Genomic DNA, 63,841 nt, shown 5'->3' with positions numbered 1-63,841 from the left:
GATCACTTGGGGTAGCACTGACATTTGGATGTAGTTAATTCTTCCTATCCATGGACATGCTATGTCTTTCCATTTATTAGGTCATCTCTACTTTCTTTCAACAATGTGTTGTAGTTTCTGGCATGCGAGTCTTTTACTTCCTTAATTAGATTTAGTCCTAAGTAATTCTACTAGATGCTATACTAAATAGAATTATTTTCTTAATTTCACTTTTAAATTATTCATTGCTGGTGTATAGAAACACAATTGACTTGTGTGTATTGGTCTTATACTTTGCAACTTCGCTGACTTATGTCACTCAGCATAATCTCTTCCAGTCCTGTCCATGTTGGTTACTCATTTGGGTATTCATCCTTTCTCATGGAGGCATGGTACTTCATAGTACATATGGACCATATCTTCTTTATCCATTCGTCTGTTGAAGGGCATCTTGGTTCTTTCCACTGTTTGGTGACTGTGGCCATTGCTGCAATTTTGGAAAAAAAGTTGGAAGTACAACAAAGTTGGGGGACTCACATTACCTGCAAAGCTACAGTAATGAAAACTCCCATAGCTTGGTTCTGATATAAAGACAGACAGAGATGAATGGAACAGAATAGAGAGCCCAGAAACAAACATTTACATATATGATTAAATGATTTTTAACAAAGGTGTCAAGAACATTCAATGGGAAAAGACAGTATTTTCAACAAATGGTGCTGGTAAAACTGGACATCCACATATTGAAGAATGAAATTGGACCTTTACGTCATGCCATATTAAAAACTAACCCAAATAGATAAAGGACCTAAATGCAAGAGCTAAGGCTATGAAATTTTTAGAAGAAAATTGGGATAAATCTTCATGACCTTGGATTTGGCAGTGGTTTCTTAGATATGACTCCAAAGAACACAAGCTACATAAGAAAAAATACATAAATTGGACTTCATAAAAATTTGAAACTTTTGTACATCAAAGCATACACCAAGAAAGTGAAGAAAGAAAACACACAAAATGGGAGAAAATATTTGGGAGTCTTATTTTCAATAAGGGATTAGTATCCAGAGTATATAAAGAATTCCTTAGCTCAACGACCGAGACAAACAATCCAGGTAAACAACAGACAGAGGACTTAAATAGACCTTTTTCCAAAGAAGATAAACAGAGGGTCAAGAAGCACATGAAAAGGTGCTCAGCATTGTTAATCACTAGGGATGTGTAAATCAAAAGCACAGTGAGATACCTCGCCAGGACTGTTTTTAAAAAAGGGGAGGATGAATAAAAAGTATATGTGAGGGTAGAGAGAAATTAGAACACTTGTACCTTGTTCTTGGAAATGTAGCATTCTTCAGCCTCCGTGGGAAAGTTGGGGATTTACTAAAAAGTTAAACATAGATTGCCCTGTGACTGAGGATCCGTTCCTGGGTACATACCCAAGAGAAATGAAAATATAAATTAGCAGAAATACTTGCACATAGGTGTTTGTAGCAACACTCTTCACAATTTCCAAAAAGTAGAAACAATCCAATTTCTATCCACAGATGAATCAATAAAGAAAACGTGGTAGATCCACACAGTGGAATATCTTTCAGTCACGGAAAGAAAGCACATTTCGATTCACGCTACAACATGGATGAGCGTTAAAAACATTTTACGAGTGGAAGGAAACCAGACACAAAGGCCACATACTTACTGTATGTTTCCATGTATGTGATATATCTAGAGTGGACAATCCGTAGAGATGGGGGTTGGGAGGGTTAATGCTCCAGGAATACGATTTGTCTCGTATGGGCAGTGCTCTGGAGCCAGATGGTGGGGTTGGTTGCATCACACGTAAATTTACTGAATATCATTGAACTGTACACTTTCAGATGGCTGAAATGGTGAATTCTATGTTATGTGAGTATTACCTCACTAAAAATAAATTGCAGGGGTGCCTGGGTGGCTCAGCGGGTTAAGCCTCTGCCTCTGGCTCAGGTCATGATCTCAGGGTCCTGGGATGAAGCCCTGCATCGGGCTCTCTGCTCAGTGGGGGCCTGCTTCCCTCTTTCTCTCGGCAGCTCCCCCGTTTGTGCTCTCTCTCTCTCTCTGTCAAATAAATAAATAAAATCTTAAAAAAATAAAAAAAATAAATTGCAAATAGAAGAACAGATTATGAGAAGCAAAACCTTAAAATTGAAAAAAAGCGAAGATAGGGGTGAAATTGGGATAGGGAAGTATTTGATAATTTGATAAATGCACAAAGCACGGACTGTGAATAAAATGCTGACATGCTTGACTACGTTAAGATTAAATTAATTTAAATTCCTATCCATGGACATGAGGAGGATGAATTTAAAAGATAATCCACAAAATGGGTATGTTTCAATCTGTTGTAGTCAAGTAGTGATCAGGACCCAGACACAAAAAGAGTTCTTAAAAACTAAAAAAGAAAAAAAAAAGTGAGACAGAGAGAGACAGTCTCATGGGAAATTAGGCAAATTGGCATTTCAAAACACTAAACTATAATGATGAATAAACAAAAAAATGTTCATTCTTTCTAGCAATTAGGAAAATGTAAGTGTAGACAGACTCTCATATCTGTCACTTACCCAAGTAGGTAAAGCCTAAAAATATTTAAAGTTAAAAATAGTTTTATTTTTTGAAGATTTTATTTATTTATCGGACAGAGGGAGATCACAAGTAGGCAGAGAGGCAGGCAGAGAGAGAGGGGGAAGCAGGCTCCCTGCTGAGAGCCTGATTTGGGGCTTGATCCCAGGACACCGGGATCAGGACCTGAGCCGAAGGCAGAGGCTTTAACCCACTGAGCCACCCAGGTGCCCTAAAAATAGTTTTTATAAAATACAATATCAAGCTAAAACATTTCATATTTTTAAATAGTGTGGCCTAAAAATCTCCAGGGTTTGGTGTCTGCTGAGCGTTGGTGGAAGTGGCAAAGAAACTTCAGGGTCAGCAAATCCCGAGAAGGCGGGCCCACACCAGAGAGGAACACTGGCAGTTTCTAGGGGTTCGGCAAGCGCTCACTCTGGCACTGTCAGGCCAGCCCCGAGTGTCCAGCAACTGGGGGAGCCGCGGAGCGTCGCTCCCTTACCGAAGGAGCAGATGAAACGAAGGAGCACGGAGAAGCCTCAGAGGCCACGTTGAGTAGGAAGACGGCAGTTACAGAAGGTCAGAGCCGTGAGACTGTGTCACGTCCGCAGATCGGAGGGCTCCGGACCCTTTCCCGGCACATGCCCAGGCTGTGAAAGCAGAGAATCGCGCGTGCGAGGTCACACACAGTCTAATGTCTGGTCAGATCTCCCTGCGGGCACTCGGCGCCTGTGCTGCCGTTTCCCGGTGGTCTTGCGCACGGTGACCCGAGGCGCTGGCGGCCTGTGCTGCCCGCTCCGGAGGCTGCCAGAGGCTGGGTTCACCGCAGAAGCCGGTTTCCGTTCGCAGCTCCGTTCGACCTTTGCTGCTGCTTCCAGGCGAAGTCTTCCTCGGAGATGATCTTGGGGAATAGGCCGGTCCCGGGCAAGAATCACATGGGAAACCTCTGGGTGGGCATCCTGGCGACCAGGCTGGATGGAGCGTGTATCCGAGGAGAGCCCCGTCAAGGAGCGGCCTGCACCGCCGGCCTCCATGCAGGGACCGTGCTCAGGGAGCGCCCCTCGCGGCAGAACACTGTGCACCCTGGGGATGGTGGCAGTTCTCCGGGGGACAGTCCTGTTCGCCAGCCAGAGGGGAGCCTGCGTGGGGCTGGCTGGGCGTCTTGTGCACTGGACCCGCCTGCCTCATCAGTCCTTGGGATTTGTAACCTTCATCTCCCAAGATAAAGGACATGCAGACGCGGCAGCAGAAGGACGTGTGTTTGTGGGGTGGGTGCGGGGCTGCTCGTCCAGTAGCCCACACGGCGGCCCTGAGGTCGGCCTCGCAGGGAAGCAGCAGAGAGAGGAGGGGGCGCCCTCTTCCGCGCACCTGATGCGCTCCGGACGCTGAGCGGGACACGCGCGGAGGCGAGCCCCCCGAGCCCTCACGTCCCAGTGACCGACCCAGTGACCGAGATGCCAACCAAACAAAGGCAGAGTAAGGGATTTTATCGATACAAATGTATCGCTTGCCGCGGGTGCAGGTGCGTGAGTCCCGGCCTTCCACGAGTCCCGGCACCCGCCGCCGTGCACGCCCCACGCTCTCCCTGACCCCAGCCCCAGCCCCTCTCATTCGTTTCCTGAAGGACAGACTGACTTTGGAGAGTCACCAAGAGGGGGCAAGGTAGAGAAGGGCAGGGCCGGGACCCAGCTGTAGACACGGCAGGGAAAGGACGGGCTCGCTGCCCAGTTGTCAGTGGTCAGGCCCGCCCCACAGAGGGAGCAGCAGGCACCGCAGGCCTGAGGTCGGGCGAGCGCAGTGCATTCTGGGACTACAAAGGGGTGGTGTGGGGGCTGGGGTCATGGCCTGTGTGGCTTTGGGGTGTCCTTGGGGAGATGACCTATGGCTCTACATGGGCCTTCTATGGCAGGAAGAGGAAGTGTCTGGTGAGTGGGCTGCGTCTCCCCTGCTGACAGCACCCGAGGCTCCACCACTAAGGGTCAGGGCCTTGGGGTCTCTGGGCCACAGCTGCGGTTTGGCCTTTACTTTGTGAGCATTTGGGTTCTGTTGTTTGAATATTAAGAAGTCTCAAATAAAGAGAGATTTCTGAGCATGCTCTAAGATCCAAACTGGTTATGAATTCTGCCCTTCCTCGTTCACTTGTCTGTAGAAGACTGTGACTTTTCATAGTTTCTATTTTGTAGACACCACTTAAATTTAACGTCTGCATAGTTCATCTCTTTTTCTCTCAACCCCTTGTTTTTCGGATAAGTTACGGTAAAGGAATATGGTAACAGAAAATATTAACTTTCCAGGTTTCCACAGTCCCTAAACATCAGAAAGTGGCCAAATGGCTGTGGACGCCCTCAGGACACAGCGGCACAGAGAGGCAGGGAGCTCACACCCAGAGCAGGACTTCTGCTGTGAGGCTGTCCCCACTCTCCAGGGGGTGCTGGCTGGCTGACCCCATGCACAGGTCATGCAGCAGGCTGGGCACTGGCCTTCGTATCCCGGACAGCCCCTTCGCAGCTCACGTGGGACCCTGAGCAGAAACCTGTATGTCCTGGCCCTCCCCAGTCTGCTTTTCGGAGAACTCTCCACTATTTGCTCATTGAGGACAAAGCAGGAAAACAAAGATGAAAGAGTCTCTTCTGTTGAAGGTTTTGCTGTTTTTTCTCAACCAGCATTTCATATTCAAATGAATACCATTGAGATAAAAATCTTCGACATGTAGGAAGTTTCTAATGTGTTAATTTGCTAATTCTTCTGAGAATAGTTCCAGAGGAACTATACCCTTCTATCACAGCAGAACAATCACGGAGCACAGGAATTAAGATTGTTTCCAGTTCTGGGCGCCTGGGTGGCTCCGTTGGTTTAGCATCTGCTCAGGTCCTGATCCCCGGGGTCCTGGGAGTCCCGCAGGGAGGCTGCTTCTCCTCCTCCCTCTGCCTTTGCCCCTTCCCCTGCTTGTACTCTCCCTCTCCCTCGCTCTCTGTCAAGTAAATAAACATACACATAAGTACATAAATAAATAAAGAATAAAATCTTAAAGAAATAAAAAATAAAAATAAATTGTTTCCAGTTCAGAAGTAGTGAAAACCAAATATAATGAGAGGGTTTAGAAAATCCACCTGTTTCAACCCTGCAAACCCTTTGCCCCTCCAGGGAACTCAGTGGCAGATGTGGGCAACTGTCTGCTCACACACATTCCATTGTTCTCAGGATTTTACTCTGACAAGGAGGGACTCAGGCGCTCCCCTCCCGGAAGGCAAACATCCAGTCAGCCTTGGAATGCGAGCTCTCTCAGAGCAGGACCTCCTGTGTGTTATGGCACACTGGGGGGGGGGGGGGGGGGCTGCTGCTGAGGACATGGAGAGCCCCTGAGAAAGCAAACCCTGGTGTGGGCTCAGACCCTTCAGTCCTGGCCACCATATGTCAGCCAGGTCTGGGCTTCAAGAACATTCTTGAGGGCTGACCCATCTCCCACTCCGCCACCCCTAAGTCAGGTCTGAGCTGGTTTTGGCTGCCGTTAGTGGTGTGTGGGGCTGGAGACAAGTGAACAGGCTCCTAGGGCCACAGATCAGTCATATTCTGTCCCACGGGGACTTTGCACTCCTGGCCACCCCTCGCCCAACTCCTGCTCATCCGCAGATCTCACCTGAAACCCTCCCTCTGCCAAGCACGCCCCACCCCACCTCTCTAGCCAGTCTGGGGCCCTTTCAAAGGCTCTCCCTGCCGTCACAGCTAGCCGTGTCCTGTGCGGCTCTGCACGTCATTCCTGTGGCTGTCGCGGTAACGTCTGCCTTCCCCATGAGGCTTTGGCTTCGGGAGGGCTGCAACCATCCTCCGTCCCCTCCGAGCACCTACAGTGCGGGACGTGTGGCAGAAATGGAGTCTCTGCCAGGTGTTCCAAGCGGTACCTCAGTTTAGTGGGACCAACATACACTGTCCGCTGAGCTCAGCCTAGGCCGGAGGCCAGCTGATGCCGTCTCTGACAGAGAGACTTGAGCAAGTGAAGCGAGGTTCCGGTAGCGGGTGGACATGCCACGTCCCAGATGGACGGCTGTGGGTGTGACGGCCTCCTCAGGCCCTCCGCGTCCCCCGGGCCTGGCCTCTGGCTGGCAGGTGCAGGGGCGGAGTGGTGTGGCAACAGGCCTCTGCAGCCCGGCCCGGGTGGGTGGTCCAGCAGAAGAAGTGGATTCTATCCTCAAGAAACACAAGGAGAGCTCAAGTCCCGACTAGGCAGACTCAGCTCCCAGGGTTCAAGCGGAGGGTCCTGTTTTGTTTCCTCTTAGTTATTTTTTTGTCTTCTATTGTGACCTGTCATAGGATCAAAGGAAAATACAGATCACCGCATAATCTCCTCTGTTTAGCATCACTCACGTTAGGGTGCTGAGTGTCTGAAATGCCTCTGAAGCCCTTTTTTTCCCTCACGCCACTCCCACTCTGAGACCGTCTTTGCCCCGACGGGGGATGTCTCCGTGCCACCCACACACACAGCTGCACGGCAGTCTGGGTCTCCTGGCCTTGAGAGCTCCTACGGCATGTTTGTGAGATTCACAGACGGATGTGGTTCTGAGTTCGCACATGTCTGCGAACACACAGAGCTGCGGTCCCTTCCTCCTGCCATTCTGTGCAGGTCTCCATGGTGAGAAACTCCACACCTGTTCACTGTCCTCTGGTACACACCTGTGTCATCTGCACTTCTTGGTCACTGAGAATAGTGTTGCCATGAACGTTCTGGTCCCCAGGAGCATGTCCCGGAGCAGATCCGGTGGGTACGCGCACCTCCAACTCTAGTGTAAGGCCGAAGTCTTCCCAAAGATGACCGATTCCAAATGCTTTTTCTGCTGCCATGGAGATGAACTTAGGGCTTTTTTCCCCTCCTTTAATCTGTTGATAGGTGGAGTATAGTACTGATTTTATAATGTTAAACTAGCCCTGCGTTCTGGGATAAACCCTACTGATCACGATATACTGGCATTGTTTCCTTATTTTAGGGTCCATTTTGTCAAAGTGTATTTTTACTAGGAAATCACCCATTTCCTCTAGGTTTCCAATCTGATGCAATAGGTTTTTCTTATTTGAGTTTTAATTTTTACTCTCTGTTTTTCCCCAGAATTTTCACAATTACTGAACAAATATTGATATGTTATTCTTTAGCAAAGTCCATACTTTATTCAGGTTCCTTCTGTTGTACCTTTTCCTGATCCAGGATCCCAAAACAATGTGCCATGTGACATGTGGTCCTCATGTCTCTTTAGGCTCTTCTGGGCTGTGACAGTCTCTCAGACTTGTCTTGTTTTGATGGCCCTGGCAGTATTGAGGAGACCTGGTCAGGTATTTGGTAGAAAGTTCTGCATTCAGACTTATGATGTTTTCCTCATGACTGGACTGAAGTGCTCTTTCATCACTTTATATCAAGGGAATGTGCTCTGGAGGTCACTTGTCGCTGCCCTTGTTAACACTGGTCATCGGGCTGAGGCAGTGTTGGTCGTACTTCCCCACTATGAGTTCCTCTTTCCCATGTGCTTACAGTGTGTCTTCTTGAGCAGGAAGACACTGTGTGGAAGCCACACTGTGGGAGAGGGAGTTAGCCCTCCCCCTTGATGGATAGCAGAATATCTGGATCTGTTATTTGGAATTCTATTAAGAGAAGTCTATTCAACCCATTTGTCAAAACAAAACAAAACTATGTAATCTGTTAATAAGCCAAGTAATTTAAAAGGCAGAGAAGGCATTGAAAAAAGGAAAGTATTAGCAAAGGATGCATTGTTTTTGGCAAGGTCACTGTCCTAAGGGGACCAGAGGGACCATTTTTCAGGTCGAGTGGTGAGAGGTTACATGGAGTGTGTATGTGTGAAGCTGCAGTTAGGTTAGGTAGTAAGTCTTGGTTTGCTGATCTGGGTCTGTTAACATGAGAGAATCCACTTTGCGACCTGTAGATTCCTTTTGAACTAATCACTGACTTTTACCAGTGTGGACACCAGAGCAGTCATTTGAGGCTCTGTGGTTATACTCTAGCGCTACAGTATTTGGTTGCTTGTTCATTCCGGCTTGACTATTGGAAGGGCTTTCCGTTAGTTCCACTTTCCCTTTGATAGCATTCTATCTTTGTGGGGGTTTTTCTTGGTATTTCCTTCCTTTCTGACACTTCAAGATTATCCCTGCTTCTGTATTTACTTAGTCCTAGTGTCAGCGATTTCCTCAAAGAGCCCTCTTATTAGAGAATGGTGTCAAAGTCTCCCTGTGGGAACTGAATGTGCTCAGCGGACAATGCAAGGCAGCATATGCATGTATTCCAACCTTAGTAAACACACCTAATTAAAGGTTTCTATGTGGAACTGTCTGTGTCCATATTAAGCTAAAGATGAGTTTATACTGATATCTCCAACCTGGCCCATCATCACGTGGATATAACGATCTTCTCCCTTTGCTGATCTGTAACTTCCTACTCCAACAGCGACAAACTTGGCTCTCCCACCTGCCATTTATTTAATTCATTGCTCTGTTCCAGAATACAGATGTGGTGTTTTCAGAACTGTTAGCTACCACTCTTATGGGGAAGAACTTTATCAAATAGGGTCCACTGTGTATATACAGTGTATTTCTCCTTAATCAAAATATTCCATTCATTTCCAAAATTACTTAGGTCGGCATCTTTTGTCATACAACACACAGTGCAGTTTTTCTTATATATGCGTCTCTAATACAGTGAGGGTATGTGTCGCATTCTGTACTCCACTGAAGGGGAGGAAGATATTTTCCTTGGTCCAAGGTTCTAACCTCGGGGCTAAGAATGAAATGGACATGAGAGAGAATAATAGGAGGAAAAAAACCCAAAGTGTAGTGATGTGCACATGGAGACCCAATAATGAAACTGATGTCTACAGAAATGACCAAGGAAGCCAGGTTTCAAACCTTTTAGACAAAGAAAATAAAACTGTGTGAAATCACAGGACAAAGAAAACTTAACCTTGGGAGCTTCAATAGTAAGGATTTCTAAATAGAATAGAATAGACCCTCCCTTCTGTGGGCACCAGCAGTGTGGTTTCCCACAGGTGCCTCAGGCTGGAACCCAAGCCTTGGCCTATGCTGTGCCTCTGCCAGGAGCACCATTCCCTCCTCCTGCTTCCCGTCTGGCTTGTTTCCCATTGGCTGAGCCACGATTTATCCCCATGACCTGGCTCATGCCTGCTGGGTGTGTGTGAGCTTTGCCCCCACTTAAATGTAGGGCTGCATGGGTTTCCAGCCTTCTAAGCCTTAGGGTCCTCTTTGTAAGATGGGGTGCTGATGGCCCCCATCTCTGGGAGCAGGAGGCAGGGAGGTCCCATGGGCAGACTCACTCAGGACAGGCTGGGAGAGTGGCTGTCGCTTAAAACAGCCCAGAGCCTGCCCCCTTGAAGAAGGGGTACATGTTCACGGCCCCCAGCTCTGGGGTCCTGCTGCCAGCCTCTGGCCGTGAATCTTCTCACCCCCTGTCCCCTGTCCCTATAACTTCCTGGACTTCTTCTTGCAGACAGCAGAGAAGCTCTTCATGGTGGGACACAGGGTCACCTGCTACATCTTCACTGACCAGCTGGCTGCCGGGCCCTTGGGTCCTCATCGGGAGGGCTGGAGGGTGGTGGTCCTCCAGGTCTGTGATGCTCCACTGTCGCCCTCGGCCCGCAAGAACGACAACCAGCCTGGCATGGTGTTAATGCTTCGTCTCTTTATTTCGACAACTTTCTTAGCTTATATGTGTCAGGGTGACCAATAAGGGGCCAAACAATGGGGAGAGCCAATGAGAGTCCTGTTACTATGCTGATTAAATTTGAAACAGCCAATGACTATGTCCTCCTTCAGGTGGGCTTCACCAGAAAGTTCGGTGTTCACTTGCAGCGTATTTTGCTGGCAGTGAGCCAAGCACCATCGTGTAATGGTGGGGACTTTCCCGGCCGGAGGCGGTCCCCGACATCTCCCCCTTTTTTGTTTTATGGCAGAGATCGTGCCTGTCTTAGGTCGTCAGTAGCAGAAAACATCCTTACCCGTCATCAGACACAAGATATCGATGATCTCTGTCCTGTCTTAGGTTGGTATGTTTCTCTACTGATCTTACCCGTCTTTGACTACCGATCTAGCATGCTTAGCCACATCTAGGGAGATGTCCCAGCCTCTATTGACAAAAGGGCTTGTACTATAGCTCGGCTCTGCTCTCGCTGCTGTGTTCTCCATTGGCGAACTTTTCTGAATAGAAGCAGAATGCCAATAAGAAGGTGGACAAGAAGACCAATTGTGCCAGCCCATTGTTTGGTAAACTGGAACATATTGCTGAATGTTTGAAATAGCTCTGGGAGGGAAGCTGGTTGCACACGCGTACTCGTGTGAAATTTTGAAAATCGTCAGAAAATCGTCAGACCAAGCACCCTGCAAATACTGGGAGAGCTGTCGGGAGACATTCTGTAAGTCACTCATATTAGCATAGGCTATGGGAGTTACACAAATTGCCGGGAAGGGCGCTACACATCCCAGTCCCAATAGGGCCCCCAATATGTCCACTTGTTCTTGAACCAAATCCACTCTCTGGTTGACTGTCAGGATTCCTGCTTGCAGATGTGCATTGATCCGGGTCTGTGTTTGAAGGGCTGCTGCCGTTCCTGCTGCAAGGGTGTTCACAGCTTCCGCAGTGGGTCTAGTTGCAGCAAGCGAGACTGCTGCTGCCGTGGCAGCTGCTGTAGATATAGCCAATGCTGTCACAGGGGGTCTCTCTTCTTTCTGGATAGCACCACCAGTAACTTGTCCTCTGGAATGAAAACTGGGATAGGAACATGGGTAGGGATACGCATAATCACAGCCAGCTTGAAGGCCGTGACATTCCAGCACTGGGAAAGATAGCAATTAAATAATATTATTGGGACAAGACACATTAACTGTTGTCTCAAAGGTACCAGAGTCATTTTGTTTATAAGAACAGCTGAGGAATTTGCCACCATTTAACATGGACACTGCTGAGATATCAGTACATGCTCCTAACAAGTTACAGACCTGCCATGCATCAAAGGGAGAGGAGGGAATATGAGAAAAGAATTAGTCACTGGTAAAGGATATAGCCATGCTTTAACCACTGCTCACAGCTCTCTGGCTTGAGTCTGCCGCAGGAGGTGTAGCATCCCCAGCGTTATCATCAGCATCTTCAGCATCATGACTGGTGTCCGGAGGCAAGGCTGCACGCACCAGCCGCTCTGGGATCCAAATTGGAGCCTCTTTTTCCTGTGGAAAAACACATACAGACCCCCTACTCCATACTAACACTGGATCTGGTCCATTCCACTTTCCTGTGAGGATGTCCTTCCAAAGTACTAAAGGCTTAGGGGGAGCAGCAACAGCACTTGCATGTCTGTCTTCAGCTGATTTACCTGTTTTGTCCAACGTTAAAAAATTCAAAATAAAGAGAATGGTGTTGAGCTTATCTTTAGGGGACCTGAAGGTGTCCCCTATTCCCCCTTTTTGTTTATAAAGCGCATCTTTTATTGTAAGATGCGCGCGCTCCACAACACTCTGTCCTTGTGGGTTATAGGGTATTCCATGTATCAAGTGAATGTCAAGTTGTTGTAGGAAGGCTTTAAAGGGTTGTGAGGTGTAGGCTGGACCATTATCTGTCTTTAACTGGCGTGGCTTTCCCCATGCCGCGAAAGCCTGTAGGCAATGGGCGATAACATCTCTGGATTTTTCCCCCGTATGCACTGAGGCAAAAATTATTCCAGAGCAGGTATCTACAGAGACATGAACATATCTTAACTTTCCAAATTCTGAAACATGTGTGACATCCATTTGCCATATATGATTAGGTAACAGACCCTTAGGATTAACCCCCAAAGACGGTGCAGGTAGTAAAGTCACGCAGTTTCTGCAGGAGACTACTATGTCCCGTGCCTGTGCTTTTGTTATGTTAAATTTGAGGCGAAGAGTTAAAGCATTCACATGGAACAGCTTATGATAATGTCTCGCCTGTTGCACCGGGTCCTCAATGGCAAAGACAAATTCTCCTCTGGTTAAGGAGTCTGCTAACCGATTACCTTGTGTCAGGGGGCCTGGTAAGGTTGTATGAGCTCTTATGTGGCCAACATAAAATGGAACCTTCCTGTCCCAAACTAATGTTTGGATTTCTTGTAATGCCTTAGAGATAGTAGACCTGGCATTAATAGAACCCACATTTTCAATGATAGAGACAGCTTGCACCACATATCTACTATCTGATAAAAGGTTGAAGGGTTCTTGATGAAACATTTGAAATGCTTTTATCACTGTGAGCAGCTCGGTTTCTTGGGGAGAGGAGCTTTGAAATAGGAAGGTCCAAATCTCTTCTTTGGTAACTATAGCTCCTACTCCTTGCTTAGATCCATCAGTGAATATAAGCCTTACATTACTGAGGGGTTTATGGTGAGTGATCCTAGGGTATATGATTGGATTGGATAAACTGAACTGTAGCCACGGATGTGATGGGTAGTGGTTATCAAATTGAGCGCACGTTATAGTTATCAAAATGGCCCAGTCATCATCACAGGCTGCTAGGCACTTTATTTGTTCCTGCGTATATGGTGTTATTATAGTATCTGGTTGTTTACCAAATGCTGCTATACTAAGTTTAATCCCTTTAAGTATAATTTGCGCAATGGCGCTTGGGTACCAAGGCAAGACCTTTCTTGGAGAGTGGGCCAAACTAACCCATGATATGGGGCCAGATTGCCAAAAAACTGCAGTGGGAGCTCGTTTTTTCGGCAAGGACACAAAATAGCAAAGGTTTGGAATAGTCAATTCTGTCTATATGAGCAGCTTCTAGCCTTTTCTGGATCAGACTGATGGCTGCTTTTGCCCCCTCAGTCAACTGACGAGGAGAGGTGAGGTTAGGGTCTCCTTTAAGTGTCTCAAATAAGGGTGACAATTCCTGATCAGTGAGTTTTAGATAGGGCCTGATCCAATTGATATCTCCTAACAATTTTTAAAAATCATTTAATGTGTTTAGGTGATCTGTCCGCAGGGTTATCTTTAAAGGTCTGACTTTAGTATTCTCTAACCTAGTTCCCAAATACTCTTTAATGGGCGTCATTTGGACCTTTTCTGGTGCTATGTGTAATCTGAATCTCTCAAAATGTTTGAAAAGAAAGGAAAGGGCCTTCTCAATATACTGTTCTTCTTTATGGCACAGCAAAATATCATCCATATAATGATACACAATGAGTGGGGGAAATTGTGTTCTCACCTCCTTCAGGGCTTGATCTACATATAATTGGCACATTGTAGGGCTGTTGGCCATGCCCTGAGGCAATACCACCCATTCATAGCGTTGATCCAGACTAGAATGATTAATGGTAGGTACTGTGAAAGCAAAACATTGGGTGTCCTCGGGGTGCAATGGGATGGAAAAGAAACAATCTTTAACATCGATACCTGGTTTTTTAGGCTCCTGATAAGACACCTTTATCTCTGGGCACTCACGCTTAAGGTGTCCTGGCTCCTTGCAGTAATAACAAACTCCAGGAGTATCCCTATGTTTATATTGTTGAGCTCCCTGTAATCCTTGTAAACCTTGAGTGATAGCTGCAGCCATAACCTGCCCTTGAATAACACTGTCATTGATATCCCTGCAAACTTTAATATATGTACTCAAGTCTTTGCTTTTCCAAGGTCTGATGGCTTCTTTACACCACTTATTAGCTTGCTCATAAGCCAGCTGTTTTATCAAAGGCATGGCTGCCTCTACCTCCCCAAATATTCGACCAGCTGTTTGCATCAGCCTCGCTACAAAATCAGCATATGCCTCATTTGGTCCTTGTATTACCTTAGACAGCTGACCCTGTAAATCCCCACTGCCTTGAATGGTTTTCCATGCTTTAGTGGCCGCCGCAGCTATTTGCAGATACACTGCAGGGTTGTATTGTATTTGGGCCTGCTTTCCCATGTACGGTCCCATTCCCATTAACATATCTAGGTCCCACTGAGGATTTCCAGCCGCTGCATTACAGCGGGCAGCGTCCTGTGAGTATTCTTGCCAGGCTGTTTTCCATACTAGATATTGCCCTCCTGACAAGGTTGCGCGGGCTAGATTACCCCAGTCTTCAGGGACTAAGTTCATTCCCGCTATGGTCTCCAACAAAGATACTGTAAAGGCTGCCTGAGGGCCATACTGCATGACTGCTTCCTTTAATTGCTTAACTAGTTTAAAATCAAGAGGCTGATGATACCGCTGGTTGTTTTGGTCCTCTAAAACCGGAAAGGCAGAGGTCAGGTCATGATCTCTCCAGCTCGAAACCCTGCCACTACCGCATGTGGTGCAGCAGCTACAAGCTCCTTGGCACGCCATAGGATTATACGGCGGAGGGGCACTAGGCCTTGCTGGAGTCGACAGTTTCAACTGTTCAAACTTGCAGTGCATTTTACGGTCTAACTCTTCCCCTGACATTTCTTCTTCCTCTTCACTAGAACTACCCCCTTCTGAGGCACAAGAAGACCGCTCTTTAGATACTTCAGATCCCATTATGAACACAAAGACAACAGACGCAGACGTTAAAGACACTAACCAACACATTGACTTTTTACGCGCATATACTTCAGTCGACCTTTACTTCCCGCTTTACCTCGGAAGAAAATCCCGGCTCTATGGCCGCCCCGCTTCTTATTGCGGTCTTGTACAAGATTCCCACCACTTTAGTCGTGGTTCCTTCCCCGCTTACCTGCAGTTTTTCTCCTTGCAAGGTTTACTTACTCATTAACTATTCCCGGGTCTCAGCACCATTTGTCGCCCTCGGCCCGCAAGAACGACAACCAGCATGGCATGGTGTTAATGCTTCGTCTCTTTATTTCGACAACTTTCTTAGCTTATATGTGTCAGGGTGACCAATAAGGGGCCAAACAATGGGGAGAGCCAATGAGAGTCCTGTTACTATGCTGATTAAATTTGAAACAGCCAATGACTATGTCCTCCTTCAGGTGGGCTTCACCAGAAAGTTCGGTGTTCACTTGCAGCGTATTTTGCTGGCAGTGAGCCAAGCACCATCGTGTAATGGTGGGGACTTTCCCGGCCGGAGGCGGTCCCCGACACTCCACACTGGCAGGATGTGTCCATGCGGCACATGGTGAAGGTCAGCTGCTTCTGTGAGCAGCACTTCCTCTTCAAGTTGGGCAACTTGGTGTGCAGGCATAGACCTGAAGTTCTGTGACCACACGGGTGTGGAGATCCTGTCCCCCCTCTTTGGCACCCTGTACCCCAGTTCCTACTGGGAAGCCTGCAAGGACTTCAGCTATGAGTGCCAGCTGTAGTCCCAGGCCCACATCCCCAGGGATCAGGGCAGCATTTACTACCTGGGGGCCTTTTTTGGGGTATTAGTGGTGGAGGTTCATTGACTGACTTTGGCCCATCACCATGTGATGGGGGCGACCTGGCCAATGGGATGGAGGCCATGTGGCATGACAAGAGCCACCTGAGCAGTTATCTGCTGGACCACAAACTCACCAAGATGCTATCACTGGAGGACCTGTGGTACCCACAGCTGCCGGGCTGTCCCTTGGAGGACCTGTGGGACCTGAAGATGCTGGACTGTCCCTGGAGGATGTGTGGCATCCGCAGCTGCTGGGCTACTCACCACCCCCCTCCCCCATCATGAAGAAGCTGAGACATGGCTGTGCCCAAGAATCACCTGGACACCAGGAACACGTGAGGGGCTGCCCCCGTTTCCATCAGGGGATGCTGCCAGTGGGGCCATCAGAGCAGGATCCCTCTTCTGTCCCCTTGAGGGAGACTGTGAGGCCCAGATGTCCAGGGTCCCTGCACATCTGGGGCTACACCTGCATATGGGAGGCCTGCTTGGGGGCACAAGTTCCTGTCATGTGGTCACTACATTTTAATTACTTCTGGCTCATTTGCAGCTGTGAATGGCTCCAGTTTTAGGTTAGATGCTTTTCCATGTCAATGCTGAGCAATCATCTTTATAAAGAACAGTCGAGAGAAAAGGTTTCCTCCCTGGTTCTAAACAGACACATCTTGGTGGGGCTGGGAGTGGCCCTGTAGCCACTGTGGAGCCCGAATGGGCCTGGCTGGGTCTTCCCTCCCAGTCCCATGGGGCTTCAGGGTCAAGGGTGTGCCGAGCCACCTGTCAGACCCCCAGTTCCCTGACTGCCAGAGGCCTTGGCTGTGGCCACTAGCTCAGCCTCCAGGAGAAAGGAACCCTCTGGGTTATATGTGGTTCCTGCCTTGGTTTTAAGTGGCTATTTCTGTGCTGGTGTTTGTAATGGCTCCATCGGGATGTGCATCCTGTTGGGACTCCTCAGTGCCCACCGGTGGGTTTGCACTTGTGCCCCCATCTGCCTGCGCTGTGTCTTAGCAAGCATTCACTGGGTGCCTGCTGTGAGCTCAGTCACCAACCAGGGATAGAGCGTGAGAGCGAGAACCAAGACACAGGATCCTTGCTCCAGGGCCCTACGATGGCCCTGACCTCCTGACTCACTCTTTCCTATTGTGGCGTATCAGACATGTAACCGACTCTGTTAAGCACATTTCAGGGCAGTAAGTACATTCGCTCTTCTGGACCTGCCACCGCCATCCACTGCCACAACTTTGTCCTCACCCCAAACTGAACTCTACTCACCCTAACCCTAACCCTCCATCTCCCCTCCCCAGCCCTGGCACCCACTAGCTCCTTCCACCTCTATGAACCGGTGCTCTCCATCCCTCACAAGTGGCGTCCTTCAGTATCAGTCCTTTGGGAACTGGCTTATTTCCTGTAGCATAATGGCCTCAAGGTCTGTCTCCATGAGCCTGGAGCTGACCCACTTTTCCTCCAAAGCAGTGACTCAGCCATTTCCTGTCTGAGTAGAGCCTCCTCAGTCCCCTCTGCCCCCCTCATTTTCCTTTTCAGCCTGAAGACGATCCCAACCGATCTGCAGCTTTGAAGAGCTGCAGAAAGTGAGGGTACTGCTGAGGTCATGTTTCAGAAAGCTTTCCATTTTCAGTTTTTGAATCAAAGCCCCAAGAACTTTAAAATGCCAGCAGTGTTACAGTGTGGGCCAGAAAATCACACGCCTCTCTGCACCCAACACCACCTAAACTATTGGCCCTTTCTTGTCACTTGAGCTGAATACAAAGGATTGGGAGTGGGAGCTTGAGGGCAGGTCCTGAGTCAGACTTTGTGTTTGGGGCACAAAGGCCATCCAGACAAGCTTGTGCCGAGCCTGAGGAGGGGGTCTGTGTGGAGACCCCAGCTGCAGACACTGCTGTCTCCTGATGCCTCCTCAGCCCACCCCAGTGCACCTGCTGCTGGGAGAGCCCCTGCCCCCTCCTCTCTGCGGAGGGCTCTCTCCTGCTCCAGGGGTGCCGCCTCCCCTGCCAGTCACTGCCAGCCTGCAGCATGGGAGGGTAGATACCCCGATGACCTCCAGCCCTGGGGACAGAGCAGTGCGGGTGGGGTGTGGCCTTCCAGCTGGCTTGAGTGCCAGGCCCCCACCGTGCTCACTCTCCTGTGGGCTCAGTGGACTACGTCCTCCCTTAGGCTCCTTAGGCCCAAGCCGTCCCCTGCTCACGGACCATTCTTGGCCCAGGCTCTACACGCTGGGATTGGGAGCAGGTCGTCTGGACCTTCTGGACTCGTGCTTCCATGCCCATGACATGGGCACAGGCTGGCCTCACAGACTCGTCAGAGGAGACCCAGTGCAGGAAGATGCAGGCCACTACATGGGAGGTGCCAAGTGACCCCAGAGGGAGCACCCAGGCCTTGCACAAAGCACCAGGCTCAAGGGACCCAACACAGGACCTGGGCACCAGGCCACAGGGCATGGGGAGTCCTGGTGGGGGAGACCCTGGCAGGGGGTGGGGGTCGACAGAAGTGTCCCAGAAGAGGCAGGAGACAAGGAAGGCAACAGGATTGAGCTTCCCTGGAGGTCAAAGGAAGAGTCAGAGGATCACAGAGACCTTTGCATAAACTCAAAGGCCCTGGAGATGTTGACTGAAATGCTGTCATTTGGTCAGAAAAGTTGTGCCACAAACCCCGAGTCAACATTGTATGAGTTACTCTTTGTAGCTTCTAGGAATCGGTGTGTATGAGCCACTGGAACTCACATTGCATGAGGTCTAGGATATATTTACTTTTCATTATTTTTCAGGACTAGATTTTTCCTGAGGAAATGCTAAGCATGTGTCTTTCCATTCTTTTCTTTGTGAAATGGGCCTCTGTTTTCAGGAGCAGATTCCTGGTGCACATCACCACTGCGAGTCCTGAGGACGACCCCTGTCACCTCCCACAGTGGATGTGACCACATGGGTTGAGGGGGGCTCACTGATGAAGCCCCAGTGGTCAGTAGAGAGAGCAGGGACCCCAGATCCTTGGCTGAATGAGGGAGGGCATGAGGGAGGATGGGAGGGAGGGAAACAGAGAGGGAGGGAGGAGGGGAGAGGGAGAGAGGGATACAAGGGAAGGAGAGAGGGGGAATGAATGACAGAGCGAATAAAGGAAGTAGGGAGGGAGGGAATGAAACTGCAGAAACAGGTCTATACATCAGGAGCCATTATTTTTGGTGACGTCTCAAGAAATCGCAGCTCAGGCACTGGATGGCAGCTTGGGCAGGTCGATGGGTCCTCCCAGTGCTGACCTTCCTCTCCTTGGCCCGCTGTTATCCTGGATCCTCTCCACCTCCTCCTTCAACTATTTCAAATGTCCCCAGGAGCAGGGTGGCAGGAGTGGGGTTCAGGAGGGCCTGACACGATCCTATAACCCAGACAACACTGAGAAAGGAGCCCCAGGACATTGTGTCATGAGGACTGGGATGAGGATCCCCTCCATCTCCTTGGGCATGAACACTGTTCCATTCCCTGCTGACTCACCACTGCTGTGCCCAATACTACTGAAAACACAACCGTGGCCAACCGAGCCAGAGTTTCTGGGGGTGAGTCCCAGGCTGAGCCCTCCTAGGTGATAGGTGGACCTGTGGCCTGGGATGGGCGCCGTTCACTGTTGTCACGGACAGGGGTGCCTGCCCCCCTTCTCTCCAGCGGCCCTGCATTGGACCTCTGCTTCCTCACTGTCTCCCCAGGGCTGCTGGACCCCAGACCAGACACCTGCCAGTCTGAGGGTGACCAGCACTGCCTCCCCAGGGTTTCCTTTGCCTGAGTCCTTCCCCGGGAGCTCCCGCATCTCCTGACACATACTCCCTGTGTGCCTCTCCTCCCCCTTGAACTTGCACGTGTCTAGTCTCTGTCCCTTGTCTCTGTCCCTGTGGGACCCAGTGACTTGGAGCATGGATTGGAGCAGACCCATGGGAGACCTTTCTCCGGCCTAGGGTTGGGAGCGATGCTTTTGCCCTCTGCCGTGTGTCTTCCAGCTTTCTGCATTTCCCTGGTGTCTGTGTGGGCCACAGGAGGAAAGAGCCATGTCCTGTCTGGGGACAGACTCTGGTGTCCCAGCAGGAACAGGGGCCTTGGCCCCGAGATTGTGCCCAGAATTCCTAAAGGGGTCCCTAGGAGGACATCTCCTCTGTAATCCATTGGGCATCTCAACAACCAATAAGGGAAATTCTATGTCAAACAGAGAGAAGAAACAGAAACCAAACCAAACCAAACCCAACCCCAAAGAAGGGCCCTTTGAAAATAGGTGCAGACACAAAGGCACCTATTGAGGGATTCCACTTCCAGAAACCTCCAGAACACGTGCAGGACCAGAAAGAGAAAGCAGCTTAGGGTTGCGAGGGGCCAGGCTGGGGGAACAATGGGCAGGAGGGCTTGGGCTCAGGGTCTCGTTTGGGGAAGGAGGTAGCCTGCAACGATGTTCTGTGGTGTGGTGGCCCAGCGTTGGGAATGCACTTCATGCTCACGACGTGTTCAAGGGAAAACAAGAACTTTTATTTAAAATAAATAATACACGGCATACAGGAGATGGACGGCGACGATAACGGTGACTCCATACAGGAGAGGAAGAACACAAGGGGAGGGGATGAGAGATTCTGGGGGGATGTCGGGGTCAGGGGATGGAACTGCTGGCATTTTTATGGGGAGATCTCCCCGCAGAGTTGTGGGCCCTGGATGCGGGTCTGGGAGTCCCGCAGGAGAAGGTGTTGGGGCAGGGTTTGGGCTAGGGACAGGGACAGGGTCAGCAGTAGTGGCCAGTGCAGGATCCAGAGCAGGAGCTGGGTCAGAGTCAGGAACAGGAGCACAGGCAAGGTCAGGGAAAGGGGCAGGAGCAAATGATCGGGACTGGGTCTGGGGCGGGAACAGGGGCCTAGGCAGGGCCAGGAAAAAGGGAGGTGTTCCTGGCAAGGCCAGGGGAAGGGATGGCAGCAGTTGAAGGGGAAGACGCAGGGGCAGGGGCTGGTTCTGGGGCAGGAACAGGGGCTCAGGCAGGGAAATTGGAGGCGTTCCTGGCCGGGGCAGGGGCAGGGGCAGGGGGAGGGGCAGGGGCAAGACCAGGGGTAGGACCTGGGTCTGGGGCAGGTGCAGGGGCAGTGGCCCTGGCAGGGAAAGGAGAAAGGACAGGGACAGGGAAAGGGGCAGACGCAGGGGCCGGGGAAGGGGCAGGAGCAGGAACTGGGGCAAGTGCATTGGTGATGACTGGTGCAGGGTCAAGGGCAGGAGCTGGGTCTGGGGCGGGAACAGGGGCCTAGGCAGGGCCAGGGGAAGGGATGGCGGCAGTTGAAGGGGAAGACACAGGGACAGTGCCTGGGTCTGGGGCAGGAATAGGGGCACAGGCAGGGAAAGTAGAGGCCTTCCTGGCAGGGGCAGGGGCAGGGGCAAGGGCAGACTCAGGGGCAGGGGCAGGGGCAGGGCCAGGGGCAAAAACAGGGGTAGGACCTGGGTCTGGGGCAAGTGCAGGGGCAGTGGCCCTGGCAGGGAAAAGAGAAAGGACAGGGGCAGGGGCAGACGCAGTGGCAGGGGAAGGGGCAGGAGCAGGAGCAGGAACTGAGGTAAGTGCATTGGTGATGACTGGTGCAGGGTCAAGGGCAGGAGCTGGGTCTGGGGCAGGAACATGGGCACCGGCAGGGAAAGTGGAGGCCTTCCTGGCAGGGGCAGGGGCAGGGGCAGGGGCAGGGGCAGGGTCAGGGTCAGGGACAGGGGCAGGGTCAGGGTCAGGGGCAAGAACAGGGTTAGGACTTGGGTCTGGGGCAGGTGTAGGGGCAAGTGCAGGGGCAGGACCTGGGTCTGGGGCACGTGCCCGGGCAGGTGCAGGGGCCGTGGCCCTGTCAGGGAAAGGAGAAGGGATGGGAGCAGGGAAAGGGGCAGGGGCAGGAGATGGGGCAAGTACAGGGGTGATGGCCGGTGCAGGGTCAAGGGCAGGAGTTGGGTCTGGGGCAGGAACAGGGGTACAGGCAGGGGGAAGGGAGGCTGTCCTTGCAGGGACACGGAAAGGGGCAAGGGAAAGGGCAGGAACAGGGTTAGGACCTGGGTCTGGGGCACGTGCCGGGGCAGTTGCCGGGGCAGTGGCCCTGGCAGGAAGAGGTGAAGGGATAGGGGCAGGGGCAGGGGCAGGAGCTGGGGCAAGTGCAGAGGTGATGGCTGGTGCAGGGTCAAGGGCAGGATTTCAGCCTGGGGCAGGAACAGGGGCAGAGGCAGGGGAAGGGGAGGCTGTCCTGGCAGGGGCGCGGGAACGGGCAAGGCAAGGGGCAGGAACAGGTGAAGGACCTGTGTCTGGGGCAGGTGGAGGGGCAGGTGCAGGGGCCTTGGCCCTGTCAGGGAAAGGAGAAGGGATAGGAGCAGGGGAACGGGCACGGGCAGGAGCTGGGGCAAGGGCAGGGGTGATGGCCTGTGCCAGGTCAAGGGCAGGAGCTGGGTCTGGGGTGGGAACAGGGGCCTAGGCAGGGCCAGGGGAAGGGGCAGTGTTCCTGGCAGGGCCAGGGGAAGGGATGGCGGCAGTTGAAGGGGAAGACGCAGGGACAGGGCCTGGGTCTGGGGCAGGAACAGGGGCACAGGCAGGGAAAGTGGAGGCCTTCCTGGCAGGGGCAGGGGCAGGGGCAAGGGCAGACGCAGGGGCAGGGGCAGGGCCAGGGGCAAGAACAGGGGTAGGACCTGGGTCTGGGGCAAGTGCAGGAGCAGTGGCCCTGGCAGGGAAAAGAGAAAGGACAGGGGCAGGGGCAGACGCAGTGGCAGGGGAAGGGGCAGGAGCAGGAGCAGGAACTGAGGTAAGTGCATTGGTGATGACTGGTGCAGGGTCAAGGGCAGGAGTTGGGTCTGGGGCAGGAACAGGGGCACCGGCAGGGAAAGTGGAGGCCTTCCTGGCAGGGGCACGGGAAAGGGCAAGGGAAAGGGCAGGAACAGGGTTAGGACAGGGATCTGGGGCAGGTGCAGGGGCAGGTGCCGGGGCAGTGGCCCTGGCAGGGAAAGGAGAAGGGATAGGGGCAGGGGGCGGGGCAGGGGCAGGAGCTGGGGCAAGGGCAGGGGTGATGGCCTGGGAAAGGTCAAGGGCTGGAGCTGGTTCTGGGGCAGGAACAGGGACCCAGGGAGGGGTCGGGGAAGGGGTGGGCCCAAGGGAGGATCTGGGTCAAGGGCCAGAACAGGAGCACAGGCAGGGGCAGGGGCAGTGGGAGTCGCTCTGGCAGGGCCAGGGGCAGGGGGAGCGACAGGAGCAGGGGTGAGGGCAGGAGCAAGAGCAGGAGCCAGCTCTCCCTGGACAGCATCAGCATCTCCGTGGGCAGGCGCCCGGGCACCTGTGGGCTCCCGGTCTCCCGCCGAAGTGACTCCAGGCACCATCTGCCCCTCCCGAGTTGCTGAAGTTGGGAGTGGGTCTAGCTCCTCCGCTGGAGAAGCTGGGAGAGGAGAGAAGGTCACCCGCGGGCCTGCCTCTCCCTGTGGCTTTGCAGAGACCGAGCACAGCCCGGGGTCTCCCGGAGAAGCCACAGCCACGAAGGAACCCTCCCCGGGACGTCTCCCCGACTGCAGTCCACCCCCTGGGTGCTCCGAGCCCAGTAGAGGCTCCCGGCCCCACACCAGCCTGTGGGGGCTTCTCCCTGTGGGGCCCAGCACTGACCCCTCCCCACACAGCCACAGGCACCCCTTCCCAGCCTTCTCACCCTCGGACTTGGCCTCCGTGCGCTCCGTGTCCAGGACCGCAGTCCAGTGGAGTCCCGCGGGCAGTGGTCTGGGAGGTAGCGGGGGCCTTCCCAGGACCGGGGACTCCGGGGTCGGGGAGGAGGGCGTGTCTTCCCGCCTCCTTCCTCGTTCATCCGTGGCCTGCCAAGGCAGAGACGGGGAGTGTGCAAGAGGCGTCAGAGCCCTGCCCGGCCGTACCCACCGTCCCCCTGCCCAGTGCCCCTGCTTCTCCCAGATCCCACGCAGCAGACCTGTGCGTGCACAGCCCCGCACCTGGGTCGGTGACCCGTCCCTGCAGGGTCTCAGGATCAACCCTGGGCAGAAGGGTGCAGCCCCCACACCCCGTCCCACCTCGCCAGCCGTAACCTGGGGTGTGAACATGACCTGCCCACCAGGCATCTGACCCTCATCAGCCTGCTCCTGCTCGGGGCGTCTCCATCCCCGATGAGCTCTCTTCACACACACACACACACACACACACACACACACACACGGGGAGGAGACCTAGGCCTACAGGGGTCGGTCAGAAGGTGTGGGGCTGTCTGACTCTGAGCCTCCCGGGGTCACCTTTCGATTCTTTTTGCCAAAGGGCCAGAGTCGTCGGGGAAGCCTGACACGACCTGCCCAGTGAGGGGACTTGTCGGGCGGGCGAGCTCCCCTCTGCCTGCATCCTCTGGGCTTCGGTAGACAGCACCAGAACATGTCGCTTCCTTCAGGATCTGCACAGAAATGAGCTGGGCAGGGGTCTTTGCTCTGGAATGTGGGTGCCTGGATACGTGGGTTCCAATTCCGTTGGGCTCCGTCGTCAGGGAAGTGAGGTCACCACTGCCTGGGGGCTCCTTACCCGACTTCCTGCTCCCACCAGAGCTCCCTGAGGGCGCCCCTCCCCCAGCTGCTCAAGGCTCACCCTCCACCCCATGCCCTGTCCATCCAGGGACCCCCACACAGCCTCCCCACAGCCCCTGGGAGGCCTGGGTGCAGCTGTTGTCCCCGCTGGGGGGTCACAGAGCTGGGTTCAGACCGGGCTCCTGCTCCTGCCCAGGACTGTGAGCCCGCACACACCCTGTGGCTCTCAGGGCCTCCCCAGTCTCCCCGTCTGCACGCGGGGGGTGTTCTGGCTTCTCCTTCTAGGGATGCCATCGGGGTAGGACCTCTCCATTCGTTCCATCCCCGCTCTCCCAGGAGGCTGGTGCACACACTTGGCCAGGCACGGGTGAGCCAGGGGCTGGGCGGGGGCATGGAACACAGCCCAGAGGGGCCTGGATCTGCTCTGGGATCCAGGCAAAGCCACCCTCCTCTTGCCTGTATCCCATCCCCCGTGGCAAGGTTGCAGAGCATGGCTTCTGACCTTGGTGACACAGACTTCCCGGGGCTCCCATTAGGTTGAGGTCCAAGGGCCTCGACTGCGCCCATGTGCTGGCCAGCCCCCACAGGGGACCCCGGGCATTCCCGAATCCGTCCTCCCAGGGTGGATGGCACGTGGGACTGAGAAGGGGACAAAATGTTTGGCTGTCATTTCCCAGCCGATGGAGGAAAGTCTGGGACTTCTCCTGGTTCCCTCTCTCCTGTGTTCAGTGTCTGTCTCTGTCTTTGTCTTTGTCCCTGTGCCTGCGTCTGTCTCTGTTCATGTGTGTCTCCCAGGAGCAGGCTCTGTGGGCTCCAGGGCGGATGGGAGAAACCTCCGAAGTCTTCCTTGTCCCTGTTTCCCTCTCCTGGGCTGGTGCTTGGTTCCTTGCTAAGTAAGGCCTTCTCATCCTGAGCAGGGCACTGACTCTGGAACCTCTTCCCAGTGGGGACCCTGAGGCTGCAACAAGGAGGGTCCTGCCCTTGGTCCCAGACCAGGGGTCTAGTGCTCTGCCACATTCGGCAAGCCCACAGTGTCAGCCCCCCGAGCCTCCAGGCTGTCTTCTGCTCAGAAGGACCTCGAGGGAGTCCAAAGCATTTTCCCAAGACTGGGAGCACAGTGGGTCAGGGATAGAGATTCAAGGACAACAGGCTCTTCTACAAGCCTGTGGGAGACTAGGGACACCCTGTCTCTATGGCCCCACTGATAGAAGAGGAAGGGGAGGCCTTCGGTGTTGTAGCCCTGTCCACACGGGGAGGGGGTACCTCTTCCTACTTCCAGTAGTCCAGGGTGGTGATGGACACCAGGCCCCAGACCCTGTCCCCACCCAGTGTACTGGCAAAGCCCCTGGGCCCCTTGGGCCTCTTGACCATCAACCCTTCCTGTCTCCCCTCTCCATGCTATGGATCTCGGTTTTTGCCAGGAGTCCTGATGCCCCTGACCCCATGGCCCAGCTGTTTCCAACCTCTTTCTTCTTAACCCCTTGTTACCCACCATTTTCCCAGGGTGTCTCCCCCTCTGACCCTTAGCTGGGCAGTGTGGTGTGTGTGTGTGTGCGCGTGCGCTCGTGGGCGCGCTCAAACACATATGCTTCTAGCTGTCTGGGATGCCCGAGGTCATGTCCCCACATGGGATGGGGTGGGTAGCTCTCCCCAAGGATCTGAGGAGCTCTCACCCTCCAAGCAAACCTCATGAGAGGGTCAGGGCTTGCCTAGGACTGGAGGGAAGCTCTGCTCCTTGGACTCTGTACCCGTCTTTTGTCCTGGGACAGTCCCTGCCTCTCTTGAGCCCAGGTTCCCAACTATCCCTGAGGATTGGTCATGGAAATGCTTGAACTTGGCCGTTGCTCCAGGGGTAGGCGGAGGTGGAGGAAAGGTACACCAGGTACACAGACCTCCATTCCGAGAGGGCCAGGTGTGCCCAGGAGACCTGCACACAGTCCCTGTACCATGACCCAGCCTTGCAGTGGACGTGTACGCGACCCATGGCTCTGTACCTGAGTGGTCCCTCATGTGCCCTCATCACTGCCAAGTGCTCTGTGACTTCAAAGTCTGCTGAGCATCAGAACCGTGCCTACCCTGGGAAGCAAGGCTCAGGGTGCAAGGCCAGGTCGGTTGGACATCTGGGGATGCAAAAGTTACTGATTTCCCCCCACCTAGCTGGTCTGGAATTCAGACTCCATTACAGGGCCCAGCTAAATGCGGGGTTGAGCCAGAGGACTTGGCGACACCAGTGGAGGCCTAGTCAGGGCAGGACGAAGATCAGTCTACCCCTTCCAGTTCTCCTCCCCTCCTTCTGCTTGTCTTCCTGGCTGTGCCCTGGGACAGAGTTCTAGCCTGTCCCTGGATTCAGCCCTGGCTAGAGTCAGAGGGGTGGGAAGGAGGACAGGAAGGAGGGGTCACCACCAGGATGCCCAAGTGTGAGGGTGTTGTTACCGTAATGAGGGACCCTGTGGACACTCCTGGATTTCAGCCCTTTTTAGCCATGAGCAGTGGCCCCAGGACTCGGCCCCTGCCCCATCCTTCACCCTCCATGAGGTCCCGCATTTCCCCCAGCCCAGTCCTTGTCTGCAGCCAGTCCTCCCTCCAGCCCCAGGGAATTCTGCTGCTCCAGGAGGCTTTTAACTCATTACAAGTTGGAGCCGCGCCAGCCCTATGGGGCCTGATTTTAGGTCCTGGAGTCCCACAGTGAGGAGAGGTTATGTGGCACAGGAGCAGGGAGAGGGCAGAATGGACTCTCCCTGGGGGCCGTGGCTCCCTGGTCTGCACAGACCCTGTTGTGTGCTGGCCCCTAGGGCACCCATACTCCAGCTCCCAGGCAGGCTCCGGGAGGGAAACCAGAGTGTGGCTTGTGATAGCTCAGACTGTCACTCTGTCCTATAGCTACAGCCTGTCCTGCCAGCGGGACTCCCTCTCCCAGTTGGTCAGCAACACCCTCAGAGCCAAGAACAGCCCATCATCCAGCTCAGGGGCCAGTGTGTGGCCGGGCAGGCAGGGGAGAGCTCACCCTGGGCTCAGGGAATCCCTGGCTGGGCTAATGGTGGCTCGGGAGGGCTGGCCTTCCAGCCCCTCTGCTGAGCAGCTTTGTGACTGGAGTCATTTGCCTCCCCTCTCTGGGCCTCACTCTCTGCCTCTGTGCAATGCAGTGATCCTGAGTGATCGATCACTCCTGTGGCAGGAACATATGGGATGCTGGTGATTGACCTATTGTGGGCACAGGGTCTGGATTGCAGAGTGCTGCGGGGGATGGTGCTCAGTGTTGCCAGTGAGCACCCCTCCTCCCCAAGCCATTCAGCCCTTCCACGCAGCTGCCAGGCCCCTGGGAGGCCACACTCCTGACACCAGGTCCCTATGCGTGGCTCTTCCTCAGCAGTGGGACAGGGTGGGGCCCTGGAACACGGGGTCATCTCCTCACTCTGAGGGCAGGAGAGCAAGGAAGACTTCCCCTGAGGTCCCCCAAGGCCATGTAAGAGGGGAGGTGGCTGCCCCCAAGCAGGACATTGAAAATCTGCTTCTGTTAGAGCCTGAGAACTGGGGTTTGGTTCTTTCACTTGCTGGGCTGACAAGACACAAACGCTCTCCATGACTCCTCCTTGAATGAAGAGCTCTCGCAGGGTCCTGGGCGTCCTGGACTTGGGAAGGGGGAGGGGCCGGTCCTCTCTCTGGCTCCTGAAGGAGACCCGTCGTCTCAAAGACAGGATTGTTTCTCGTCATGGTCCTGGGCCAGAATGGGAGACAGCCCCTTACGGCTCCTGACTCTGGGGCTGAGGGGGCCTTTCTCAGGTGCAGCAATGCCCACTGAAAGTGGGGGTTTCAGGAAGAACATATGCCTGGACCAGGTCCTGCCCCAGGGTGGTGGCTTCCTTCTCCAGGTCTGGAGAAAGAGGGACATCCTCTGCTTCTCTGGGCGTGGGGTCCTCTGACCCATGAGCAGGCACTGGAAGTTTTCCAGTCTGACTCTGGAAGTGCACCAGTGGGTCAATCACTAGCCACACATGAACACGGACAGCATGCTAAGGAAGTGCCAGAGGTGATCATGTGCCAATGGCCTGTGGTCGGCGGGCCTGGCAGCTGCAGTGCCCTCCAGTGGACCCCCTTTCCCTGGATGGGAATCCCCCTGGAGTCTCTGTCTTCAGCGCTCTCTTCCTGCTGGTTTCAGGACCAAGGGAGAGACTGGTGTGGCTTAGAAGCCTCCACCCCTGCCTCCCTCTGTTTGCACACATCACAGAAGGAAGTCCCATCTGTCCACTGCTAGAGAAGGCGAATTCCTGGGTCAGGTGGAGCTCAGGTGCCTGAGGACAGAGGGTCTCCTGCAGTTCCCCCGGAGAGAAGAGTGATGGACTCCCCTGTCTGGGAGAATGGTGAGCAGCATCCTTCCTAGGCCACAGGTGCACCCGTCACCTGGCAGTGCTTATACTCCGACTCACCCCTGGAAGCTCTGGCACAGTTTTTCATAGATGTATTTTTTTAAAAGATTAATTTATTTATTTGACAGACAGATCACTAGTAGGTAGAGGGGCAGGTTTGGCGGGTGGGGAGAAGTAGGCTTCCTGCTGAGCAGAGAGCCCGATAGGGGGCTTGATCCCAGGACTCTGGGACCATGACCTGAGCTGAAGGCAGAGGCTTTAACCCACTGAACCACCCAGGTGCCCCTCATAGATGTATTTTCAACAGAGTTCAACACAGCGGTGGTGGAGATAGCGGAGTAAACAACGCCAGTGCTTGTGGGGGTGGATGGTGCCTCAATTAAGCCACGGAGTCTTGATTTTGGCTCAGGATGTGGGATCGAGCCCAGTGTAGGGTCTGTGTTCAGTGCAGTTTGGGCTCATGATTCTCCCTTCCCCCTCCTGCCTCTCCCACCACTCTCATGCCACACACTCTCTCTCTGAAATAAATGAGTAAAATATAAAAATGGCATCATACAGAATGCACTTTAAAAAAATTATAAAGAATTGAACATTGATTTTGCCATTTTAAGCATTTTCAGTATAAAGTTGGCAGTGGTAAGTGTGTTTACACTGCTGTGAAACAGAGCTTGAGAGCATTTCATCGTACAATCTGAACATTATATCTTACAAATCTGAACTTCTTTTCCCATTGTTATTTGTTTTTCACGTAGAAAGCACATTTATTTATTTATTATGCTCAGTTAGCCACATATAGTACATTAGATTTCAATGTAGTGTTCAATGATTCATTAGTTGTGTATAACACCCAGGGCTCATCACAACACAGAGTGCCCTTCTTAATACCCATCACTGTGGTATCCCATTCCCCTCCCTTCTGTAAGCCTCAGTTTGGTTTCCAGAATCCAGGGTCTCTCATGGTTTGTCTCCCTCTCTGATTTCTTCCCACTCAGTTTTCCCTCCCTTGCCCTATGGTCCTCCATGTTATTCCTTACGTTCCTCATATGAGTAAAACTGTATGATAATTGTCTTTCTCTGGTTGACTTACTTCACTCAGCATAACCCCCTCCAGTTCTACCCATGTTGATGCAAATGGCGGGTATTCATCCTTTCTGATGGCTGGGTGATATTCCATCGTATACATGGACCATATATTCTTTATCCGTTCATCTGTTGAAGGGCATCTTGGCTCCTTCCACAGTTTGGCTATTGTGGACATCGCTGCTATGAACATTGGGGTGCACATGTCCCTTCTTTTCATTCCATCTATATGTTTAGGTAAATAGCCAGTAGCGCAATTGGTCGGTTGTAGGGTAGCTCTATTTTTAATGTCTGAGGTACCTCCATACTGTTTTCTAAGGTGGCCGTACCAGCTTACACTCCCACCAGGAGTGTAAGAGGGTTCCCCTTTCTCCACATTCTTGCCAACATTTGTCGTTTCCTGTCTTGTTAATTTTTGCCATTCTAACTGGTGTTAGAATGTGGTGGCACCTCATTGTGGTTTTGACTTGAATTTCCCTGATGGCTAGTGATGTGGAGCACTTTTTCATCTGTCTTTTGGCCATTTGTATGTCTTCTTTGGAGAAGTGTCTGTTCATGTCTTCTGTCCATTTCTTGACTTCATTATTTGTTTTTTTGGGTGTTGAGTTTGATAAATTCTTTATAGATCTTGGATACGAGCCCTTTATCTGTAATGCCATTTGCAGATATCTTCTCTCATTCCATGGGTTGTCTCTTAGTTTTGTTGACTGTTTCCTTTGTTGTGCAGAAGCTTTTCATATTGATGATGTCCCCAAAATTTATTTCTTTTTTTGTTTCCTTTGACATGTCTTTTTCTTTTTAAGATTTTAAATTATTTATTAGACAGAGAAAGACACAGGGAGAGAGGGAACACAAGCAAGGGGAGTGGGAAAGGGAGAAGCAGGCCTCCTGCTGAATAGGGAATCTTATGTGGGGCTTGATCCCAGGAATCTGGGATCATGACCTGAGCTGAAGGCAGACGTTTAATGACCGAGCCACCCAGGTGCCCCTAGAGACGTGTCTTGAAAGAAGTTGCTGTGGCTGAGGTCAAAGAGGTTACTGCCTATGTTCTCCTCTAGGAATTTGATGGATTCCTGTCTCACATTGTGGTCTTTCATCCATTTTGAGTTTATCTTTGTGTATGGTGTAACAGAATGGTCCAGTTTCATTCTTCTGCATGTGGATGTCCAATTTTCCCAGCACCGTTTATTTAAGAGACTGTTCTTTTCCCACTGGATATTCATTCCTGATTTGCCAAAGATGGGTTTACCATAGAGTTGAGGATCCATTTTTGGGTTCTCTACTCTGTCCCATTGATTTATGTTCTGTTTTTGTGCCAATATCATGCTGTCTCGATGCTCACAGCTTTGTAATACAGCTTGAAGTCAGGCATCGTGATGTGATGATCCCAGAGTTGGTTTTCTTTTTCAACCTTTCCCTTGTTATGTGGAGTCTTCTCTGGTTCCTGTTTGTTCCAACTCTTTGAAAAATGCCAATGGTGTTTTTCTAGGGATGACATTGAATGTGTAGATTGTCCTGGGCAGCATAGATATTTTGACAATGTTTATTCTTCCAACCCATGAACATGCAATATTTTTTCCATCTCTTTGTGTCTTCCTCAACACTTACTTTCATAAGTGTTCTGTAGTTTCTAGAGTATATAGGCTTTACCTCTTTGGTTAGGTTTATTCCTAGGTATCTTATGGTTTTTGGCGCTGTTGTAAATGGAATTGATTCCCTAATTTCTCTTTCTACAGTTACATTGTTAGTGTATAGAAAAGCAACTGATTTCTGTGCATTGATTTTGTATTCTGCCACATGACTGAATGCTGTATGAGTTCTAGTAATATGGTGGTGGAGTCTTCTGGGTTTTCTACATATAGTGTCATGTCATCTGTGAAGAGAGAGAGTTTGACTTCTTTTGTCAGTTTGAATGCTTTCTATTTCTTGTTGTTTTCTGATTGCTGATGCTAGGACTTCTAGTACTATGTTGAAAAATAGTGGCAAGAATGGGGCATCTTTGTTGTGTTCCTGAGCTTAAGGGAAAAGCTCTCCGCTTTTCCTCATTGAGAATGACATGTGCCATGGACATTTCATAGGTGTTTTTTATGAAATTGAGGAATGTTCCTCTATCCCTACACTCTGAAGAGTTTTAATTGGGAATATATATTCCATCACAAATGGGCTCATCCTAGAAGGGTGCTTTGAAGGTCTAAGAAGCACTATCCACTCCATGGGTGAGACCAGAAAATGAAGTTCTTCCCACTTGGAGCATTACTATTAGGGTCTTAAAATTGTCTTGGAAATGTGGGAAACCTTGCATTTCCTGAAGCCCAAGCCTCAGAAGGTCTGAGAACAGCTGACCTTGTCAGGAGCCAGGCACAACTCCTCAGGAAGTGTTGGTGCAGGAAGGGAAGGGGCAAGGCTCTGAGGGTGGTCTGCAGCTAGAGGAATCCGGGGAAGGGGCCCTGTTTGTGGGGGACCCGCCCCAAACTTCGCCAATGCCTGTGCGGCCCAGCCAGCTGCAGCCAGCTGTACAGGTGGGAAGGGCCTCCAGGACCACCTGCAGTTACAGGGAGGCACCGGTGTAAGTTCTGGTGCTTGGATGCAGGCAGGTGTAGCAACCAATGGGCTTGGGGCACCACCCTCCCTGACCAGTCACGGTGTGGGGGTGGAGCTACCTCTCTGTGGGTGGGCCCGCAGCTGCCCCTGGATACAGCAGTGAGGCAGGAGAAGGCGAGATTGACCTGTGGGGGCTCCCTGGTGGGTGAGTACACGCTGGGGGCTGGGGTGGGGACCCGGGTGGTAGGTTGAGCTCCACGTGGGAAGTGGGGGTACTGGAAGGGGGCATGGAATGAGCTAATCCTGGGAACTCAGGTGAGGTCTCCTTTTTCCCTTGAAAGTCCCTTCTGCTCTATCTCCGTTAATTGGCCATACCCCCCAGATCCTTGAACTCTAGGACGCCCACTCACCCCTGGTTTTGTGGGATGAGTTGTGGACATTTCAGGTTTCCCAGTGTTCCCCTGGAAGACTGCATGTAAGGATGGCACACAGTCCCCACGTCAGTGGGCGGCACCCCGGTCCCTGACACAGTGCGGGTAATGGATCTTGAGCAGCACCTCCAGATCAGCAGGGTCCCCCTGTTCAGGCACAAGTGTGGCAGCACCAAGCCTCAGAGCCATCCCCCAACTTCAGCATTGTGCCCTGTGTCCCTTGGAGATGGTGGTAATGGCCTGTAAGGATCATGCAGGTGGGTCCTCCAGGTTCCTGTCTCCCGCCCCAGGCACAGGTGTAGTGGAAACAGCCCCAGAGGCATCTCCTAATTTTAGCATTGTTCCCTGTGTCCCTCATGGATGGTGGCAATAAGCTGTCAGGATTGTGCAGGAGGGTCCTCCAGGTCCCTGTTCCCCCAGGCACAGGTGTGGTGGCAACAAACCTCAGAGTAGTCCTTCAACTTCAGCACCGTGCCTCATGCCCTGGGGTTGGTGGTCATAGCCTGTCAGGATCCTGCAGGAGCTTCCCCAGTTGGGGGCCTGGAAGCTGGATTAAAAATATATATGTATTAGACTGGTGACTAGAACAGGGTCACCCATTTAATTTTGGGTGGCTCATTGGGTTAAAGCCTCTGCCTTTGGCTCAGGTCATGATCCCAGGGTCCTGGGATCGAGCCCTGCATCGGGCTCTCTGCTTGGCAGGGAGCCTGCTTCCTCCTCTTTCTCTCTGCCTACTTGTGATCTCTATCTGTCAAATAAATAAAATCTTAAAAAAAAAGATTATGATTATCTTTTTTAATGAAAGTATTGTTAAGATAAACTAGTTAAAAAACGTTAAAAGAGGAAAGGGTAAAAGTTAAAAGAATAGCAGAAGAAAAAAAAGAAAATTAAAAAAAATTAATTAACTGCAAGACTAAATCATGGGGAGAAAGCCATGAATTCCGTGCTTTGCTTTTTCTTCTCTGCAATTCCGCTGTTCTCCTTGGTAAGTGAGCTTGGTCTTGGCTGGATTTCTTGTCGATCTTCTGGGGAGGGGCCTGTTGCAGTGATTCCCAAGTGCCTTTGCCCGGGGCGGAATCGCACCGCCCTTACCCGGGCCGGGCTGAGGGACCGCTCGGCTTTGCTTTCAGGAGCTTTTGTTCCCGGAGTCGGTGGAGTTCCGGAGGGCGGGCATGAAGCTGGCGGCCCCGGGCTCCGACGCAGCGAGAGCCCGCCCGCTCCCCAGTGCGCCCTCGGAGAAAAGCGCTCAAGCCCTCCCGTCCGCCTGGGCTCCGCCGCGCTCCGAGCCCTCCGAGCCTGCGGCCGGTCAAGGTGAGCCCGAGCGGCGAGCTCACGGTCGGCTCCGTCTCCGCAGCCGGCTTCCCGCTCCAGTACCCGCGAGCTGCGGCACTCAGACACCCCGATCCTTCTGCGACCCTGCGGGACCTGGGGCCACGCCGACCCCGCGTGGGCTCGCCCCGGTTCAGCCTCTGGAGCGACGTCCCTCCGCGCCACCGACTTGTAAAAGTCCCGTTTTGTGCTCCGGCGCCGCCGCTCGCCGGGAGCCGCCCCTCCCCCGCGGTCTAGGTCCTGTGCTTTGGAGTCACGTGTCCGCCGGTCCTACCTGTCGAAAGCGGTCGATGTTCTGTTTCTAGAATTGTTGCTCTTCTTCTCTCCGATCTCTGTCGGGTTTCTAGGTGTTCGCAATGGTTGGACAAGCGGTCTAGCTGGTCTCCTGCTACTGATGTTGTCTCAGCCTGTTCCTTCTCCACCATCTTGCGTGCCTGTGTGTTTTTTACAAGATCTTATTTGACACAGAGGGAGAGACGTCACAAGTAGGCCGAGCAGGAGGCAGAGAGAGGGGGAAGCAGGTTCCCTGCTGAGCAGAGAGCCCGATGCGGGGCTCGATCCCAGGATGCTGAGAGAGGACCCAAGCTTCAGCTTAGGCAGAGGCTTAACCCACTGGGACACCCAGGTACCCCACACAGGTAGTGTTTTATTCTGTCCTTTTCCTTACTTCTCTGAAGGGAAAAGGAAGTGGAGACTGGAGCCTGGTTTCTGATTTGAAGAAATGGGAGATAAGAGATTTGGAAGAGCAGTGTTCATGCTGACACGGTCCTCAGTGCACAGTGAGCGAAGGTTTGAAGCTTGGACTTGGAAGTGTTGGTGTACAGGGAGGATGTTGTCCAAGTTTCCAGCACACAGAGTCACTTGGCTGGTCTTTCTACTCGGACCAGTTCCTGCCTTGATGAGGGCAGTGTCGCGAGCAAGCCCCTGCGTCCCGCCGGGAGGTCGCGGCTTATAAGAATGAAGAGAGATTTGGAAGATGTAACTCACTTGATATTTATTGGGACGAGGTCCGCACCGCAATCATCGCGGTTTGGCAGCTCGTCAAGTTGTCACGATGAAGGAGACGTCGCCTCACAATCTAGACAGAGAGGTCACCGCAGAAGGTGCGACTAAGAACCAGCGAGTGGTCGGCCACGAGACTGTCGGGGCGTCGGCAGCACCGGCGACGATGTTCTCCCGACAGGGAACTCGCTTCGCCTCAGTCCAACCCGATGCCTCTCTTATATGCTGTGCTAAGTCTCCTTCATGAACGTATTACATCACTTGTTTTTCATATGCTTACACTCCACAAATATACACACACACGTAAACGTGTTTTTGCAACATTTTTGCAACATCATTTCACTGATCAAAATATTTACAACTTATTGCTCTACGTTAATCTGCACACACATTAGTCTTATCACTACACACACATTGGTCTAGGCGTACCTGCCATGCTTGCTATGAATGTTTTTACCTGTTTAGTTTTAGTTGGAGTAGGGGAGGCCTACTCCATTTTAATTTATTTATTTATTGCATTCATTAATTAAAGGTTCACACTCACTACAGGCAGCTTGAAAGTGGCTTGGAACCCTAGGGCACTTGAGGAATGATCGGATGGGACACCTGGGTGGGCCAGTGTAGACAAACTCAGGGAATTCCAGGGCTAATGATGAATACATTTCTGAGGCTGGAGTTTGCTTCTCTGTGAGTAGCATTGAGCCGGGGTGGAAAGCAGTCTCTGGATCTTATGACTCATCATGTGAGCAGGTCTGAGCCTGGAAGCATTGTCAGATCAGATATCTGGGAGATTGTGAGGCCATGGTGGTGGACCACCACTCTTGAGGGCAGGCCATCCTGCTCCAGGGACAGGGCTCTGCCCCCTGGCCAGCCCTACTGCTGCAGATGTACCACTATCGTTACTTTCTCTTTGGTTCTCATGCCCTCGGCTCAGCAGGGTGGTTGGTGGGAAGCAGTCCACAGGCAACTTGATTGATCCTGCCCCGGTGCCCCTTGCTTTCTCAGATGAGGTGCAGCAGGTGTCCTCTGCCTGGTGTCTATGAATTCAACCAGCAGAAGAACTTCTTCCAAAGACACACACCTGAGAGATCCTCCACTTTCCTGTGCTATGCGGAAGAGGCCAGTTTTCATTTGGAACTGAAATCTCAGCTCCTGCTATTCGGTTCCAAGGGCACACAGCACACCAGCCTCCAGGAAGCTCTAGTTCCGCTTGGGGCCTGATGTGCACGACTGAGGCCAAACCTGGGAAGCCTGCTGCTGCTGCTGCTGCTGCAGGTTCCTTCCGGAAAACTGTGCACCAAAGTCTGGTTTGTCATGACATCCCAGGAAAGAGGGATAGGTGCAGCACTCTGCCTGACCACAGGAGGATGCTGGATGTCGGTCACAGGTAGCTGGTGTAGGGAGGAGAGATGTCTGTTTCCCAGGACGTGGACCAGAGGGAGATTGAGGCCCTGGGATGCTTTTCTGCTCAGCTTTCTCAGGTGAGCTCATCAGGCAAGGGGAGGAAGTGTGTGTGCTCACCTGTAATCGAGGAAGGTGTCTGGTTTCAGGTTTCATGTGCAAGTGGATTCCCCTTATGGCTCATTTCCCTGATGGTGTGGAGGGTGCATTAGGTGGACTCCTTGGCCCAGGCATCCTGACTGTGCAAGAGCTTTGGTCACCTTTTCCCCCAGTGCTCTGGAGTAGGAAAGTGGAGTGAGTCAGAAGTGAAACCATCCATGTAGGCCTCTGTTTCTCCCTTTCCAAGATGGACTGGTGGTTGTGATAACTGCTCTGGACATCTAAAGCAGGAGGCAGGGCCGGGGTGATGAAAGGGAGGTGGGGTGGTGGTCGATGTTCACATGGGGGAAGGTGGTATTTCACTAGGAAGGTGATACTTGAATCAAGATCTAAAGAAGGTGACTGATATCACATCAAGAGCATTCTAAATGGAAGGAAAAGCATGTGCAAAAGCCCTGGGACGGAGCATACCAGGTATGTCCAGGAGCAGCAAGAAGGCCCTGTGGCCACAGGAGGCAGCTTAGGACGTGACCTCCAGGAGGTGACAGTAGGGTGACAGAAAGCCATTACAGGGCTGTGACCCCATGGGACCTTGTTTCACTGGGCCATCCTGGCTACAGTGTTGAGAACAGATGACACAGTGTTGAGGATAGACAAGGGAGGTCAATAATGAAGCTTTTCTAGGAACTCAGGCAAGAGATAGGTTCGAGTGTGGACCAGATGGGTGGCCTTGGAAGGAGTGGTTAATCCTATTCTGGGTACATTTTGAAGACGGAGTTCACAAGATTTGCTGATGGCCTGGATATTGGGAATGGGAGAAAGGAGGAATTGAGAGAACTCCCAGCTCTTGTTGGTTGCCCCAAGTGAGGGGAAGGAGGAGGTTTCTGGGAGTAGGAGGGAGTCTGTGTTCCACATGCTGAGGAAAGTACCTTTCACAGTGGACCTGCCGATGTTCGTGTCTGGGAGAACTCTGAGCTTCTGCCCCCTCAGCAACTTTCAAGTACAAGTCTCCCCCACTTTCAAAGTTCATGGTAAGACACTTGGCTCTTTTGAAAGATCTACGTTTTCACCCAGCTTCAGTAGCAGGAAGAAACCTGAAGAGGATTTCCCTCTTATGAAAAAAGTCAAAGAGTGGACATTGCGTTCAGCACTGCTTTGTGGGGAACCCCTACAGAGGCAGCGTGCACCCCAACCAGCTCCTTCCTGGGCAGTGCTCTCCATATCCAGCCACCAGTGCTTTGAATCGTGGCTGTGAGCATCCGTTGTGCTTTATCTCCATTTCTCTTGGGTATCCATTAGGAAGTTGTGTCCTGAGGCTGAAGAAAGGCCAAGGAGAAGAAATTTTTAGAGTCCGATCATACTCACTAATTTTTCTGTACAATTTAATGGTAATTACTTCTTTACATAATTTCTGCTAGGAAAGGTTTCCTAGGAAAAATGTACTTTCAAAGAACAGGGGAACCTGGACCCCTCCCGCAGGGTTAGCTTTAGTCTCTCTGTGACACAGAACATTTCATGACTTGCAGATTTTATCACTCAAACATTGCACCTTTGACCACCTTCATCTGTTTCCCGCCCCCAACTTCCCTGAATCTGGCAACCACCAATTTGTTTTCAGTATGTATGTGTTCATTATGTTTTTGTTTCCATGTGGACTGGACATGAGAGCATCGGTTTGTCGTTCTGTGTCTACGTTCCTTAGCACAATGTTCTCAAGGTCTGTTTCCGTGACTGGTTATTGTGAACGATGCTCCAGTGAACTTGGGAGTGCATCTCTCTTTTTGAGGGAGTGTTTTTGTGTTTTCAAAAAAATATTCGATAGAGCAATTACTGGGTCTCATGGTAGTTGTGTTTATTATTTTCAGGAACCTCCCTACTGTTTGCCACTGTGGCTGCACCAATGTACATTCCCACCAACAGCCCATTGGGTCCCTCATCTACACATGCTTGACCACACCTGGTATCTGTCTCTGGGACAAATGCCGTTCCAAAAGTTGTGACAGCTAACTCCTGTTTTGACTTACAGTTCCCTGATGACGATTAGTGATGCTGAACAACCTTTTCTGTGTCTGTTTCCCACATGTATGTTATCATTGGAAAGTATCTATTCACTTATTCTTCCCGTTTTTTATTTAGTTTTTGTTTAGATTTGTAGGTGTGTTTTGTGTATTTTGGATATTAGCCTCTTCTCACATGTATGATTTACAGATGATTTTGTCACTGGGTGGGTTGCCTTTTAAGTTTTTGTTGGTTTCTTTTGCCGTGAAGAAGATTTCAGTTTGATGTTGTTCCACTTGCTTATTTTTGCCTTTGTTGCCTTTGCTTTTGATGTCTGATCTGAAGACTTTGCCAAAACCAATGTGAAGAAACTTACTATGTGTGTTTTCTTCTTGGAGGCTTATGGATTCAGGTCTTATGTTCAAGTCATTCATCCGTTTAAAATTTCTGTGTGCGGTGTTGTGATCTAGTTACATTCTTCTGCATTTAGTGTCCAGTTTTCTCAGTATCATTCACTGAAGAGAAAGTCCCCTCCGCATTGTACATTTTCTGCTCCTGTGTTGTAAGTTAAGACTATATACATGTGGGTTAGTTTCTGAGCTTTCTATTTTGTTCGATTCTATTCTGTGTGTGTGTGTTTATGCCAGTACCATTCGGTTTTGATGATTATAACATTGTATTCTAGTTTGAAATCTGGGAGTGTGGCGACTGCAGCTTTCTTTCCCCAGATTGCTTTGGGTATTTGGGTATATGGATTTTGTGAATCCATATGAATTTTAGAATTGTCTTCTATTTCTTTGAATAATGTCATTGGGATTCGGATAGGGATTTTATCACATCTCTAGATTGCTTTGGCTATGAGGAACATGTTAATGTCCAGTTAATGAGCATGGCATACGCTTCTGTTTATTTGTGTCATCTTCCATTTCTTTGACCCACGCATTTCTCCCCACCCCAATGCACACATGCACTTCCTTTATTTTCCACCATGTCTTTCTTATTCTTGGTTACTCTTATTCCTAGGTATTTTTTCTCCATGCAGTTGTAAATGGCATTGCTTTCTTAGTTTCTTTTTGTGAAAGTTTGTCTTCAGTATATAGAAACACAACAAGTTGGGGCACCTGGGTGGTTCTGTTGGTGAAGCATCTGCCTTCAGGTCAGGTCATGATTCTGGGGTCCTGGGATGGAGCTCCTTATCGGGCTCCCTGCTCAGTGGGGAGCCTGCTTTTCTCTCTCCCTCTGTTGCTCCCCCTGACTGTGCTCATGCTTCCTCTGTCAAAGAAATAAATAAAATCTTTTAAAAGAAGAAATGCAATAGGTCTCTGTATGTCAACTTTGTATCCTGCAGCTTTACTGAATTTGTTTTCTCGAACAGTTTTTTTGGTGGAATCATTAGGGATTTCTATTTGTAGTATCCTGTCATCTGCAAATAGTGACTCTTTTCTTTTCCTATTTGGATTTCATAAATTTTTTTGGTCTAAATGTTTTGTCTAGGAATTTCAGTGCTGTGTTGAATGAAAGTGGCGATCGTTGTCTTGTTCTTGGTCTTAGTGGAAAAGTTTTCAGCTTTTCACTCTTGAGTATGGTGTCAGCTATGGGCCTTTCATATAGGGCCTTTAAAAAATTACTTATTTATTTATTTTAAAAATTTCTTTTCAGTGTTCCAGAATTCATTGTTTATGTACCACACCCAGTGCTCCATGCAACATATAGAGCCTTTATTGTGTTGAGGAATGTTCCCCCAATACCCAGATTTGTGAGAACTTCTTTCTGCATCTATTGTAACAATCATAGGATTTTATTTTTTATTTTGTTGAGGTGGTGTACCCATTGGTAGATGTGCAGATGTGGAATCGTCCTTGCCTCGCTGTGAAAAATCCCAGTGGATCATGTTGTGGGATTCTCCTGATGTATTGTTGAATTCAATTTGCTGATTAATTTCTTGAGGATTTTGACATCTATGTTCATGAGGGATATTGGCATTTCCTTTTCTTGTATGTTTCTGGAATCCTTTTCTTGAATTGTTTTGGTAGCAGGATAGTGCTTAGTTCCTAAAACGAGTTTGAATGGATGCCCTCCTCTTCTATTTTTTAAAGAGTTTGTGAAGGATTTGTATTAATTCTTCTACTGTCTGGCTGAACTCCTCAGTGAAACTTTTCGGTCTTGGACCTCTGTTTCTTGGGAGGTTTTTGATTATCAAATCAATCTTTTTTTTAAAAATTTATTTATTAGACAGCCAGAGATCACAAGTAGGGAGAGAGGCAGGCAGAGAGAGAAAGGGAAGCAGGCTCCTTGCTGAGCAGAGCCCGATGCGGGGCTCGATCCCAGGATCCTGGGATCATGACCTGAGCCAAAGGCAGAGGCTTTAACCCACTGAGCCACCCAGGTGCCCCTAAATCAATCTTTTTTACTAGTGATCAGTCTGTTCAGATTTTTTCCCTTTCATGGTTCTGTCTTTCTAGGTTGTTGGTAGGGACTTACCCATTTCTTCTAGGTTGTCCAGTGTGTTGGCCTCTACTTGCTCATAGTACTCGGATGATCTTTTGTATTTTTGTGGTATTCATCATCATGGATCATCTTTCATTCCTTTTTTAAAAGTTCCTCATTTTAAAAAATTTAAATTCAATTAGGCAAGGTATAATACATTGATATATATTTTTTAAAGATTTTATTTATTTATTTATTTGACAGACAGAGATCACAAGTAGGCAGAGAGGCAGGCAGAGAGAGAGGAAGGGAAGCAGGCTAAAGAAAGCCCTATGCGGGGCTCAATCACAGGACCCTGAGATCATGACCCGAGCCGAAGGCAGAGGCTTTAAACCACTGATCCACCCAGGTGCCCCACATTGTTAGTTTTTGATGTAGTGTTTGATGATTCATTATTCATGATTCAATTACTTCCATGATTCACAGAGTACAACAGCCAGTGCTTATCACCACACATGCCTTCTTTCATGCCCATCACCCAGTTATCCCATCCCCCCACTCACTTCCCTTTCTGCACCCCTCAATTTGTTTCCAGGAGTCCAGAGTCTCATATGGTTTTCCTCCTCAGATATCTTCCCATTCACATTTCCCACCCTGTCCCTATGATCCTCTGTGTTATTCCTTATATTCCACATATGAGTGAAACCGTATGATAACTGTCTTTCTCTGCTTGACTTATTTCACTTAGCATAATCCCCTCCAGTTCCATCCATGTCCATGCAAATGGTAAGTATTCATCGTTTCTGAAGGTGGAGTAATATTCCATTGTATATATGAACCACATCTCCTTTTTTTTATTTTAAAAAGGATTTTATTTATTTATTTGACAGAGAGAGAGAGAGAGAGAGAGATCACAAGTAGGCAGAGAGCAGGCAGGGAGGGAGGGGGAAGCAGGCTCCCCACTGAGCAGAGAGCCCTATGCAGGGCTCGATCCCAGGAACCTGAGATCATGACCTGAGCCGAAGGCAGAGGCTTAACCCATTGAGTCACCCAGGCTCCCAGCTCTTATTTTCATTGATCTTTTGTCTTTTTAGTCTCCATTGAATTATTTCCACATTCCTTTTTGTTATTTTCTTATTCCTACTGATTTGGGGATTTGCTTTTCTCCCCCCTCCTTTTTTCCCATGGAAGTGTATTGGAGAGCCTTTTTCTGGATTGACAGGGATCTGAATTTCTATGAATTTCCCCCTTAGAACTACTTTTATTGCATCTCATAAGTTTTTGTAGGTTCTCCTTTTTGTCTCAGGGTACCTCTAAAATTTCTTGATTTCTTCTTTGACAGTTGGTTGTTTAGTAGCATGTTGTTAAATCTCCCCATATTCTTGACAGTCCCATTTTCTTTTTGTGAATGATGGCCAGTTTCATATCGTTGTGATTGGACAAGATCTGAATTAGAAGGTGAAGGGGGACCATTCATATTAAATGTTTGTTTCCTGTTTTTTTTTTTTTTTTTGGCTGAGGGAAGAGCATGAGTTCTGTGGGGACAGAGGGAGGTTTTGTGAGACTGGAGTCGGGGGGTGGGGGTTAACCCTCATCAGAAGTACTGACTACCATGCAGGCTGTATACCACTGTTCACACTTTAGTCCTGATGGACGTGTACTTCATTAGAAGCATTTTATATGAGGTGCAGGGGTGCCTTTCTCTAACAGAAAGGTGCCATGTGAGTTTGTGGCATGGCCCCAGGTCAGCGACCAGGATGTATGGTATTGTGGGGGATTCGAACTAGGCTTTCTGTTGAAAGTGACTGAAACAGGGCATGGTGCGCTTCATGACAATAGCTGAGGTCCTGAGTGACCCACTGGGTGTTGGTGGTGGGTGGGGTAGCAGGGCCTGTGGATCTGTCTCATCATGTCCTGTGGAAATCAGGGACACCCTCCTGTCTATCGAGTTGTGTGGAGTCAGGTAGACAGCAGTCCCTGGCCAGGCACAGGGTCACACTAGAGTACCACTAGAAGGGCAGTGTGTGGGGAGAGCCACTATTTGACTTCCATGAAAGCTGATCGGGATCTGGCGACTGTGATTCCTATGAGCAACATGGGGAGAGGAGGGATGTGGTGGTGCCTACTTCCCGGGGTGGTGGTCAGGACTAATCTGGAGGTCACGAGGTCAGTCATGCCTGGCCAGAGACACCCAGTCACTGTAGCTGTGGACACTGTGCCCATGGTACTTTTGTGCCAGTGGGCTCCCATGCTGTCGCTTCCTACTCTTCATCATCTTCATGGTCATGAGCCTCTATTCTTGCCCTCTTGTCCATGACCTCTGGGGTGTTGCTTTCCCTCCATCTGGTCCTCCTCTTCTGCTCTGTGAAACCCGATGCCAGGGTAGCCTTCTAAAGAGGTAGCCCTGTCAGTACCCTGATGGAACACTTCTATGGATCCCCTGTGAGGTGAGGACAATACCTTGCCCTGGAAGGGAGCTGCAGGTCCCCAATCAAGAGATCCATCTCCCTTTTCAGCCTGGCCTGCCCTCCCCTCAGTCCTCCTCAGGGACTCTCTCCCCACTTCCTGAGCTTACAGCTCTAAACTTAAAAAATGAATATTGTTTTCAATTTCTCATGACCCTGGTTTGCCCATGCCATGTCTTTCGAACCTGTTAGTGGGTTTTCAGCAGTCCTGTAGGGCTGTCTGTTCAAGGAGGGGATGACCTCAGAGGGTAAGCCTTCCTTCTCAATTCCCTCAGCATATCCCTGAGCCCCGGAGCCAGCTGTCCCCCTGATGGTTGCAGGACTTGAGCCAGCCCATCCTGAGACCAGGATGTGCCATCTGTGTAGACTGATGTGGCCGGGAGGGTGGGCAGCTGGCATGGGCCAGGACAGGGGCAGATACTTTCTCTTTATCACTATTTACCCCCTCTTCCTCCCAGCGTTAGCTCAGAGCAGCCTCCAAGCCCTGTATCTCAAGATCCCTTGATCTGTACTCCTGCCTTCAGTTGGTGACCTTGGTGTTTTCACATTGCTTCTGCCTCCTATACCCGCACCCATGGCATTTACTCAATCAGGGGAGGGATTGTACCCTGGTCTGTACTTGGTCTTCTTCCTGTCCTGCACCGAGCCCATCCACATTTGTATCTTCCATGTATGTGCTTGGAAGCAAACCCATCCACGGGGAAACTATTAGCCAAATGGATCCAGGTGAAGATCACTGAATTAGATATTCAGGATGTATAACAGACCTTCTCTGAAACCTGTCCCACACTCTGTGACTATCTCATCCTAAACCAGTAACAGTATTAGCCTTTTGGATTATGAAGTGGCATCTGTCTCTACTTATACTCTTGAATGCATAGGTGCTGAGACTGGACAGAAAGGGACTATGGCTCCCATGGACTAGGGTTAACAGGCAAAGTAGAATTCAACAGACAATCAAGTCAAAAAATGGGCAGAAGACATGAACAGACACTTCTCTAAAGAAGATAACAAATGGCTAACAGACACATTAGCCATCAGGGAGATTCAAATCAAAACCACTTTGAGATACCACTTTATACCAATTAGAATGGCCAAAATTAACAAGACAGTAAACAACAAGTGTTGGAGAGGATGCGGAGAAAGGGGAACCCTCTTACACTGTTGGTGGGAATGCAAGTCTGTGCAGTCACTTTGGAAATAAGTGTTCAGATTCGTTAAGAAATTAAAAATAGAGCTACCCCGTGACCTTGCAATTAATTGTACTAGTGTGTATTTACCTCAAAGATACAGATGTAGTAAACAGAAGGGCCATCTGTACCCCAATGTTCATAGCAACAACGTCCACAGTCGCCAATCTGTGGAAAAAGCCAAGATGCCCTTCAACAGCTTGATGGATAAAGAAGATATGGTCCATACATACAACGGAATGTTATGCCTCCACCAGAAAAGACAAATACTCAACTTTTGTATTAACGTGGATGGGACTGGAGGACATTAAGCTGAGTGAAATAAGCCAAGAAGAGAGAGTCGATTATGTGGTTTCACTTACTTGTGGAGGATAGGGAATAATATGGAGGCCTTTAGGAGAAGGAAAGGAAAAGTGAGTTGGGGGAAATCGGAGGGGGAGATGAACCATGCGAGATTGTGGACTCTGAGAAACAAACAGGGTTTTGGAAGGGAAGTGGTGGGGGGTTAGGTGAGCCTGGTGATGGGTATTAAGGAGGGCACGTATTGCATGGAACACTGGGTGTGGTGCATAAACAACGAATCTTGGAATACTGAAAAAATAAAATAAAAAATCGTATAAGAATTCAGTGAAATTTGAATTCCAGGCATAGCGCAAGTAATTATCGTAGAGTAAATACTCCCAAGTAGGGCTTATGAACATTATGTAGCAACAGCTCTTTCAAACAGGTGATTGGAAGAAAAATCTTTTTTAAAAAATTATTTATTTTAATTCCAGTTGAGTTAACCCAGTGTTGTATTAGTTTCAGTTGTACAGTCGTGTGATTCAGCAATTCCATATATGACTCAGTGCTCATCAGGAGAAGTGTACTCTCTGTCCCCTTCCTCTGTTTCACTCATCCCTCCAGTAATCTCCCATCTGGTAACCATCAGTTTTTACTCTATTGTTAAGAATCTGTTTTTGGTTTTTTCTCTTCTTTCTCCTTTGTTTATGTATGTTTATTTCCTAAATTCTAGACAAGAGGGACATCCTATGGTATTGTCTTTCTCTGACTGACTGATTTTACTTAGGATAATACTTTCTAGCTCCACCCATGTGGCTGCAAATGGCAAGATTTTATTCTTTTTATGGCTGAATAATATTCTACTGTCTGTGTGTGTATGTGTGTAAGCATCTATCATCTCATTTATCGCTTTATCAACAGACACTTGGGTTGCTTTCATATTGTGATCTTGTAAATAATGTTGCAAGAAACATAGGGGTGCATGCATCCCTTTGAGTTACTGTTTGCCTATTCGTGGTAGTGTGATTGCTGGATCCCAGGGTAGCTCTATTTTTAACATCTTGTGTAACCTCCATACTGTTTTCCACAGTGGCTGCGCTAGGTTCATTCCCACCAACAGAGCATGAGAGTTCCCCTTTCTTCACATCCTCCCAACATCTGCTGTTTCTTGTGCTGTATGTGAGCCATTCTGACAGTAGGAGGTAATATCTTCCTGTACTTTTGGTTTGCATCTTCTTGATGATGGGTGGTGGTGAACATCTTTTCTGTCGGCCATCTGTATTCCTTGGAGACATGTCTGTTTGTATCTTCTGCCCACTTTTCAACTGGACAATTTGGTTTTTTGGGTGTTGAACAGTATCAGTTTTATATATTTTAGACAGTATCTCTTTATTGCATAGGATATCTTCTCCTTTTCCATAGGTCATCTTATTATTACTTTTTCATTGTTTTACCACCATGTGGAAAATTTTTATTTTAATATAGTCCCAATGGTTTATTCTTTCTTTTGTTTCCTTTGCTTCAGGAGACAGTTTATAAAAATATTGCTATGGTCCATGTCAAGAAGTTACTGTCTGTGCTGTCTTGTAGGATTTCTATGGTTTCAGGTCTCCCACTGAGGTCATGAAACTGTTTTGAGTTTATTTGTCTGTATGGTGTCAGAAAGTGGTCTGATTTCCTTCTCTTGCTCATAGATGTCCAGTTTCTCCAACACTATTTGTTACAGAGACCGTCCTTTTCCCTTTTGATATTCTTACCTGCTTTGTGGAAGATTAATTGGCCTCATAATTGTGGGTTTATGTCTGAGCTTCTATCCCATTCCCTTGGTTATTGTATTTTTGTGCCAGTACCACACTGTTAGGATGACTATAGCTTTGTAGTATAAATTGAAATCTGGAATCGTGACTCTTCCAGCTTTCTTCTTATTCTCAACATTGTGTTAGCTATTCAGTATCATTTGTGGTTCCATACAAATTTTTATTTGAGCTCTGTCTGTCTAATTTAAATTCAATTAGCCAACTTACAGTACATCATTCGTTTCCGATGTAGTGGTCAATAATACATCAGTTGTGTGTAACACCCGGTGCACATTGCGTCCTAAGCTCTCCTTCATGCCCCTCACCCAGTGATCTCCTCCAGCAACCCTCAGCTTGTCTCTGTAGTTAAGAGTCTCTCATGGTTTTCCTCCCTCTCCGATAACTTCCCATTCAGTTTTTCCTCCCTTCCCCTATGATCCTCTGTGCTGTTTCTTATAGTTCATATAAGAGTGAAACCATATGATAATTGTCTTTCTCTGATAGACTTATTCCCCTCAGCATAATTCCGTCTAGTTCCATCCAGGTCGATGTGATGGTAAGTATTCATCCTCTCTGATGGCTGAATACTATTCTATTGTAGATATGAACCACATCTTCTTTATGCTTTCATCTGCCCGTGAACATCTGGGCTCTTTCTGTAGTTTGGCTATAGTGGATATTTCTGCTAGAAACCTTGGTGAGAAGGTGTAACCACTTTTCACTAAATCTGTATCTTCAGGGTAAATACCTAGTAGTGCAATCGCTAGATCATAGAGTAGCTCTATTTTTAACTTCTTCAGGAAACTCAATACCATTTTACAGAGTGGCTGTATGAGCTTGCATTCCCACCAAAGTGTAAGAGGGTTACTCTTTCACTGCATCCTTGGCAACATTTGTTGCTCCCTGTCTTGATATATTTAACCATGCCGAAAGTTGTAAGGTGGTATCTAATTGTGGTTTTGATTTGCGATTTCCTCATGGTCACTGATGTCGAGTACTTTTCCGTGTGTCTGTCGGTCACTCGAATGTCCTTTTTGTGGAAAGGTGTGTTATGTATATACCCATGTCTTAAGCTAGGATGGCGGTAAACCCAGTAGCATGGAAGGTGTGATCTGCTTAGGTACGGAGGCCTTCACAAGCTCTGAGTTGAGGTGTAGAGATAAGGAGGGTATGAGTCTCCATATTATGGTCAGTATGGTATTAAAGTATAAATAAGTAGGGATTAGTTTAAGATTTCATTCAGATTTCTCCTGCTCTAAATCCTTTCTCTGAAAAGGCATGATTTTGACCTTGCTGTGGGGTGAGTCCTCTGCTTTCCGCAGGTGGCCTATTCCCTGGGATTTAGAGCCAGACCAGTGGGAGTGGTTCTTTAAAAAGCCAACCCAAGGTTAAGGTTAGGGTCTAGTGGCATGGTATGGCCCATCTTCTATCAGTATGGTGAACTTCCCAGGGGGCTGAATTGAGGGCATGGGTCAGGGGGAGTGTCAGGCTTAGGGTTTGTGTCCAGAGGGTCGCTCAATAGGGTGGTGGATTCAAGGGGTCATGCAGATAACTCCTACTCTGAATCCATTGCTGAGTTCGAAGCGGCACGGTCTCCTTCTGGGCGGCATGCTGAGTCCTCTGGCACGGCTCAGATGTTCCAGGCTTTGGGGATTTGGAGCCAGGACTCTGGGGGAGGGAAGCCTTAGAATCCAACCTAGAGTTAGGGTTAGGGCCTAGGGGCATGGCAGGCCTGATTTGCCAGTGCTGAGGTGACACTCCCGAGGGCTTGAGTTGAAGGCAAGGGTTAGGCTGAGTATCAGTCTCCATGTGTCCAGAGGAGGACGCTGAAGGTGGTGCGGGTTAAGTGGGCATACATATTTCCCCTCTCTGAATCTTTTCTCGAACAACAAATGGCATGGACGCCTTCTGGGTGGCAGGAGGAGGCCACTGGTATCGCTCACGCATATGCAGTCTCTGGGTATTGGGAGTCAGGTCTCTGGGGACAGACCCCGAAGAACACCACAGACTGTTAGGGTCTGCTGGCGCTGAGGCGAGCACCCTAGGGGCTTGAGTTGAGGGCGTGGGTCAGGCTGAATGTCAGTCTCCAGGTTCGTCCTCAGGTTCCAGTGAAGGTGGGGGTGGCCTCTGGTGGGCATGTTGACTTCTCCTGCTATGAAGTTTTTGCCAGCGTTCCAAATGGCACGGTTAGCTGCTGGGTGGCGGGCGGATGCCACGGCAATGACGCAAGTGTCCCCAGTCTGGAGGGCTCGAGGGCCAGGACTCTGTGGACAGAAGCCTGAAAACCCAAGCTAGAGAAAGGGTTAGGGTGTAGGGGCACAAAGGTCAGATCTTCCTGCGCTGAGGCAAGGGCCCTGGGGGGCTGAGTTGAGGGCGTGAGTCAGGCTGAGGGTCAGACTCCAGGACTGTGTCCATGAGGCGGCTGAAGGTGGATGGTGGTCTCATGTGGGTATGTGGATTTCTTCTGGTCTGAAGCCTTTATGGTGTTGCAAATGACACAGTTCTTTCTGGGCGGCAAGCAGAATCCTCTGGTATGGTTCAGGTGTCCCAATTTGCAGGGATTGGGGGCAAGCCTGTGGGGATGGAAGAATTAAAACTTAACGTAGTGTCAGGGTTAGGGCCTAGGGCCCTGGCAGGCCTGATCTGTCATCACTGAGGCAAGATCCCTGGGGGGCCAAGTTGAGGTCAGGGGTCAAGCAGAGTGTCAGGATGAGGCTTTTCTTCCGGGGGGGCGCTGGATGTGGGGGTGATCTCAGGGGGGCATGTACGAGTCTCCTACTTGGAGGGATTTGCACAGTTCCAAATAGAACCGTTTCCTCCTGGGGAATGGGCGGAGTCCTGTGGTTTGGCTCAGGGTTCCCCAGTCTGGAGGGCTTGGGGGCCACACCTCTGGTGACGGAACCTAAAAACACAACCTAGGGTTAGGGTTAGGGCCTAAGGGCCTGGAAGGCCTGATCTGCCAGCGCTGAGATGACCTTTTCAGGGGGCTGAGTAGAGGGCAGGGGTCGCCAGTGTTCTGGGGTGATTCAGGCCAGCAAGTGCCTGTTGTTGAGAGTACTTTTTCAGAAGGTTCAGGCTGTGACCCCTGGGACCACCGTCTAGACCCAGTCGGCTCCCCTGAGGGCTCCTAGTGCCAGAAGCGAGTTTGCCGGGGGGTTTCTGGCCAATTCTCACAAGGTTTCTGTCCAAGTCCATATCAATTTGTGCAGAAAGATTAAGAGAATTGGCTGACATTGTGTAGTGATTAGGGGTGTGCGTGTGTGGTGTTTGGAGCACTTTCTTGCCAAGGGCATGTTGCGACCATCTGGAACCAAGGGCTAGACCCACAGGACTTGCCTGAGGGTCCTTGTTGAGACTTGCTCCCCAGGGGCAGAGTTTAGGGAAGGGGTCAGGCTGGGCATCAGGCTTTGGCTTTGTGGTCTGTGGGGGGCACAAAGTGGGTGGTCTCAGGGGTCATGCAGTTTTCTCCCGCTCTGAGATCTCTGTGCAGTTCTGAGCAGCATGGTTTCCACCTGTAGGGAAGGTGGAGTCCTAGGGTGTGCTCAGGGGTACCCAATGTGGAGGGCTTGGGGGCCAGGCCTCTGGGGCAGGAGCATGAAAACCCAACCTAGGGTTATGGTGAGGGCCTAGGGGCATGGTAGGGCTGATCTGCCCATGTTGAAGTGAGATTTCCGGGGGACTGAGTTGAGGATGGGGGTCAGGCGGCAGCTCAGGCCCCGGGTTTGTGGCCAGGGGAGCTGCCGAATGTGCTGGCAGTCTCCGGGGTGTATGCAGGTTTCTCGTACTCTGAGGGTTCTACGCTGCTCTAAACGCCATGGTTTCCACCTGGGTGGCAGGTGGAATCCTGGGGTGTGGCTCAGGGTTCCCTAACCTGGAGGGATTGGGGGCCAGGTCTCTGGGGACAGAATTCTGAAAACCAAAGTAGGGTTTGGTCCTAGGGGTATGGTAGACCCAATCTGATGGCTCTTAGGTGGGATCCCAGGGGTGCTGAGTAGAGGACGGGGGTCAGGCAGTGTGTCAGACTCTGGTTTCTGTGGCCAGGGGTGGCCGCCAGAGGTGGGGTTACCTTTAGGGAGGCATGGGGATTTCTCACGGTCTGAGGGTACTGCACAGGTCCAAATAGCACGGTTTGCTCTTGGGTGGCAGGTGGACTCCTGGGGTGTGGCTCTGGGGTCCCCAATATGGAGGGCTCTGGGGACAGACCCCTGGGGATGGAAGCCTGAAACCCCAACCGAGGCTTAGGGCAAGGGCCTAGAGGCATCGCAGACCTGATATGCCAGTGCCAGGGCGCACACCTCAGGGGTTGAGTAGCAGGAGTGGTTGGCATCATGTGCACCTGCCTCACAGAGGGCTTTCTAGCAGGGTTTGGACCACAACTACTTGGGACCCCGTGCCAGGCTCAGGCAGTGGTCCTGCCAGCCTGTGCCGCCAAATGCAAGTTCGCTGGGTTTTTCTGGCTAAATCTGACATTTTTTTCTGCCCAAATTGATATCGATTTGGGCAGAAAGCTGTGAGAATTGGTCAGCATTGGGTGGTGATTCAGGCCATGCTGGCGCATGCAGTCTAGAGCTCTTTCTCGGTGTGTGTTGTGGCCATCCAGGATCATGGGTTGGGCCCATGCAGCTCCCCTGCTCCACAGGCAGAGTTGAGGGAGGGGGTCCAGCTGAGCACCAGCCTTCATGTTTGTGGTCTGGTGGGGAGCCATATGTGGGGGTGGCCTCAGGAGGGGTATGCAGGTTTCTCCCACTCTGAGGGTTTTGCACAGCTCCAAGCAGCATGGTTCCTTCCTGGGTGGCAGGTGGAGTCCTGGGCTGTGGCTCAGAGGTCCACAGTCTGGAGGGATCGGTGGCTAGTTCTACGGGGACAGAAGCCTGAGAACCCACCCTAGGGTTACTGTTAGGGCCTAGGGGTATGACAGGCCTAATATGCCCACACTGAAGCAGGATCCCCAGGTACCCGAGTCGAGGACAGGGGTCCAGCAGTGCATCAGGCTCTTGGTTTTGTGGCCGGGTGGGCTGCCTGAGGTGGGGGTGGTCTCAGGGAACATGAGGGTTTGTTCTTTTCTGAGGGTTCTGCGTGGGTGCGGTCTCCTCCCAAGGGGCAGGTGGACTGCTGGGGTGTGGCTGTGGGGTCCCCAATCTAGAGGGTTTGGGGGATAGGCCCTTGGGGATGGAAGCCTGAAAATCCAACCTAGGGTTAGGGCCAGGGCCTAGGGTCATGGCATGCTTGATCTGCCAGTGCCGGGGTGGGCACCCCAAGGGGCTTAGTAGCAGGAGGTATTGGCCTTGCATGTGTCTGCTTCATAGAGCACTTTCTTCCAGCCTTAGGGCCGTGAGCACTTGGAACTGGGGGCCAGGCCAGGCAGTGGTCCTGCGGGGCTGCACCCCTAGGAGCAAGTTCACCGGGTGTTTTCCGGCTAATTCTCACGAGCTTTCTGCCCAAATCGACATCAATTTGGGCAGAAAGCTTGTGAGAACTGGCCGTTGCTGGGTGGCGATTCGGGCCGCACTGGTTCCTGCGGTCTAGATCGCTGTCTCAGGAGCATGTTGCGGCCATCAGGGAACTCGGGCTGGGCCGACATGGATCCCCCGAGGGCTCCGGTGCAGGGGAGCTTTCTGGAGTCAGATTGGATGGAGGGGGCCGTCTGAACGTCACCCTCCGTTTTTGCGGCTTGGTGGAGTGCTGATGGTGGGGGAGGCTTCCGTGGGGGCATTCAGGTTGTTCCCTCTCGGAGGGTTTTTCGCAGCCCCGAAGGGCATGGTTTCCTTCTGGGTGGCAGACAGAGTTCTGGGCTGTGGCTCCAGGATCCTCCATCTGGAGGGCTCAGGGGACAGGCCCTGGGGTTGGAAGCCTGAAAACCCAACTGAGGATCAGGGCTAGGGCCTAGGGGCACGGCAGACCTGATTCGCCAGCCATTGGGCAGGCACCCCAGGGGCCTGAGTAATGGGAGGCATTTATCTTGCATGTACCTGCCTTGTAGAGGGCTTTCTTGCAGGGTTTGGGCCGCGGCCCCTCAGGACCTGAGGCTAGGCCCAGGCGGAAGTCCTGCAGACATGCGCCGCAGGAAGTGAGTTCAACGGGGTTTCCTTGTCAACTCTTAGGAGCTCTAGACACAAATTGATATCCATCTGGGAAGAAAGCTCATGAGAATGGGCCGGTGTTGGGTAGTGATTAGGGTCACACTGGAGCCCACGGTCTAGAGCGCTTTCTCAGTAGGTGTGTGTCACGGCCATCAGGGAACATGGGCTGGGCCCAAGTGGCTCCCCCCAGGGCCACCGTGCAGGGGAGCTTTCTGGGAGCAGAGTCGACGGGGGGTGTCCGGCTGAGTGTCAGCCTCCATGTTTGTGGCCCAGTGGGCACCGAAGGTGGGGTTAGCCTCTGGGGGACATGAAGGTTACTTCCACTCGGAAGGTTTTGCATAGCTCCGAATGGTACGGTTTCCTCCTGGGTGGCAGGCAGAGTCCTGGGGTGTGGCTCAGGGGTCCCCAATCTGGAGGGCTTGGGAACCAGGTATCTGGGGACAGAAGCCTGAAAAGCCAACCTGGGGTTAGGGTTAGGGTTTAGGGTCATGGCAGGACCGATCTGCTGGTGCCGTGGCAGGATCCCTGGGTGGCTGAGTTGAGGATGGGGGTCCATTGGCACATCAGGCTCTGGTTTTTTTGGTCAGGCTGGGGGGTGCCGGAGGTAGGGGTGGCTTCAGGGCAGCATGCAGATTTGTTCCGTTCTGAGGATTCTGGGAAGATGCGGATGGCACTGTTTCCTCCTTGGCGGCAGGTGGACTCCCGGGGTGCGGCTCTGGGGTCAACAATCTGGAGGGCTTGGGGGACAGGCCCCTGAGACTGGAAGCCTGAAAACCCAACTAAAAGTTATAGCCAGGGACTATGGGCATGGCGGGTCCAATTTGCCAGTTTCGGTGCAGGCACCCCAGAGGGCTGAGTAGCAGGAGGCATCGGCTTCATGTGCACCTGCCTTGTAGAGCAGGATGGGCCCAGGTGGAGGCCCTGCAGCCGTGCACCCCAGGAAGCGAGTTCGCTGGGGGTTTTCCGGCCGATTCTCATGAGCTATCTGCCCAAATCAATATCAGTTTGGACAGAGAGCTCATGAGAATGGTGGCATTGGGCAGCAACTCAGGCTGCACAGGCGCCTGGGATCTAGAGCGCTTTTTCGCTAAGTGCATGTCACAGCCATCAGAGAACATGGGTCGGGCCCAGGCAGGTCCCTCAAGGGACCCTGCACAGTGGAGGTTTGCAGGGTTAGAATTGAGGGGCGGGTTCCTGCTGAGCCTCAGCCTCCGAGTTTGCGGCCTGGTGGGGCGCCCAAGGTGCCGTTGGCCTCAGCGAGGGTATGCAGGTTTCTACAGCTCTGAGGGTTTTGCGCAGCTATGAAGGCATGGTTTCCTCCTCGGTGTGAGGCGGAGTCATGGGGTGTGGCTCAGGGTTCCCCTATCTGGAGGACTCGAGGTACGTGGCCCTGGGGACAGAAGTCTGAAAACCCAACAGAGGGTTAGGCTCAAGGCCTAGGGTCATGTCAGGCCTGATCTGCCAGCGCCAGGGCGGGCATCCAAGGGGCTTGAGTAGTGGAAGGCATCGTTATCCCGCGGGTCTGGCTCATAGAGGGCTTTCTCACAGGGTTAGGTCTGGGACCACTCAGGACCCCAGGCTAGGCACAGGTGCAGGCCCCGCAGACATGCAGCACAGGAAGCGAGTTCACCCGGGGTTTCCCAGCCAAGACTCAGGAGCTTCCTGCCCAAATCAATATCTTTTTGGGCAGAAAGTTTATGAAAATTGGCTGGTGTTGGGTGGCGATTCAGGCAGCGCTGGTGCCCTTGGTCTACTTTGTTTTATCAGTAGGTGCGTATTGTAGCCATCTGGGAACAAGGGCAGGGCTTAATGGGTCCCCCTTGGCCCCCACACGGGGGAGCTTTTTCAGGGTCCGAGTTAAGGAGGAGGGGGTGTAGCTGGGCATCAACCTTCATGTTTGGGGCCTGGTAGTGGACTGAAGGTGGGGGGTGGCCTCATGGGGCCGTGCAAGTTAATCCCACTCTGAGGGTTTTGCGCAGGTCCGAATGGCACAGTTTCTACCTGGATTGCAGGTGGAGTCATGGGTTTTAGATCAGGGGTCCTCAATCTGGAGGACTCGAGGGACAGACCCCAGGGGACAGAAGCCCAAAAACCCAACAGAGGGTTAGGGCTAGGGCCTAGGGGCACAGCAGGCCAGATCTTCCAGTGCTTGGTTGTGCATCCCATAGGGCTGAGTAGCGGGAGGCCTTGGCCTCCCGTGCGCCTAGATCATAGAGGGCTTTCTTGCAGGGCTGGGGACTCGACCACTCGGGACCACAGGATAGGCCCAGGCAGAGGTCCTGTAGACATGCGTTGCAGGAAGCAAGTTCGCTGGGGTTTTCCCGGCCAGTTCTCAAGAGCTTTCTGCCTAAATCGATACTGATTTGTGCAGAAAGCTCATGAGAATTTGCTGGCGTTGGGTGGCCTTTCGGGCCGCACTGGTCCCCGCAGTCTAGAGCGCTTTCTCGCTAGGTGTGTGACGTGGCCATCTGGGAACATGAGCCGGGCCCACGTGGCTCCCCCGAGGGTCCCGGCGCCGGGAGCTTTCCAGGAGCAGAGTTAAGCAGGGGGTACGACTGGGCGTCAATCTCTGTGTTTCTGGCCCAGTGTTGAGTTGAATGTGGATGGACTCACGGGGGACATGTCCTTTTCTCTTGCTCTGAGGGTTGTTCGCAGCTCCAAATCGCATGTTTTCTGTCTGGGTGGCAGGCAGAGTCATGGGGTGTGCGTCAGGGGTCCCCTATCTGGAGGACTCGAGGGACAGGCCCTTGGGAACAGAAGACTGAAAACCCAAATGCATGTTAGGGTGAGGGCCTAGGGGCATGGCAGGTTTGATCCCCTAGTGCCGGTTCGGACACCCCAGGGGTCTGAGTAGTCGGAGGCATTGACCTCACGTGTGCCCGGGGTCCTCGAGGGCTTTCTCGCAGGGTTCTGGCCACAACCACTCGGGATCCTGGGCCACGGCCATGTGGTGGCCTTGTAGACCCACGCAGCTGGCAGCGAGTTCACCGGAGGTTTTTCAGCCAATTCTCACGAGTTTTTTGCCCACATAGATATCGATTTGGGCAGAAAGCTCGTGAGAATTGTCTGGTGTTGGGTGGCAATTTAGGCCGCGCTGGCACCCGCGGTCTCCAATGCGTTCTTGCCAGCTGCCTGTCCTGGCCATCTGGAACATGGGCCAGGCTCCCACGAGGGACCCTGTGCAGGGAAGCTTCCTGGGGGCAGAGTTGAGGGAGGGGTTCCGGCTGGGCGTCAGCCTCCATGCCTGTGGTCCGGTGGGGAGCCAAAGTCGGGGTTGCCTCAGGAAGGCAGCTATGCTCACCACTATACCACCAACGCTCGGGGTTGCCTCAGGGATGGCATGCAGGTTTCTCCCACTCTGAGGATTTTGTGCAGCTCCGAACAGCACAGTTTCCTTCTGGGTAGCAGGCAGAGTCATGGGGTGTGGATCAGGGATCCCCAATCTGAGGGCTCAAGGGAAAGGCCCCTGGGGATGGAAGACTGAAAACCCAACCAAGTGTTTGGATTCAGGCCTAGGGACATGGCCGTCCTGATTGGCCAGCTCTGGGGTGGGCACTGCAGGGGGTGAGGAGCAGGATGCGTGGTCTTGAGTATGCCCGACTCATAGGCGGCTTCTCGCAGGGTTCAGGCTGAGACCACTTGGCACCCTGGGCCAGGCCCAGGCAGCAGCCCCGCATGCCTGAGGCTTTGGGAGCGAGTTGGCCGTGGGTCTTCTGGCTAGTTCTCATGAGATTTCTGGCAGAAAATTAATGAGTATTGGCCAGCGTTGGGCGGTGATTGGGGCCACGCTGGCGCCTGCAATCTAGAGCGCTTCTCACTAGGTGCGTGTTGCGGCCGTCCAGCAACACGGGTCAGGCCCCCACGCTGGGGAGCTCCCTGAGTTCAGAGTCAAGGGAGGGGTTCACCAGGGCTTTACCAGCCAAATCTCACAAGCTTTCTGCCCAAATTGATATCGATTTGGGCAGAAAGCTCATGAGAAACGGCTTGGTTGGGCGGCAAATCCGGCCGCGCCGGTGCTTGTGATCTAGAGTGCTTTCTCGCTCCGTGCATATCGCGGCCATCCAGGAACACAAGCTGGGCCCACATGGCTCCCCCGAGGGCCCCCACTTTGGGGAACTTTCTGGGGGCAATGTTGAGGGAGGGGTTCCGGCTGGGCTTCAGCCTGGGGGTTTTCAGCCCGGGTTTGCGCCAAATGTGGGGTATGGCCTCAGGTGGGACTTGCGGGTTTCTCCTGCTATGAGGGTTTTCTGCAGCTCCGAAGGGCATGGTTTCCTCCTGGGCGGCAGGCAGACTCATGGGGTGTGTTTCAGGGTTCCCCAATTTTAGGCCTTGAGGGACAGGCCTGGAGAAGGAAGACTGGAAGCCCCACCGAGGGTTACGGCCATGGCCTAGGGGTTCTGGCTGGGCATCCGCCTCCAATTTTGTCCTGGTGTGGTGCCGAAGGTGGGCGAGAGCCTCGGGGGTATACAGGTTTCTCCCACTTGGAGGGTTTTCCGCAGCTCCCAATGGGATGCTTTCCTCCTGGGTGGCAGGTAGAGTCTTGGGGTGTGTTTCAGGTTTCCCCAGTTTGGGCGGTCGAGGGACATACCCCCGGAGAAGGAAGACTGAAATCCCAACTAAGGGTTAGGGCCATGGCCTTGGGTCATGGTGGCCCTGACCCATGAGTGCAGGGACAGACATCCCTGGGTCTGAGTACTCGTTGCCAGTGTGGGCACTCTGGGGGGCTGTGTAGCAGGAGTGTTTGGCCTCATGTGTGCCTAATTCATAGAGAGCTTTCTCCCAGGGTTTGTGATGTGACCACTCAGGACCCCAAGCTAGGCCCAGGTGGAGGCCCTCCAGACATGCGCTGCCAGAAACGAGGTTGCCAGGGGTTTTCTAGCAAATTTTCATGTGCCTTCTTCCCAAATCCATATCAATCTGGGAAGAACGCTCATGAAAATTGTCCGGCATCGGGCAGCGATTCGGGCCGCACTGTCGCTCGTGGTCTAGAGCACTTCCTTGCTCGGTGCGTGTCATGGGCATCTGGGAACACGGGCCTGTCCCACGCAGCTCCCCCGAGGGCCCCAGGGCAGGGGAGCTTTCCAGGGGCAGAGCTGAGGAAGGGGTTCTAGTTGGGTGCCAGCCTGGGAGTTTTTGGCCTAGTGTGGTGCAGAAGGTGGCCGATGGCCTCGGGTGGGGGGCATACAGGTTTCTCCCAACCTGAGGGTTTCTGCAGTTCTAAAGGGCATGGATTCCTCCTGGGTAGCAGTCGGACTCACTGGGTATGCTTCAGGGTTCCCCAGTTTGAGGGCTCGAGGGACAGGTCATGGAGAAGGAAGACTGAAAATGTAACCAAGTGTTGGGGCCATGGCCTAGGGTCATGGCAGGCCGAATCCACTTGCGCTGGGGTGGGCAACCCAGGGGGATGAGTCCCAGGAGGTGATGGCCTCGTGTGTGCCTGATTTGTAGGATGCTTTCTTATAGGGTTCAGGCTCCTACCTCTCAGGATCCCGGGCCAGGCCCAGGTGAAGGCCCTGTGGACATGTGCCCCAGGAAGCGGGGGTTTTCCGGCCAAATCTCAGGAGCTTTCTGCCCAAATTGATATCCGTTTGGGAAGAAAGTTTGTGAAAATTGGCTGGCGTTGGGTGGCGATTCAGGTCGAACCGGCGCCCGTGGTCTAGAGCAGTTTCTTGCTTGGTGCATGTCACGGCCATCTGGAACACAGGGCGGTCCCTCATGGCTCCCCCTAGGTCTCCCACGCAGGGGAACTTTCCAGGGGCAGAGTTGAGGGAGGGGTTCTGGATGGGTGTCCGTCTATGTGTTTGAGGCATGGTGGGGCATCCAAGGAGGGGGTTGGTCTCAGGGGGTCGTGCAGGTTCATCCCGCTCTGAGGGTTTTGTGCAGCTCCAGTAGCACCGTTTCCTCCTGGGTGGCAGGCGGGGTCATGTGCTTTGGTTCACGTGTGGACTCGAGGGTCAGGCTCCTGGGATCAGAAGCCTGAACACCCAACCGAGGGTTAGGGACAGGGTCTATGGGCATGGCAGGCCCGATCTGCCAGTGCCACGGTGGGCACTGCTGGGGGCTGAGGAGCAGGTGCCAATGACCTTACATGCATCTCACTCATAGAAGGCTTTCTCACAGGGTTCGGGTCATGAACACTTGGGACCGTGGGCCAGGCCCAGGCAGCAGCCCTTTAGACATGACCCGCAGGAAGTGAGTTTGCCGTGGGTTCTCCGGCCAATTCTCTCAAGCTTTCTGCCCTAATCGATATGGGCAGAAAGCTCATGAGAATTGGCCGGTGATAGGCTGTGACTCGGACTGCGCTGTCGCCTGCGGTCTAGAGCGTTTTCTCACTAGGTGTGTGTTGTGGCCATCCGGGAACATGGGCCGGACCCACAGGGCTTCCCCACGTGCCCCATGCAGGGAAGCTTTCCAGGGGGCCGAGTTAAGGGAGGGGGTATGGGTGGGCGTCAGCCTTCACGTTTGTCTCCTGGTGGGAGCAGAATGTGTGGGATGGCCGCAGTGGTATTATGCAGGTTTCTCCTGCTTTGAGGGTTTTGCGTAGCTTCGAGCAGCACCATTTTCTCCTTGGTGGCAAGTGGAATCATGCAGTGCGGCTCAGAGGTTTCCAATCTGTAGGTCTCGAGGCCAGACCCCTAGGGACCGAAGCCTGAAAACCCAACTGAGGGTTTGGGCCAGGGCCTAGGGGCTTGGCAGGCCAGAAATTCCATCGCCAGGGTGGGCATCCCAGGCGGCTGAGTAGTAGGTGTCCTTGGCTTCGCCCGCGCATGGTTCTTAGAGGGATTTCTCACCGGATTCCATCCTTGACCACTCTGTTCCCGGGGCTAGGCCCAGTTAGCGGCCCCGTGGATCCGCGCCACAGGAAGCGAGTTCACTGTGTGTTTTCTGGCCAATGCTCATGGCTTTCTGTCTAAATTTTTATCAATGTTGGCAGAAAGTAGAAAGCTTGTGAGAATCGCCCAGCGTTGGGTGCCGATTCAGGCCTTGCTGGCGCCCGCGGTGTAGAGCACTTTCTCGCTAGGTGTGTGTCGTGGTCATCCAGGAAAGTGGGCCGGCGGCAAGCCATTCCACCGAGGACCCACGCACAATGTAGCTTTCCAGGGACAGAATCGAAGGAGGGATTCTTGTCAGGCGTCAGCTTCCAAGTTTGAAGCACAGCGTGGTGCCAAAGGTGGGGGATGATCTCAGGGTGGGCATGCAGCCTTCTCCAGGTCTGAGGGTTTTCTGCAGCTCAGCAGGGCACCCATGGCAGGCAGAGTCATGTGGTATGGTTCAGAGGTCCCCAATCTGGAGGACTCGAGGGACATGCCTCTGGGGACAGAAGCATGAAACCCCACCAAGGGTTAGGGTCAGGGCCTAGGAACATGGCAGGATCGATCCACCAGTGCGGGTGCGGGCATCCCAGGGGGCTGAGTAGCAGGAGACATGGACCACGCGTGCGCCTGATTCATAGAGGGCTTTCTCGCCATGTTGGCCTCTTGAGATGGAAGCCTGAAAATCCAAACTAGGGTTAGGATTAGGAATCATCCTAATTCATCCCCAATTTAGGGCGGGTGTCAGGTGGAAGGGTTTGGCTTTGGTTCCAGGGCGCGTGCAGATCCTGGGGGTGGCCTTGGGGGACATGCCCGTTTTTCCCACTCTGAGGTTTTTGGGCAGCTCCAAATGGCACCATTTCACCCTAGGATGCCGGCAGGGTGCTGGTGGGAGTCTCAGGCATCCCCAGTCTGGCATGCTTGGGAGCCAGCCCTCGGTACAGAAGCCTGAACACCCTACCTAGGGTTAGGGTCAGGGTGTAGGGCCATGGCAGGTCTCATCTGCCAGTGCTGAGACGGGCTCCCCTTAGGGCTGAGTTGAGGGCATTTGTCCAGCACCGCCGCAGAATCCAGCTTTATGGCCAGAGGGTTGTTGTTGGTTGGGGTGGCTTTAGGGTGGAAGCCAGTTTCTCCCCTTCTAGGGTTTGATGCAGCTCCCAACAGCATGGTTTCCTACCACGTGGCTGGTGGAGTCCTGGAATTTTACTCAGGGGTCCTTCATCTGGGGGGCTTGGGAGCCTGACCTCTCAGAATGGAAGCTTGAAAACCCAAATTAGGGTTAGGGCCTGGGGGTATGGCAGGCCCGATCTGCAGGCACTGAGGCAGGCTCCCCTCAGGGCTGAGTAGAGGGCATGCATCCAGTGGCACGGCAGAATCCGGCTCTATGGCCAGCAGGGACTCTGATGGCAGAGTGGCTTTAGGGGGGAAGGCAGGTTTCTCCTCGGCTAAGGATTTGGCGCAGCCCCAAACACCATGGGTTCCCAGTGTGTGGCTAGTCTTGGAGTGTTTCTCAGGGGTCCTTGATCTGGGACTCTTGGGAGCCAGGGCCTTCGGAATGGAAGCCTGAAAATCCAAACTAGGGGTAGGGTTAGGGTCTAGGCGAGTTACAGGCTCGATCTACCGGAGCTGAGGTGGGCTCCCCTCAAGCCCGATTTGAGGGCATTTGTCCAGCGGCATGGCAGAATCTGGCTTTATGGCCTGGGGGTCCCTGAAGTTTGGGGTGGCTTTATGGGGGCATGGAGTTTTCTCACCCTCTGAAGGTTTGGTGCAGCTCCAAACACACTGCTTCATCCTGCATTACCAGTGGAGTCTTAAAATGTTGCTCAGGGGTCCTTTATCTGGGGAGCTTTGGAGTCAGGCCCCTCAGAATGGAAGCCCGAAAACCCATACTAGGGTGAGGGTTAGGGCCTAGGGGACTTGCACGACTGATCTGCCGGCGCGGAGGCGGGCTCCCTCAAGGTTGTGTTGAGGATATGCGTCCATCCGCACGGCAATATCCGGCATTTGGCCAGGTGTGCCAGCAATGGTGGGGGTGGCTTTAGGGGGGTATGCAGATTTCTCTCCCTCTGAGGGCTCAGGGCAGCTCCAAACTGCAAGGTGTCCTCTCGTGTAGCAGGCAGAGTCATGGGTTGTTTCTCAGGGGTCCTTAATCTGGGCGGCTTGGGGGCAAGGCCTTTTGGGATGGAAGCCTGTAAACCCAAACTTTGGTTAGGTTTAGGGCCTAGGGGCATGGCCGGTCTGATCTGATGGTGCTGAGGCGGGCTCACCTCAGGGCTGAGTTGACAGCACGCATCCGGTGGCTTGGCAGAATCCGGGTTCAAGCCAGGGGGGACACCCCTGGTAGGAGTGTCTTTAGGGGGCCATGCAGGTTTCTTCCCTGATAAGGGTTCGGGGCAGTTCCAAACGGCACAGGTTCCTACCACGTGGTGGGCAGAGTCCTGAGTATAGGTCAGCGGTCCTTAATCCTCAGGATTTGGTGGCACGTCCCCTTGGCATGCAAGCTTGAAAACCCAAACTAGAGTGAGGGTTAGGGTCTAGGAACATGGCCCAACTGATCTGCTTCCACTGAGGTAGGCTACCCTCGGGGATGAGTTGAGGATATGCATCCAGTGGCGTGGCAATCTGGCCTTATGGCCAGCTGCTGAAGATGGTGGGGGTGGCTTTCAGGGGGCATGCAGGTTTCTCCCCCTCTGAGGGTTAGGCACAGCTCCAAACCACAAGGTTTTCTCCATTGTGATTGATGGAGTCATGGGTTGTCACTCAAGTGTCCTTCATCCGGGGGCCTTGGGACCAGGTCTCTTGGGATGGAAGCCTGGAAACTCAAACTAGGGTTAAGATTAAGGCCTAGGGGCATGGCAGGCCCAATCTGCCTGTGCTGAGGTATTCTCCCCGGTGAGCTGAGATGAGGGTGAATGTCAGGCGACACATCCGTGTCTGGGTTTGGGTCCAGGGGGCACAGATGCTGAGGGTGGCCTTCCACTCAGAGGATTCTGCATAGCTCCAAATCGCACCCTCACATCCTAGGTGGCCAGCGGAGTGCCTGCATACATTTCGGGTGTCCACAGTCTGGTGGGCTTGGGAGCCATCCCTCTGGGCAGGGAAGCCTGTACCCCCCACCTGTGGTCAGGCTTAGGGCCTGGGGGCATGGTAGGCCCAATCTGATGGCGCTGAGGGGGGGCTCCCCTCAGGGCTGACTTGAGTGAATGCGTCCAGCACCATGGAAGATTATGGCTTTACGGCAGGGGGGCCACTGATGTTTGGGGTGGCTTTAGGGTGGTAGCAGGTTCGTGCCCCTCTGAGGGTTCGGCACCGCTCCAAATGGCACAGTTTCCTATCGCGTGGCTGGTAAAGTCCTGGAGTGTCCCTCAGGGTCCTTTATCTGGGGGCGTGGGAGCCAGGCCCCTCAGAATGGAAACCTGAAAATAGAAACTACGGTTAGGGTTCGGGCCTAGGGGCACGACAGGTTCAAGAGGACGGCACTGAGGCAGGCTCCTCTCACCGCTGAATTGAGAGAATTCATCTGACGGCGCAGCAGAAACTGGCTTTATGCCCAGGAAGGCTGACCATGGTGGGGGTTGCTAAGGGGGTATACAGTTTTCTCCCTCACTCAGGGTTCGGTGCAGCTCCAAAAGGCACGGGTTCCTACCTTGTGGTGGGGGAAGTCCTCATGTATAGCTCAGGGGTCCTTCATCCGTGGGTCCTGGTGGCCAGGCCCCTCAGAATGGAAGCCCGTAAACCCATACTCGGGTTAGGGTTAGAGCCCAGCACATGGCACAACGGATCTGCTGGCGCTGAGGCGCGCTCCCCTCAAGGCTGAGTGGACGCCGTGCGTCTGGTCGCGTGGCAGAGTCCGGCTTTATGGCCGGGGGGCTGCCGATGGTGGGGGTGGCTTTAGCGGTGCGTGCATGTTTCTCCCCTTCTGAGGGTTTGGTGCAGCTCTAAACCCCAAGGTTTCCTCCCATGTGATGGGCGGAGTCAAGGTTGTCCCTCATGGGTCCTTCCTCTGGGAGGCTTAGGGACCATGCTTCTTGGTCCTGAAAACCCAAACTGGGGTTAGGGTTAGGGCCTAGGGGCATGTTAGGCCTGATCTGCCGGGACTGAGTTGGGCCCC

At 52.1% G+C, this 63,841-nt stretch overlaps 1 pseudogene; it reads left to right on the top strand.

Moving 5' to 3' along the window:
- The first annotated feature begins 4,442 nt into the window (after positions 1-4,442).
- On the top strand, positions 4,443-16,187 carry LOC122897996 (annotated as a pseudogene).
- The last annotated feature ends 47,654 nt before the right edge of the window (positions 16,188-63,841 follow it).

This window comes from Neovison vison, unplaced genomic scaffold (assembly GCF_020171115.1).
Source record: "Neovison vison isolate M4711 unplaced genomic scaffold, ASM_NN_V1 Scaffold_068, whole genome shotgun sequence".
Taxonomy (NCBI): domain Eukaryota; kingdom Metazoa; phylum Chordata; class Mammalia; order Carnivora; family Mustelidae; genus Neogale; species Neogale vison.
This window is presented reverse-complemented; position numbering and strand designations above follow the sequence as displayed.